We start from the raw sequence: 72,089 nt of genomic DNA, 5'->3' as shown, positions 1-72,089 counted from the left end.
GCATTTTTCACTGTGTGCACTATGATAGAGCTCATATTTTATTTGTAGCATATTGTATCTTGGATATATGGTGAAGGTCCTGAATATATGGACACCTTATATACCTTAATATTATATGTACCTATTTGAAGACTACTTTAGAGTTTAATTTATTTTTATTTTCTGATATTTGTACATATTTATTAATGAATAGATAATTTAAAAATACAAGTAGTTCAAGGTGAGTCCTGTTTCCCCATCTCCTAATCCTGTCTGAGGACATGGAGGGAATGCCATAATAATATAATCATGAATGTCAGGAGTCTTTCTAGATGCTAATAGTGGATGACACAGAAAGTCAGAGACAGTACTGAGATCCAGTTCAGTCCAAAGAATTGAGGTAAGGGGAGGTTAATGAATGGGGGAAAAACATGTTTCTTCGATAACCCTCTGTATCTACATACACACATACTTCTGCAGTTAAAGGGAACAGTTTCATATACTAACAGTGCAGTTTACTTTGATTAAAATTTCCCTGGTTGTTCAATATTTTAGAATAAGATTTGTTACCAAATATTTGTAACATTAAATTTTTCAATGAGATATTTTATTCTAATATGTTAATAAGGACAACTTTAGGAGTTTGGTTCTTATATACTTTAACTAACAAAGGAAATAGGAAAGGAAGCTAATATTCTTTAAACTTGGCACTAAATTAGGTGCTTTTCATATCATTTTGCATTTATGTGTATGTTTGGAAAACCACCGACATCAGTGTTTCAAAATGTAAAAAATATATAAGAAATATATATATATATATATATGAATGAAAATTGAGCTTTCAAATACAGCTTGGAAAAGTAATCAATACTTTAAAGATGGGAGAGTAATGAGTAACACAAGAATAACAAGTAACAAGCAACACAAGTAACACAAGATGATATCTATTCCAAATTTGACAGCATTTATTAAAATTCTTATTAGAAAATTTGGAACTGTGACAGAGAAGAGACTTTTTAAGGCAGTGAAACTATTCCATATAATACTACAGTGGTTGATATTTGTCATTATACATTTGTCCACAGCTTTAAAATGAACAACCTCAAGAGTGAACCTAAGGTGAATGATTTTTGAGTGATAATGAAGTGTCAGTGTAGGTTCATGGATTGTAGCAAAAGTATCGCTGGGATGTTCAGCATTGATAGTGGAGTTGTTATGCACATGTCAGGGCAGGGTAGATATGGGATTTCTCTATGCTTTCCTCTCAGTTTTGCCGTGAACCTAAAACTTCCTTAAAAATAAAGTTTACTATTAATAAAAGGAAAAATTCATAACATCTAATTAGATGGAGAGAATGTCAAAGCTTATTTAACCTGATTCAACCCATTAACCAGCTCCTGCTCCTGCTGATTTTCATGATGACAAATACTGAAACACAAAAGTACCTGTAGGAATGAAAGAAGATGTGAGAGATGGTATTAAAGGACCAGCCTATATTTCTGAATAATAGATACAGAAATAGAATTATGACACTGGAAAATATATGTGCTATAAGAATGGAAAATACATAAATTCTCCCTTAAATTACATTGGCTTTCTGATTAAGTAATACATATGAAAAAGAAGAAAATTTTTCTGTTTAAATTTAAAATAGTAACAATGAAGAACAAAAGATAAAGTAGAGAAGAGAAAAAGGGAAGAGACATAAAATGAAAAGAAGTTTGGTATTCTTTAATAACTAATTAAAGTGATATCCATATTCTTATGTTCTTTTGAAAACATTATATAGCCTCCAATTAACAAAAATAAATTAAAAAAAGAACATTATAGCTAGCTAATGGCTGTTATTTTTCCTTCATAGACATGCTGCAAATACTTTACAGTCATTTCACAAATTTTCCTCATAAAAAGTAATATTGCATCAAGGACCAGGTTAGTCATCATCAACCAGGAAAATACAGAATCTCAGTCCAGACTCCCAATCTATTGAATCAGAATCTGCACTTAAAGTCCTCGGGTGGTGTGTGTATATATTAAAGTTTGAGAAGACTGCCTTAAAGCTCAGAAAGATTTTACAAGATCACGCAGAGAGTAGTTTGGTTCAGTCGTTGAGTCGTGTCCAGCTCTTAGCGACTCCATGGACTGCAGCAAGCCAGGCTTCCCTGTCCATCACCAACACCCAGGGCTTACTCAAACTCAGGTCCATCGAGTCAATGATGCCATCCAGTCGTCTCATCCTCTGTCATCCCCTTCTCCTCCTGCCTTCAGTCTTTCCCAGCATCAAGGTATTTTCCAGTGAGTCAGTTCTTTGCATCAGGTGGCCAAAGTATTGGAGTTTCAGCTTCAGCATCAGTCCTTCCAATGAATATTCAGGACTGATTTCTTTAGGATAGACTGGTTGGATCTTTTAGCAGTCCAAGGGACTCTCAAGAGTCTTCTCCATCACCAGTTCAAAAGCATCAATTCCTCACAGAGTAGAGTAGAATATTAATTTGCTGTCTTTTTAACCAAGCACTATTGCGTATATCACATAGATGTTAAATACAACAATGGGCTCAAAAACTGTGTGGGAAAAAAATCAGGATTGAGTATATGTTGTTTCTGTACATGTTCTTCCAAGAAGAGTCTATATCAGAAGCATATCCATCTCAGTAGAAATTCTGCCATTACATTTTCTAAGGAATCTTCATGATTGAAGAGAAAATTGCTTCAAAAGGTGAGTGAAAATCCATGTAATCTTGATGACTTCTTTTGAACAGTCTCCTAATAATTAAAATTATCAATTTAAATATTAAAAAATGATGAGATAATATACCTGGAGAGCCCTCTCAGATACATGGGAAATGTGCTCAGAATGGTACAATGTAAGCACACTATGGTAGTTCCATTTTATTTATTTCTTATTCAGTACTGATGAAATGGATGTAAAAATGAGTTTCCTGTACTCACAGAAATGGAATGCCTTCTTTAGTTTTTGGATGGATCTATTGAATTTTTTTATTCTCTTATGTCCTTTACTAATGAGTGCCTGCAGATAGTTATTATTTTGAAGAAAAAAATAAAATAATTAACCTGTGTTCTATTTTGAATCATGGATGTGATAGTTGAACTATATATCTGTGATGTGTTGCATGAAGCAATTAGATTTTAAAAATGTAATTGTAGAATTAATTGAGACATAGGTGCTTTTATGTGTCTCTAGTTAGACTGTATTTAGATTTTCATAGTTAAAAGGGCTTTGTTATGTGAATATTATCAAAATTACAGTTAGTCTATATGCATATCACGTGCTCTAAAAGAGACCATCTGCCTTTTACAGTGTGTTATCATAACATTTACACATAGCTCTGAAAATAACCATTTAAGATTGAAATCTTAAAACACCCATAAAAATTAATTGATTTTTTTACTACCCTTCTGAGTTCATTGCATTATTGGTATGAATATATATTATACTGTATTATCTTTTTTCCATCTCATTACTCTTTTTTGGCACCATAAGAATAGAACACTTAAAAAATAAGAACATTGTAGAATTTAAAACTCTGTGATAGTTCACTTTTACTAAAAAAAAAATGACTATTTTAAAAATAAAGCTAATTTTTCTGACTCTCCCTTAGTATAGCTATAAATCATTGAAAGTTACCTAAATCATGCAAACAACTGACACTCTTTGAGACTTTTATAAACCAATAAAACTATTTATACACTTTCAAATTTAATTTACATATTAATACTTTAAAATGTAAATGCTTCTTTATTGTCAAATCTACCCTATTCAAATATACATTTTATTTCATTTTTATATTTCATATTTTGATATATTTAAAATACCTGAGAAGCTAAAGACTGACCAAAACTTTAATAAGACACAACAGGAAGTCATCTTATTTCAGGTGATCTGTGGTTCATTACTTAGGTTCCTCTCATTTTTCAGGTGCATCTATATAAATTCTCTTAGAACACACTGACCTTTGTATTATTAAGTGAATTAAATGTCTGTTTCACTGGCTCTGGAAAGCTTAATGCTATTCCAAGTCTTCTTGTCATTGCTGGAATTTTATCTCACAATCACCTCTGCCAATGGGTTTAGAGACTATTGTCCTAATGATGATTGCTTCAGTATCAAACTGGTTGCCATCTATTCATTACACCTACAATTAATTTTTCCTGAGTTTCCCATTGAGCCAAGAGAATGCTCATACATAAACCTTAAAACTGAGTATTGCACATGTTTCTAAAAATGTTAAGTGCCATTTGACACACTCTGCCAACTATATTTTTTATCTTGTCTTTTTTTTTTCTCTACAACAGGTTTTCTCAACTTAGTTTTGCTGAAATTTTAGGTTCAATGATTAATTTTTTTTGGTAGGCAGCTCTGTTGTACGTTGCAATGTGGTTAGCAGCATATCCTACCCTTCTACCTTCTAGGACCCAATGGCAACCAGCACCAACATATGACAACCGAAATCTGCTGATATTGTCAAATATCCCCTGAGGGGACCCTCTTTCCCCTGTTGAAAACAATGACACTAGGAAAACAAAATTTTTTAAATTCTTTAATTTTCAAACATATAGAATTAAGCTTGGCCAGCACCTCTTTTCTGAAAATTCAAAATGATAATTATTTTGTCAACATGGATCTACCAGAATTTCTATATGCAGGGTTAAGTTCATATTTTTATAAAAATTGAGATAAATGATGGATGTTTATTACATATGTATACATTTATAACAGCATATTAGTGTACATGTGTGTTTATTACATCCAGTAGAAAGCTTTTGTAGAATTTAGAGATGACATCCCCAATAAAAAACAATTTCAGTAGATGCAATAAATTTTGAATATTCACAGGTATATAAAATGTAGCTAGCATAATTTTTACTTTATCTTTGAAATTTTACCATTAAAATATTTCAATCATGCAAATTAAAGGCACCCAACTGTAGTATTACCTTATATGACATATTACATGGTTTTATAAACACACTTTAGGTCAATGATAAATACATAAACACATCATTAGAGTAAGAAAATCATTTTAAATGTAAAAACATAATCTTTAAGAACAATTTCTTTAAAATATATATAGAATTAGTATATATATAGCTGCTTTACTATCAGACCTGAACTAATATATGTTTATACTAAAAACTTGGCACTCTGTGATGACCTGGAGGGGTGGGATGGGGAAAGGGAGGGCGGCTCAACTGGGAGGTGATATATGTGTAATTACGGCTGATTTGTTGGAGCAGGAAATGGCAACCCACTCCAGTATTCTTGCCTAGGAAATCCTATGGACAATATCAGCCTGGTGGGCTACAGTCCATGGGGTCACAAAGAGTTGGACATGACTTAGCAACTGAGCACATGGCTGATTTGTGTTGTTGTATGAAAGAAACCAACACAAAATTGTAAAGCAATTTTCCTCCAATTAAAAGATAAATTAAAACAAATAAGTGTTGAGAAAACACCTCTCTGAATCCCTAATTCAAAAAAGAAATCATATAAATTTTTTCATCTTTTTCCATGAAAAGTACTCTCCAGATGAAATTATCATGCTGTATGCTTAAGTAATAGGTTACATACAGAAATATGTTATATTTATTGAAAAACAGAAGCCATTATTCATTGGTGGTTGGTCTGAGGAGGATTTTTAAGGAAAGTGGTTAGTCCTACCCTCTAATATATGATTTGACAATATTCTGCTATTACAGAAAGGATAAGTCATTTTCATAGAAAAAGGTAGGATGATGAAGTTGAGTCAACATTACTCAGTTGATGTCTGCATTAAAATGATTATTTAAGAGTTTTTGTCAGATCAATAACTGAGAAAATTTTTCTTTAAGGAACAATATGTTATTTGCAAGCAATAAAAAAGGAGAAAATCAAATTGTTATATTTTTAAACTCAAATAACAGCATAGGGCTTTAGATGCATATATCATTGACTTGTGCTGTGCTGTCTTAGTTCCTCAGTCATGTCTGACTCTGCAACCACATGGACAGTAGCCCGCCAGGCTCCCCTGTCCGTGGGGATTCTCCAGGCAAGAATACTGGAGTGGGTTGCCATGCCCTCCTCCAGGGGATCTTCCCAACCCAGGGATCAAACCCAGGTCACCTGCATTACAGGCGAATTCTTTACTGTCTGAGCTACCAGGGAAGCTATCATTGACTTAGATTAGCAGAATCAGAAAATTCATATAATATTAGATGCAAAAAGGTATATAAACTGAAGTTTTATATTGGATGATAGATCTTTTTACTGTCAATTTAGGAAATCAATTCACAACATTGACAAGAGACAGGCAACTGAGCAGGTGAATCCTTTTCCTTTCTTTGTTACATTTCTAGAAGTCCGAAGGACCAAGTGACTTTATTAAGTAGTAGTGACTGTAGTGACGTACCAAATACAATTGTTTTGTATCTCTCCTCCCTTACTTTTATTATTGTTATGACTATCATTATTTCAATTCTCACAGCCTGGAATGTGTATTTTCCAAACAATGCTAGCAACCTAATTTTTACCTGAGGCTCTGCTTCAAGTGAAAACAATTGGGATTTACAATTAAAACAGAAAGTTTTGAATATAATTTATGTAGGTACTTTCAAGCAGAACTTATATTGTACTTCTATTTGATATTCAGAAAATATGTTCAGAGGAAAAATGTGTTCAGAGGGAAAATATCTACAAGCAAATTATTTGGCAGGCATGTGTATAAGAGTTTTTCAATCATACCTTACATGCATGTAACTTGTGCTTAAAAAATAAGACAGTACATGCAGCAAAGATAAATACACATACTAAGATTAAATCAATAAAAAGTTAACAACACACAAGATTAGTATAAGTAAAATATATCAAGTCTAAGCACATTTGACTTTCTCTCGTAAATATGTTATTCAAGTTCAGTTTCAAAAATACCAGACTACCTGGTAATATTCTATTTAAGACAACAATTTCAGTGAGTATATATATATATATAGATGCATGAATATCTTTAATATCAGGCCTGAACTACTATACATTTATATTAAAAGCTTGGCACTCTGTGATGACCTGGAGGGGCGGGATGGGTAAAGGGAGGGTGGCTCAACTGGGAGGTGATATATGTGTAATTATGGCTGATTTGTTGGAGCAGGAAATGGCAACCCACTCCAGTATTCTTACCTAGGAAATCTCATGGACAAAATCAGTCTGGTGGGCTACAGTCCATGGGGTCAAAACATGGACACGACTTAGCAACTGAGCACATGGCTGATTTGTATTGTTGTATGAAAGAAACCAACACAAAATTGTAAAGCAATTTTCCTCCAATTAAAAGATAAATTAAAAAAAAGAAGTGTTGAGAGAACACCTCTCTGAATCCCCAATTCAAAAACAAAAGAAGCACCTCATATAAATTGGGGATGGGGATGGGGATAGGGAAAGGGAGGGAGGCTCAACTGGGAGGTGATATATGTGTAATTACGGCCGATTTGTTGGAGAAGGAAATGGCTTAACGCTTAATGCTGTGTACAATATTATCTCTCTGTCTATCATATCTATCTCTGTCCCTATGTAGTTTGGCAGTGGAAATCTTCAATGAGGTCTTATTTTTATGTCTCACAACCTGTGTTATACCCTCAGCTGTTGCGAAACAGTGAAATTGATAGAAGCACAGACTGTGCAAAGTTAGGACTGATTTTCATTTAATTTGTTCTGACTGTATACCATTTGGTGTGTGTGTGTGTGCTCAGTCATGCCCAACTCTTTGCGACCCCATCAACTGTAACCCACTAGACTACTCTGCCCATGGAATTCAATAGGCAAGAAAATACTACAGTGGGGAGTAGTACTATTTCTTCCTAAACAAATTACTTAACCTTTCTAAACTACAACCTAGTCACCAGAAAAATAGACATGATACAAATTTCCTCATTGTGCTGTTGGGTAAATTCTACAAACATTGTTTCAAAATTCCTTTGTTCCCGTGAAATCAAGCCATTGTGAAATATATTTCTACTGAAAATATTTTCTATTTTTCTAGATTAGCAAACATATTCATGGCAGAGAGTGCACCTTTGGATAGAATACATTAACTCTGTGTAATTACAAAGCAGCATTTAGGTCAATGCAAAAATATTTAAATCACCAAAATGCTAAGAAAAGACTGCTTATCATTACTATGCAAATATTTAATAATGTTTTATTCTTGGACAGATTAAATCAATGAACTGTTAAAACTAAAATAAGAACATTTTCTGACTTTGAGAACTTCTTTAATCACTTAAACAGAGAAAAACTACCTAACTCAGACTGAGGAAATATCAGCACATGTTATATTGTTTTGTTTGTGTCAGAACAATGACTGTAATGGTGAAGTGACCATCAGAACATTTGAAGGTAAGTTTTGTTCTGTGCAAAGTTTACGTTTAGGACTCTTTATTCATATCATTATTTACCTGGATATATATATGGACAAGTAAACAGATCAGAAGATACCCTGGAGGAGGAATCAGAAAGCCACCCCAGTATTTTTGTCTGGAGAATCCCAGGGACAAAGGAGCCTGGTGGGTTACAGTCCATGGGGTTGCAAAGAGTCAGACACCACTGAAGAACAAGCACATGTATGTAAATGTATATTTACTATAATTGGCAATATTCTGTTCTATCCTATCCTATTCTATTTTTCCTTATTGTTCTAATTAGTATGTTCTACTAAATGTTGACTAGACCAAGTGATTGATGGCCACTTTATCTTACTCCTGCTTTAGTGGTAATTCTTTTAATGTTTTACATAATCTTTGTTTATTATAATGTTTACTTACCATGATATTATTGTGATAATCTTCTAACATACTAGTCATCATACAAGGAAGTTATTTACAGTTTACTTCTTTTGCCAGAATTTTCCATGCTTTGTATACTTTTTGAGAATCTCCTTTTTAAGCCACATTTCCATGAATAACAGCTGATGAATATGACCCATAATATTTATTGGAATGGCTCAGTATCAGTATTCCTCATGCAAATAAGAGCAGTTTCTTTGTAACAGAAGGAGTTTCAGGAAGAATTTTCAAATAAAATCTGTACTGTAATCAGTAATTCTTAAACTTAGTTTGTTTATTCAATAAAATTTTACTGTTATTTTGGTAGTTCTTTACAGCATGTCATTTTTAAATAGAAAATCTCACATGGATTAATTTATAGGAAAAAAGCAGCATTAAAATTACAGTCAAAATGTACAACTTATAGTATTGGAGAAAATACTTACAACTCTTATACCTGATAAGGATTCAATAAGTAGAATATACAAAGAACAGCTCAGTGACAAAAGGACAAGTCAATTGAAAACTAGGCAAGGAATTTGAATAGTTATTTCTTCAAAGAATACATACAAGGACCAATAAATGCGTGAAAAGATGTGCAACAAAATTAGTCATTAGGGAAATTAAAGTCAGTGAGTTACCACTCATATTTACTGTAATGTTTTGAATATTAATAACTAAAACAGATGGTAAATAAGACATGTTGATGTAAATGTGAAAAATTAGAATGCTTATTCATTGCTGGTGGGAATATTAGATGTTATAGCTACTGTTGAAACAATTTCATGGTTCCACAAAACATGAAGCATAGGATTACCATATGATCCAGCAGTTTGACTCCAAATTATGTATCACTAAAACTGAAAATAGATATTTAAACAGATACTTATATTAAAATGTTTATTGCAGAACTGTTTACAGTAGCTGAGAGGTTAAAAGACATTAAGTCTTCATCAACTAATGAAAGGATAAATAAAATATACTATATGTGTATTTTTCAGACATAAAAGAAATAAAGTTCTAATGCATGCTACAATGTAGATAAACTTCAAAAATGTTATATTAAATAAACAATACATAAAAGAATAAATGTAATACAATTCCACTTATATAAAATATCTATAATAGGCAAATTTATACAGACAGGGTATAGATTAAAGTTTATGAGGGACTAGGAAGGGAGAAATGTTGAGTTGTTGCTAATTGGACATAGAGTTCCTGCTTAGTGCAGTGAAGATTTTTGACATAAATAGTAGTGATATTGCATAATACTGTGATTGTAATTTTGCCATTGAATTGATCATTTAAGATGGATAAAGTGTAAAATTTTATTCTATATGTATTTTACTATAAAAGAAACCTATATGAGAAACATGAATATCAAATGTGGTGATTTCTGTTCACATATTATAAATGCTTACACAGTGGAGTTATAAATGGAAGCCAGTTTGGACTCGCAGGAGTGCAGTTGTTGTTCAGTCCCTCAGTCCTATCCGACTCTGTGACCCCACATCACCAAGCTTCCCTGTCCTGCACTATCTCCCAGAGCTTGCTCAAACTCATGTCCATTTAGTCGGTGATGCCATCCAACCATCTCATCCTCTGTCCTCCCCTTCTCCTGCCTTCAGTCTTTCCCAGCATCAGGGTCTTTTCAAATGAGTTGACTCTTCCCATCAGCTGGCCAAAGTCTCGGAGCTTCAGCTTCAGCATCAGCCCTTCTAATGAATATTCAGGGTTGATTTCCTTTAGGGTTGACATATTTGATCTCCTTGCAGTCCAAGGGATTCTCAAGAGTATTCTCCAACACCACAGTTCAAAAGCATCAATTCTTTGGCACCGAGACTTCTTTATGGTCCAACTCTCACATCTATACATGACTACTGGAAAAACAATAGTTTAACTAGACAGAACTTTGTCGGCAAAGTAACATCTCTGCTTTTTGATTCATTGTCCAGGTTCGTCAAAGGTTTTCTTCCAAGGAGCAAGAGTCTTTTTATTTCATAACTACAGTCACCATCTGCAGTGATTTTGAAGCCCAAAAAATAAAGTTTGTCACTGTTTCCATTTTTTTCCCCCATCGATGTGCCATGAAGTGATGGGATGAGATGCCATGATCTTCATTTTTTTGAATGTTGAGTTAAGCCAACTTTTCCACCCCCTCTTTCACCTCCATTAAGAGGCTTTTTAGTTCATCTTCACTTTCTGTCATTAAGGTGGTATCATCTGCATATCTGAGGTTATTGATATTTCTTCCAAAAAACCTTGATTCCAGTTTGTGCTTCATCTAGCCCGGCATTTCACATGATGTACTCTGCATTGTCACCCTGCTTATTTAACTTATATGCAGAGTACATCATGAGAAACACTGGGCTGGAGGAAGCACAAGTTGGAATCAAGATTGCCGGGAGAAATATCAATAACCTCAGATATGCAGATGACACCACCCTTATGGCAGAAAGTGAAGAGGAATAAAGAGCCTCTTGATGAAAGTGAAAGAGGAGAATGTAAAAGTTGGCTTAAAGCTCAACATTCAGAAAACTAAGATCAGGGCATCTGTCCCATCCCTTCATGGCAAATAAATGGGGAAACAGTGGAAACAGTGGTTGACTTTATTTTTCTGGGCTCCAAAATCACTGCGGATAGTGATTGCAGCCATGAAATTAAAAGACGCTTGCTCCTTGTAAGGAAAGTTATGACCAACCTAGACAGCATATTAAAAAGCAGGGACATTACTTTTCCAACAAAGGTCCATCTAGTCAAGGCTATGGTTTTTCCAGTGGTCATGTATGGATGTGAGAGTTGGACTATAAAGAAAGCTGAGCACTGAAGAACTGATGCTTTTGAACTGTGGTGTTGAAGAAGACTCTTGAGAGTCCCTTGGACTGCAACGAGATCCACCCAGTCCATCCCAAAGGGGATCAGTCCTGGGTGTTCATTGGAGGGACTGGTGTTGAAGCTAAAGCACCAATTCTTTGGCCACCTGATGCAGAGAGCTGACTCATTTGAAAAGACCCTGGTGTTGGAAAGATTAAGGGCAGGAGGAGAAGGGGACGACAGAGGATGAGATGGTTGGATGGCATCACTGACACAATGGACATGAGCTTGGGTGGACTCCGGGAGTTGGTGATGGACAGGGAGGCCTGGTGTGCTGCAATTTATGTGAAGAATCAGACATGACTGAGCATCTGAACTGAACTGAACTGAACTCTACATATAAGTAATATAAGCAGGGTGACAATATACAGCCTTGTCTACTCCAGTACCAATTTGGACCAGTCCATTGTTCCATTTCCAATTCTAACTGTTGCTTCCTGACCTGCATACAGTTTCTCAGGAGGCAGGTAAGATGGTCTGATATTCAAATCTCTAAGAATTTTCCAATTTGTTTAATCCACATGGTCTTCCTTGGTGGCTCAACTGATAAAGAATCCACCTGCAATACAGGAAACCTGGATTCAATTCCTGGCTTGGAAAGATCCCCTGGAGAAGGGAATAGCTACCCACTCCAGCATTCTAGCCTGGAGAATTCCAGAACTGTATAGTCCATGGGGTGGCAAAGAATTGGACACAACTGGATGACTTTCACTTTCAGCTTTCTTTTCACACAGTCAGAGGTTTTAGCATAGTTAATGAAGCAGAAGATTTTTTTTTTTCTAAAATTCCCTTGCTTTATCTATGATCCAGTGGAGCTCAGTAACAAATGAGATAATCAATTTTGGAAAAACAAAGGTAAAAATACCAGTATTTGAAATGAGAAAGAATTTTCATATTTGCTACATTTTTACTACATTATTACTAGATTATTAACTAATTCTAAATTTTTTTAATGTAACTCAGAAATAATAAATAATCATTGTTAGTAGTGTTCAATCATGTCTGACTCTATGTGACCCCATGGACTGTAGCCCACCAAGCTCTCTGTCCACAGAATTTTCCAGGCAGCCCTTTCCTTCTCCAGGGGATCTTCCTGATGCAGGGATTGAACCCACATCTTCTGAGTCTCCTGCATTGGCAGGTGGGTTCGTTACCACTGAGCCACCTGGGAAAGCCAATAATATTAGCTGAATATTAGTTGAATAGTGGAAGAGTTGAATGACTGAAACTCAGGATCTCTTTGGCACTAGTGTTAACACGGTATTAGTTCTGTGCTCAGTCCTCAGTTGTGTCTGACTCTTTGGGACCCCATGGACTGTAGCCTGCTAGGCTCCTCTGTTCATGGGGTTTCTCCAGGCAAGAATACTGGGGTGGGCTGCTACGCCCTCCTCCAGGAAATCTTCTCAACCCAGGGATCAAAACCAGGCCTCCTACATCGCAGGAGAATTCTTTACCAACTGAGCCATCAGGGACGCCCAAGTGTACTGGAATGGGTAGCCTATCCCTTCTCCAGGGGAGCTTTCTGACTCAGTAGTCAAACTGGGACCTCCAATATTGCAGGCACATTCTGTACCAGCTGAGCTACCAGGGAAGCCCTATGATTGTTAGATGTCATCAGATTAAGAACAGGCATCACATATGATTATTGTTGGTGGTGACCCCTGACCACCAACAACAGGGATGGTGACCCACGGCATTAGTTCTCAGACCTTTTAAGTTACTAAACCACTTGCAGCCATGTTTTCTCATATCTGCAAAATGAGGGCATTCTGAAAGATAATCTTTGAGGATTCACAAACTCAAATGTACTGTGAAGGTATAAAATTTTTCTGTGCATCTTAACAAGTTGATATGCTGTTGCTGCTGCTGCTAAGTCACTTCAGTCGTGTCTGACTCTGTGCGACCCCATAGATGGCAGCCTACCAGGCTCCATCGTCCCTGGGATTCTCTAGGCAAGAACACTGGAGTGGGTTGCCATTTCCTTCTCCAATGCATGAAAGTGAAAAGTGAAAGTGAAGTTGCCAGTCTTGCCTGACTCTTAGCGACCCCATGGACTGCAGCCTACTAGGCTCCTGCCTCCATGGGATTTTCCAGGCAAGAGTACTGGAGTGGGGTGCCATTGCCTTCTCCGACAAGTTGATATAAAGGTCATTAAAAACATGAACTGCCATCAAGATAAAACAGTTACTATAAAACCACTTCTGTGATTATATTGATTCCACCAGTTTCATGGGTTATTAGACTTGAGTAAAAATATGGAGACTTTACCAGTTAATACAAAGGAAAACTAGCATTATTGGTATATCAACTTGGAAGTGTGCTGTTTTAGTCATACTGTGAATAAAGAATTTCTTGTCATGTGAAATAAATGTGGGAAGCTCGATTTCCTTTCTGTGAATAAATGAAACCAGAACTTTCTGATTTCTTGGATGACTGGATTGCTGATCACTTATAAATTGGTTCAGTGGCCTTCACAGAAAGGTTGACTTCCTTTCTGAGTCTCAGACACTCAGAAAAATTCTAATTATTAAAGTAAGCTTTATTCTCCTTTATAAGAATAATCAAATAAAATATATTTATTATTGAATATATTTTAAAAATGAATAAATTATATGTGTTTAAGGGATTCATATTAATCCCCACAAATGGAAAATATATAAACAGCACTTTTTTCAGAGACTAAGAAAGGAATTAATACCTTGAACTTGAATTTCAGACTTATAATCATAGAAAGTTATTTTCCTGTACTAGTTAAGAAAATATGAAGTTTCTGTTTATTAGCATGTGAAGGTGTATAGATCAGGCTGAACTATTTTCTTACTAATACAATCTCATTAGCAATCAATTTCCATTAAATCATCATATTTAGTTTCAGAAGCTTATGTTCAGAATATCTAAAATTGCTTTTGTATGACATTATTTTGTAGATGAATTATTTTACATATTCAGAAATCAACTAAATTTGAAAAGTTAAGCCAAAAAGTACAACTTGATTTCAGTTATTATTTAAATAAGCTCAAGTATTTGGCATTTAAGTTTCAGGCTTCCTGATCAAGATTTTTGTCCTGCTTTCATTTACTGTATCTATTTATAATCCTTTCCCTCTCTCATAGATGTTGGTCACAGCCTGCTGTGAGAAGCTTTCTTTGCTCATAGGTTTGCTTTATGGAGGTAAGGGTTAATGGCAGCAGGCAAGACTCCCTGCAGTAATCTGGGTCACTTATGTTATACAGATCAGTGATTTCTTTACCCAGAAGAATCTTCAATTACAACCATGAATACACACACAAGCACATATACATGCATGCACATATATACTACCCTTTCGCTTTGTTCAAGAGTTAATATGAACGAAATGCAAATTGAAAAAATGGAAATAAATTGAAAAGTAATAGTATGGAGAGAAGGTATATAGCATTATAATTACTATTTCTATGCTTACATTTTCTATGGCTTTTCCTACTTTCAGTAGTCTCATTTAGGAAAAGATATATTCTTTAAGGGAAGATGAAACCCATGGATATTTCTCATGTTTAAAATATGTTTTAATGTCAGTACATAGGCTATGCTATCATAACCATCATGGCCAAAGTAACTACTTCAAGCATCCATATTAGTCTAGTAATAATACTGAGATATATTACAACTCTACCCACACCCACCACCTCAAAACTATAATTAATGACACATGAATCTGTAATTTCATTTAAGCTGCCTTTTAATAATAACTAAGAATTAAAATTCTATTCTTACGACTAACACTTTCACTTTGTTGGTTATCTGGGCTTCCCTGGTGGCTCAGAAGATAAAGAGTCTGCCTGCAATGTGGGAGACCCAGCTTCAATCCCTGGGTGAGAAGATTCCTCTGGAGAAGGAGATGGCAACCCCTTGCAGTATTTTTGCCTGGGAAATCCCATGAACAGTCAGACACAACTAAGCAACTAACACTTTCACTTTCAAGAATGAAAATAATCAATTTATTATTTTAGGTTATTCTTTGATTGTAAGCAAATATTCATTCTAAATAAGTAAACCTTCCATATGAATAACAAACTATCAAAGGCAATTCAAATATAAGATACTCTGATGTGTAATGAAGATGAATCATTACTACTCTAATAAAACTATTGCATTTAATTTTTATTTATTATATTTTTATTTTTATTAATTATATGCACAAGCAAAGGGATGATTTTCCTCTCTTTAATTTATGCGTTTCTACACACATTGTATAAAAAAATGTATGTTATTTTGTAAGCTAGAAGTTCACATTAAAAATACAATAAGCATCTTTATATTATTAAACAATTTCAAAATTGGATTGGAAGAATCAATATTGTCAAAATGGCTATATTACCCAAAGCAATCTATAGATTCAATGCAATCCCTATCAAAAGTCTATAATTTTTTAATGATTGAATGATTTTATGACTGACCATCATATAGATTTAATTTAATATTTTTAACCTGTCATTTGTTTTTTGGAAATGTTCATTTTTTTTCATTTTATTAACTAGTATGATGGCAAATAGACATCAAGTTAAGTATATACACAATTAGCTACAATTTTATGGAAGAAATTTCTGTGTGTGGAAACACAAAACTTTACAGTTTCTGCCATATGTTATGAAATTGTCTACTAGAATACTATTCTGAAATACATTCCTACAAGCAATACAATTTTCTGTTTTCCTGTGATTCTTGGTATCATTTTATACTGCCATTGTATTAGCATTAATAATTTAGAAGTTGACACTGCAGCTTTATTTCCTTTATTTCTATGCACACTTTTTTTCCCCTAGAGATTTATTTTCATTTGATAAGTTTAATTCCTTTCTTTGCAAATATCCTTATTATTATTGATGTCTTTTAAAAATAATCTGATGTTTGAAAAAATAGCTTTCCAATGTTGATGTTAATCATATTATATTTATACATCAAGTATGTGTTTCATTTATAAAATCATGGTAACAGTTTAAGGTTATTTCTTACAATTATTAAGTCAGTAATGTAACTAGCCTTTTTGTACAGATTAGAATTTGATGGATTTGATTATTAATACTGTCTCCTAGAGGGAAATAAAAACAACTATGAAATTTTATCAGATAACTTCTTTGATTTATCATTATAAAATCTAATTAGTATATAAGTCTTCACAAATTAATATATTTAGTAGCAGTACAAGTTTTAGTATGAAAGAGTATACCATTAATTGAATATGAATTGAACCATATATTCCAATTAGTATCTTTCATACTATATGGGAAATATTGGTGCATTATGAAGTGTAACATTAAAACTTCACTAAATCAAACTTAAAATCTATTAAAAATAAATATACATGCATTTTTCTCAATCTCTTCAACAAGCACACAATTTTTATATTATTTTCTTGATTGGATTGCTAAAGTAGGACATTTTAATAAACTTAGATATTTCTTAGAGCTAGTTCTTAATTTTAAGTTTTATTCAAAATTGAAGTATATTTGCAGTTTTAATAAGAATAATGGTTATTTGCAAAATAATTTTATGTAATTTCAAAGTGCGTTAAAAGGGCAAAATCACTCATCATCTTAACACCTAAACATTATGAAATAATTGCACTGGTGTGCATACTAAAATTTTTATTTAGATATGTGTGAAGGGTTATGTATGGATGTCTACAATTATTTACAAAATACGATGACTGTTATTAATATTGCATGGTGACCACAGTACTCTATCAAAGGATATGGGCATTTTGGAAAACTAGTCCTGCATATTGAAAAGGTACATTCTGAAATGTACATGTTATCACAAAATTTAAAGAGTGAACTGAATCTCACCTTTAGATAATGTCACTACTAGTATCCTTTGTCATCATACAAAACAAAATTTCTAAATTGAAACGTTACCTTGGATTGTGTTTCTGTGAATACCAGTAAAATGAAGCAACTTTTGTTTATTTTTTGAAAATTTTTGCAAATTTTTCTGAGTATACACTGACCTTTTCCTGCTTTGAGTTATTCATTTATGTACTAATTAATAAAAGATTTTTTCTCTCTCACTGATATTAATATCATTTATGATACAAATATTTTTCATATTTTGAAATGTTTGAGGTAATTTCTGTGTTTGTTTTTATTTCAAATTCCTTAAGTTCTAATGTTTATCTGCATTTTCCTTTAAACAGGGAAATAAAGGTTTTCTGTTTCCCTGTTTCCCTATTTTATGTTTGGTGCATAAGTACCCAAATGTACTAGAGCTAGTTAAATATATAGCTTTTCTTGTACTTTATAATTTTACTTTAAATATATACTTTTAATTCATTTATGTTTTATATTAGATATAAAACACATAAAGTGTTATGTAATATTTTATGATAATCATCCCATCTTAAATTTTTATATAATAGACACAATATTGCATGTTATTTGTCCATTATATAGAGCCATATTATGTTTTATATGTCTACTATGTAATATCATTTATTAACAGTTCATTTAATAGAATTAATTTTATTTTGTTTGTGCTCTCCTTAGCAGTATATATGATCCTGTTGCCAAATATTTTTCAGCATTGATGAAAATACATTGCAAATGAGGAAGAGATAAAGTAAATTAATAGTTTTGAATCTTAATAATACCTTCATATTGTTAAGTCTCTTTTATTTATTAGACCATGGATAGAATACTTGTATGTACAATCTCATTTGATCATCATCTACCTTTATGAAGAATACTATTTTCTTAGCCCCAGTTTACAGCTGAGTAAATATTTATTCAGAGCATTACAATAACCTGATTAATGTCACAGAGACAGAACAACCATAAAATCTATTCCACCGTGAAGAACCTTAAAGACTATTATGTTGCTTATGTAGTAGGGATTACGAGTTTGTCCTCAACAATAAGACTCAGGCTGCATCTTAGATGTACAATCTAACATGTTGGCCAAGACAGTGCTGCTGCATGCGTGCATGCTTAGTCGCTCAGTTGTGTCCAACTCTTTGAAAAACATGGACTGTAGACCCCCAGGCTCCTCTGTCTCTAGGATTATCCCAGAAAGAATACTAGAGTGAATTGTCATTTCTTCTTCCAGGGAATCTTCCCAACCCAAGGATTGAACTCACGTCTCCTGCATTGGCAGGTGGATTCTTTACAACTGGGCCACCTGGGAAGCCCAGACAGTGCTGCTATTTTAGATAAATTGGGAAATTATGAAATCATGAAAAAGAGAGAAAGTTTGTGTAGTGATATAAATTAAATCAGTCACAAATTAAAATCAATTAGGCACTATGTAGTAAGTTAATAGCACATTTATTAATGCAGCGTTTATATTTTAAATATAAGCTAAGCTATTTAAAAATTTTCTAAGTTATGATTTCTTTTAAGGATACTTTATTTCACCAAATCTTGCAGTGTACGTCTACTCAGCTTCCATAACATGTGTCAATAAAAGTAATAACAGAAAATATTATACTTGAAGATTCCAATAATGACAGAAGCTAGCTAATACATATTTTGGAAAAATAAAATTTGTCACAGGTATTCACAGTACATTTTGTCCCTCCAGCTAAAGTTTATTAATATTTGGAGATACTTCTTTTATTGAAATAGAAAATGAAAAAAGTATTTTAGAAGTTATTGAAGTGACAAAAATGTTATTTTAAAATTGAATGCCTTTATTATTTGCAAGAGATATTATATTTTCAAATGGAGTTGTGAACACATTAACAGCAGTTTAATCACATTGTTTTGAAATCTGTGGGTAAAATATGTTGTGTTTTCCAGGCAGTGATATTATATACTCACCCATGTACACATATTCACATGTGTGCCTACCTGTATATGCACATACCTATATATGCTACTGTTTCTTCATTCTATACTATTGCCTTCTATTTATGTACTAATTCAAAAACATTTCTCAACCTTTGATTGATTTCCTACTATAGAAACTTAAACATAAAAAGGAGAAAACAATTGTAAATATTCTAAGGCGTCATTTATATGTAGGTTTCAGTGGAATAAAAAGAGATTTTAAGGTAAGTTTAAAAACAAGTGACATTTTCCTTCCACTTTGCTGGAGGTGGGTAAGGAGGTTAATCAGGAGAGAAATGTGAGGAGACAGAAGAAAAGAGCAGCCAGGAAACAGCACTTTAAGAAATACATTTAGAGAATCCTACTAGTTATATCAATCTGTTTTTAATACTGGTCTTGATAACTGTGTAAACATTTTCTGCATAAGTATGAAACTAATTTGTGGTTATATTGTCTGTAAACACAATGTAATATTTAACACAGAAGAGGCTAAGGATTTTTCTGGTGATTCTTCTTTCATAGGAAACTGATCTAATTCAAGAGAGCTTTACACCTACAATCAAGCACTTACCAAAGCCCTCACCAGCCATACCATCATCTTTGGTAGTTAGGACTTAAGCATATGAATTTTTGGTGTTGGAGACAAAGTCTCCAATCATTTATATATATATGTGTGTGTGTGTGTGTGTGTGTGTATCAAATCATTTATATATATTATATATAATATATATATATTATATGTATAAAGACTGAAAAAAGTCTTTTTATTCAACTATTTATAATGTTAAATAGAATGAGTCAAGGCAATGTTAATGTTTTGTGACCTCAGAAAATTAAGCAGGGCAAATGAGGTCAATAGCAGATATTAATCAATAAAATCGGTGCAAATAGTAAATAAAATAATAAGTAAAAATTCTCAGTGACAGGAGATCATTCATGACCGTGCTGATTTACTAACTTTTGACTGCACTGGCTATCTCCCGGCCGCGCAGGCTTTTCTGCAGTTACAGCCTGCCAGGGCTACCCTAGCTGCGGTGCACGGGCATCGCGTTGTGGCGGCGCCTCCTGCGGGGCCCAGGTTCGAGGCCTCCCGGCTTCCAGACTTCAGGTGCTTGGGCTCAGCAGTTGGGGTAAGGGGTTCTGGAGCGCAGGCTCAGTAGATGCGGTGCCAGGCCTTAGTTGTCCTGCGGCGTGTGGGACCTTCACGTATCAGGGATCAAACCCATGTCTCCTGCACTGGCCTGCATATTCTTTACCACTGAGCCGTCAGGGAAACCCGATAGGACAGTTTTTAGATGAGGTAGTTCTATTTTATATTGTTGTACATATCAGCAAGTTTCATGGGTCTACCTTAAGAGAAATAAAATACGAGAAAAGTTCACATTTGGATAGAAAAGTTGGTCATTTCACTTAAAAACCTTCAAAAGAGAATAAGTTAGCATTTGATCTCTCAAGTCATGAAAAGGAAAAGCTATTTTTAGTAAAACACATAATTACAGTGATCTATAAATTATGATATATAGCTAATACTGGGCAAAGCATAAGTTAATTCCATGTCATTCAAAGAGTGAGTGAAGTATAACCAAGAGTTCTTCTTTCTGTCTCATTTCTGTGGCAACATATTTAAAAATCATAAAATATAAAAATAGGAATGAACAGCAGAAAATTGCTAAATTTTACCATTAGACCCACAGTCCCTTTAAGGTACAAACAGCCACATTGTCATTAACTGAATGAGTGATTTCCCTCCAAGCATAAATTCCAGCTGTGAGAGTAACTGAAGTCTTCCACGCTGCTGTTTTTTAAGCTAGTTTCAACTTGGAATCAAGTTTTCCAAAAGCTAATTCTCCCTATTTTACTCTTTAGCCTAGTTGTTGCATTCCCTTATAATAGTCAGTGTGAGGTTTCTGGTTTCTTTTAGAGGTGGCAAAGCTTGCAGGAGGCTTTCAATGAGGCAAATTAGGCCAATCTCTGCTTCTTTCAGAGGAATGAAAAAAGCAAGTTGTGATGCTTTTAGTGCACCTCAAATTATCAAGCTTCCATCATTTTGAATTGGTTTCTGACCACTGGTCTTTTTTTTCTTTTTTTCCAGTTTTTAACGTGTAGTGGTTCCTCAAGTTTGAGTCTCTGGACTATTATTCTTCCCCATCGCCGTCTTCCCCTCCTCCTCCCTTTCTTCCCTCCTCTCCTCCTTTTTCTCCTTCTTCTTCTTCTTTTTCCTCAACTCCCAGTTATTTATAAGGCTTCAGTTGTTTTGTAATTTTTTAACCCACCAAAAGACAAAAAAATACATGTCTTGATAAATGTTTTTTAAGTATTTCATTTAATACAAGGAAATGTAGCAAAGAAGCATCCATCAGTGGTATGTAATGAGGCAAGGTGGGGTTAGATATTAATAGGATGAAACACTTGGTCAATCAGAGGCAAAATGAAGAAAAAAGGATGTAAAACTCCTCTTCTCACAGTTGCACAGAATGGCCAGTCCTTCACCAAGTGCACCAGAGAGTGGCTTAATTACCTGAATGAAGTTGTTTCTAGAATAGGAACACTTAGATTATCCCTTGGAGGATCTCCTCTCAGTATTTAATCTCCTTTTAGTAGCATAACCACATAAATGTGTTTGTAACTAACATACATTTTTGCAGCACAAAGGGAATTTATTTCTTAATTTAAAAAAAAATCGGCAATTCATCTTTGCCAATTCTTTTTTTTTACAATAATTTCCCATTTGAAACTTAAATAGGTAACATTCTAATCCTGAATATTATTAATTCCCAGTATTACTCAATGGCCTTGTATTTTTCTCAGCTTATTCTAATATTTCTGTTTTATATATGATACACTCTGCATAGCGATTAATCAGAATGTAACTGGCATTGACTATGTGGATTTCTTTTAACTGACTTTCTACCAAAGAACTGATAACAAGAAAATTATTTTAACATACATTTCAGACAATCAGCAGTCTAAAAACTTATACCTACAACCTTATTTCTCCTTTCCCTCTAGGTGTGTTCTCTGTTCCAATATTATTTAGAATAGTTGAAATATTTGTTGTCTAACTAAGTTGATGGTTGAAAACTAATATAAATAATTCTATCAAAGTAAAATGTTTGTCCTTTATTACAAAAGAGTTACCTATTTAATAAAGTACAGTAATTAAAAGCCAATTAGGAACTTATGTAAAAATGATAAGACATAACTGAAATGCACTATATTAACTTCTGAGTCTTTTAATAATCATTCCTATGTCTTTTATGTGAGGAATTTCCCATTGAATAAGTGGAAATCAGAAAGAATAGGAACATCCTTATTCTTTTCCCTTTCTTCCTGTTCTAATATGCTTTGTGGGGATCAATGTCTAATTCCCCAGTACTTGGATGAGATCCAAGACGGGTCTCAAGACTTATCTTTTCAGACAATAACAACACTCTAGTCACTATAAGTTATAAAATAATTATATTTATCATTAAATATCCAGTCCCATTAAATAGTCAAAAATTTATTTTAAATTTATTCAAATAAATAAATGCACTTTAAATAATGCACTTTATTTAAAAATAATGTATCTCTCTTTCTGTAATTTAGAACTACCTCTGGAAGCCTTAATTGGAAATGAGTACCATTGACTTCTCCATTTTTGTACCTATATTTCTTTCCCTCTCTCTCATTAATCTCTCTTTTTTAACCCTGCAGACCAAGGCAGAAAGATTAAAAGTCAAAATATGTCTTCCATTACTGCTTATGTGATCAGTTTGAGTTTGATAGGAGTTGAAAACTGATTATCTTCTGAGATGCCTTTCAGAGGCATCTGAAAGAACCCCCATCATTTGGCCTCCCTGGACAGCTCTTTCCTCTCTTAGGATATGAATTAGCATGATTTGTTTCTGCTGAATTCTACTCATTTCTTTAGGCTACTATCATCTAAAAGAATGCCAGGCCAACTCTCTCATCTGATATGATACAACTACAGTGTTTTGTCTGACTGCAAATGGGTTTGTAGTTTTTTTCCAGCCTGCAATGCACAGACCACTTTAGTCATTTGACTTTGAGATTTCTTAGACATAATTTGTATATAGTAGTAGTCTCAGTATATTCCTCAGGCTCTACAAAATATATTAAATTTTCTAAGGAATATCCTTGAGGTAGAAGAAAAAACATCCCAATCTTCTAGGCAGTAGTAAAGATAGATTCACAACTTATTTGTAAATAGTTCCAAAAAGTATTCCTAATCCAGTGATTTTTTTCCTCAAATATTTCAGCATCTTTTTAATAGACTGGAGATTGTTGGCTACCTAATTGTCTCTGATTTGACTCTTAGATACCTCTTTTGCAAGTCTTGAAGGGTAATTTAGAACCTCTATTTAGAACATGAGAGTAGTTGACACTTTATTGGATCACAGTAAAAACTGATACAAAATCCCAATTTAACATCATGTAACATGTATTTACTCATTCTTTTAGTTACAAATTGATTTTAATTTTATTCTTTTGCATTCTATAGGATCATAAAAATTGACCAGATAATATGACTTTAGAGACAATCAGATAAGAAGTTGTTATAAATTTTTACAAAAGGAAAAAATGAACTATAGTGAAAATTACTGAAAGTATGAGACTATATAAAGCCTGCTGAGAAAAAAAGTTGATTCGTGTGGAATCATTTTGATCTCTAAAATGATATTTAATTAATCTGTAATACTTTAAAGAATGTTTACAGAAGTACAGTTGATTTGCAATGCTGTGTTAATTTCTATTGCACAGCAAGGTGATTCAGTTATATGTATACACACATACTTTTTAATATTCTTCTTCATTTTGGTTTATCACAAGATATTGAATATAGTTCCCTATGCTATACAGTAGGACCTTATTATTTATCCATTCTATGCATAATAATTTGCATCTGATAACCCCAAATTTCCAATTCACCCTTCTCCCACCCTCTTTGGAAACCATAAATCTGTTCTCTACGTCTGTGAATCTGTTTCTGTTTTGTAGATATATTCATTTGTGTCACATTTTAGATTGCACATATAACTGATACCATATGGCCTTTGTGTTTCTCTTTCTGACTTTCTTCACTTAGTATTATAATCTCTTAAATTCATCTGTGTTGCTGCAAATGGCATTATTTCTTCTTTTTCATGGCTGAGTTGGGTTTCATTGTATATATACACTACATCTTTTTCATCCATTCATTCACCAAGGGACATTTAGGTTGCCTCCATGTCTTGGCTATTGTGAGTAGTATTGCTATGAATGCAGGGGTATATGTGTCTTTTTGAGTTACAGTTTTGTCCAGATGTATGTCCAGGAGTGGGATTGCTGGATCACACGGCAACTCCATTTTCAGTTTTTTTAAGGAACAACCATAGTGGCTGCATCAACTTACATTCCCATCAATAATGTAGGAATGTCTCTTCTTTTCCACACCCTCTCCAAACTTCTTAACGATAACCATCCTAACCAGTGTGAGGTGATACCTCACTGTAGTTTTGATTTTCATGTCTCTGATACTTTGTGATATTGAGCATCTTTTCGTGTGCCTGTTGGTCATCTATATGTCTTCTTTGGAGAAATGTCTATTTAGGTCTTCTGCCCATTTTTCTATTGGATTTTTTTGTTGTTGAGTTGTATGAGCTGTTTATATATTTAATGAAAATGTTTAATGGAAATTAAGCCCTTATTAATCACATGGAAACTGTAGAAACTCTAAAATGAATAATAAATAGACACATGTCCATTATAGTAGAAAACTTGATATAACTAAATGTCCATATATGTATATATATATCTGAATCCTATGTCTAGACTAATAAAGTCTTACTATATTCAGGTACACCAAAATGGAACCTAAAACTACATTTTAAAAAATGCTGAGTCTATTCTTCTTTATGAATAAGTTTATATTTCCCATGATTAATTACAGTTTTCATGAAGTATTTCTGGTAGTTCTTTTTCTTTTTCCCTACTCCATCTCTGAAAACAACCCATTAGCTTTAGACATATCTGGAACAATCTCCAGATATGTTATATTGTCTTTATTATCTTAATCATGGCAAATGCACTTATAAGGAAAATTCATTTCTTTTATTCAGAGTATTCATTATTTTAATATGAATAACAATGATAGATTTCAGTCAAGGATAATATATATGTGGACTGAGTAAAAATACAAAAAATAAATGGAGTATTAATTTTAATATGACAGTAAAATCAAAGAACCTGAATTTACTATGATTATTTGAGTATAATTTTTATGTTTTGTTGGACTGAACACCAGAAGTCAGTATTATTGTACAGAAAAGAACAACACAATATTTAAGGTAATAGATTAATGTTATATGATAGAAATGGAATTTCATTCCTTTAATAGAAAAGCAAATATCATCTGGATTTATAGAAATTTGAAAGCATCTTTACTACAAAACTATCATATTTGAACACAATGTGAAAGTTACTTTTGCAATTAAGAAAAATGGCACAGATGATTACCCAAGAATTGTTATTTAATCATGTTGTCCTTTCAGACTGTGAATAATACCTTTATATAATCACCTCATGGATGTTTCACTTGTTAAATAGACATTTGCATCAACTGAAGGTAGCATATACACTAGGTTATATTTTTTAAAAAAACTTAAAAAAATCATTCCCTTTTTCAGATTGTGCTTTGAATTTGGCAAAACATATGCAATCTGGAGAAGGAAATGGCAACCCACTCCAATATTCTTGCCTGGAAAATCCCATGGACAGAGGAGCCTGGCAGGCTACAGTCCATGGGGTTGCAAAGAATTGGATACAACTGAATGACTGAGCACACACATATATCTTCATTTATATCTACTAATGATTATGTAAGGTGTAATTTTTCTTTTATTCCTTTTAATATCCCTGTTGTGGGCAATATTTGGCATAGGCATAGTTTTAAAATTTGCAATGAGAATTTTTTTTTTCCCCAAGAAAAACAAATTAGTGGACTCCACTTAGTCACTGCCACATTGCAGGGAGTTTTTGGTAGAAATTATAGCTTATAATCATGAAGAAAAATTCTGACTAGAATTTTGGTCAAATTTGCCACCCATTTTTGTATCTCATTTCTCCTATCATTCTATAGAGTGAATGACAATCAAGGGCTCCCGTGCTAAGGTCAACATAGAATGCTGACCAGACAGGGACATAGAAAATAGATTAGTGATATGCTTACACTAGACATATACTGTCTATAGGAATGTGTAGCTTCCATTAAACTATACCAGTATTCTTGCTTGGAAAACCCCATGGACAAAGGAGCCTGGCAGGCAACAGTCCATAAGATTGCATAGAGTCAGACACAACTGAAGTGACTCAGCACACACGCACTCATGCCATTATATGGAAAACAAGTCAGAACTCAAAAATAAAATAAAGTTCCTGCTCTGAGTTCAAAGTCATTCGTTTGAGGAGAGAGTTTGGTGTTGCTGGTGAGATAAAAGGAAGTACATTCAACAGTCCAGTAGGAGATGACATATTTTATATAAGAGATTATGTCGTTTAGTTGATAAGTCATGTCTGACTCTTTATCTATGGGATTTCCCAGGCAAGATACAGTAGTGGGTTGTCAATATCCTTCTCCAGGGATTTTTCCCAAACCAGGGGTTGGATCAGAGTCTCCTGCATTGACAGATGGATTTTTTTTTTTTTCACCACTGAGTCACCAGGACACCCAACTAGTTTACATAATTAAAATTAAAAATAGAGGAAAATGAGAAATTCAGGTATATATTTTTATAAAGGCCAAGGCCACCACAAGGCAAGCAACCTTTTCATACTTAGAGTTGGACACAGAGAAAGGACTGAATACATATATTTTTAAAATTAAACCCCGTACAATTTAGCACATACTTGTGTGGCAATCAGTTCAGTAGCTCAGGCATATCCGACTCTTTGCAACCCCATGGACTGCAGCATGCCAGGCTTACCTGTCCATCACCAACTCCGGGAGCTTGCTCAAACTCATGTCCATCCAGTCAGTGATAACATCCAAGCATCTCATCCTCTGTCATCCCCTTTTCCTCCTGCCTTCAATCTTTCCCAGCATCACAGTCCTCTCCAATGAGTCAGTTCTTCACATCAGGTGACCAAAACATTAGCATTAGGTCAATGAAACACATCTCCAAAATTCTCCAAGCCAGGCTTCAACAGAACATGAACCATGAATTTCCAGATGTTCAAACTGGATTTAGAAAAGGAAGAGGAACCAGAGATCAAATTGCCAACATCTGCTAGATTATCAAAAAAACAAGAGAGTTCCATAAAAACATCTACTTCTGCTTTATTGACTATGCCAAAGCCTTTGACTATGTGGATCACAAAAAACTCTGGAAAATTCTTAAAGAGATGGGAATACCAGACCACCTGACCTGCCTCTTGAGAAATCTATATGCAGGTTAAGAAGCAGAAGTTAGAAATGGACATGGAACAACAGACTAGTATCAAATCAGGAAAGGAGTGTGTCAAGGCTGTTTATTGTCACCCTGCTTATTAACTTATATGTAGAGTACATCGTGAGAAACACTGGGCTGGAGGAAGCACAAGCTGGAATCAAGATTGCCGGGAGAAATATCAATAACCTCAGGTATGCAGATGACACCACCTTTATGGCAGAAAGTGAAGAAGAACTAAAGAACCTCTTGATGAAAGTGAAAGAGGAGAGTGAAGAAGTTGGCTTAAAATTCAGCATTCAGAAAACTAAGATCATGGCATCAAATGGTGACATATTTTATTTTTGCGGGCTCCAAAATCACTGCAGGTTGTGACTTCAGCCACGAAATTAAAAGAAGCTTGCTCCTTGGGAGAAAAGTTATGACCAACCTAGATAGCATAATAAAAAGGAGAGACATTACTTTACCAACAAAGGTCCATCTCATCAAAGCTATGGTTTTTCCAGTAGTCATGCATGGAAGAGAGAGTTTAACTATAAAGAAAGCTGAGCACTGAAGAAGTGATGCTTTTGAACTGTGGTGTTGGAGAAGACTCTTAAGAGTCCCTTAGACTGCAAGGAGATCCAACCAGTCAATCGTAAGGGAAATCCATCCTGAATATTCATTGGAAGGACTGATGTTGAAGCTGCAACTCCAATACTTTGGCCACCTGATGTGAAGAACCAACTCACTGAAAAAGATCGTGATGTTGGGAAAGATTGAAGGCAGGAGTAGAAGGGGACAACAGAGGATGAGATGGTTGGGTGGCATCAATGACTCTTCGATGGACATGAGTTTGAGTAAGCTCTGGGAGTTGATGATAGACAGGGAGGCCTGGTGTGCTGCAGTCCATGTAGCTGCAAAGAGTTGGAGATGACTGAGAGCCTGAACTGAATTGAGCTTGTCCTTATATGTGTGTTCTGCCTGCCTTCCCAACACTAGAAGCTGCCTTAGGGCAGAATAATATGTTGATTAAGACATGGGGACTATATATGTGATCAGTTGACACTGATCTTCTGTGAAGATAAAAGTTTATCCATAAACTTTTAAGTTTCTAATGGGTGAATGTAGAGATTTACTTGTTTTGCAGCCACACAAGATAAGACGCCTATGCTAAGTTCCCTTGCCTATTAGATTTGCCATCTACCATTCTGAAATGATGTGTCTATTTCTTTTATCTCTTCTTGCCCTCTGTGTATGCCAGTTTCAGATTTCACCAGAGAATTTTCCATGATTGGAAAATTAACATATACATAATGATTATATATAATTATTAAGATATCTGAGAGCAAAACTTTGGAAGATAAATGGAGGCCAAATATTGAAGTTAAAAATGTTAATGATAAGTACAAAATAAATCCTAAAAAAGTGCAGCCTGAAAATAAAAATATGCATGGATCAGAAAATGTCATATTAGCAATACACTAGTTATAGTTTATTATGAGCTGTACATAGGGTGAAAAAATTCACAAGGCATATTCATTTGAAACTACATACATAGGCATTCAAAATGTATATTTTTTAAAGGTAAGCCAATGTTTATGTGATTTATGTCTTGGAAATGTTGTTCATTTTTTGCTGTAGGTATGTTGATGAAGGTTGAAAAAGATCCATAGGGAACTGAGAACACAATAAAATGGTGATTTCCAGATATCAGAAAACTTCATACTTCTCCTAATATATTAAAGGCTACTAAGTTAACTAAGAAGAAAGTCTAATATGTAGGATTCTGGACGTTTATAATTGAGTTTTCTTCCTGATTTCTATCCTATAAATTACGATAATTTTTAAGGTATATAAACTCTGAAATGGGGTTATATAAGTAATTTTCCCTTCTATAAAGATCAAAATTATGTATTTTCTCAGGGGAAATACAGAGAAGCTTAGTCTCAAATCTATAAGTTTACTATACAAGTTATAAAACATAATAAGTAAGGAAGAGTTCTCAGAAATCTAGGAATGTAGGGCTTCACTGGGATGCATAGTCTTAAACAAGTGTGGGGATTCTATCACATAATTAAAAAAAAACAGTTTCTAACAGGAAGAGAATAAATGTGTAGTGATGATTTAATAATGTATAAAAATACTAAATCATGCTGTAAATCTGAAGCTAATGTATGTTAATTATATCAATAATAAGTTTAAAAAGTAAATTTATTTTGAGTGGGAAAATAACACTCTACTTCTTAAGTGTCAGCAGATCTTAACTCGATAAATATAATTAAGATCCAGGCTTGGAAAGGTGAAGGAAAGGAATACAAGGGATGAATGGATTGTGAGAGGGAAAAAAGAGAGATACACAGAATTTTGCAACTGGGAAGTAGCAGTAATTTTTTCCACCCCATAGATGGGGAAGAAGCATTAATAGAAATTATCATTAAGCCATTTAGGGTGTTGTATTTTTCTTTCAATAAAACAGTGTCTGTTTTCGGGACACTTGTGGCTTAATGAAAAGCAATGGGATAATCAGATAACTAGTAGCTTCACCCAAGCATACAAGGAAGCACTTATCAGTGACTAGGGTAGAAATGAGTGGAATGTGAATGACATAGAAATCTAGAGAGCCCATACTTCATACTGTAAATAAATTTACCTGGCCAATGGATTTTTAAATAGATGATATCTTTTTTAAAAGTAAGAATCCTAATTTGTTAACAGTTTCTTAATATTATCTTTGAGAAAGATTTCTTCCATTAAGTTAGGCACACCAGAGTGCTTGGAATGGAGACAATAGCAAGTAAAATAAATTACTGATGAGCAGAAATATATCTTTAAAATGTGTATATGCAGAAGTCAATTTTTTTTTAAATAATGTAAAATCAAATTGCAAGAAGCTTTAAATAAAATAATTCAGATAGAAGCTAAATAAAAATAAAACAATTAATATGAAATCTTAATTAACTTATAATATCAAGAATAATTTAGGTTATGAGGTTAATTAGATTGGAGAGCAATGTGTTATGGGAATACGGAGACATATTTTAATTATAAAGTGTTTATAATTCAGTTTAACAATACACTAACTTACAAATGAGAATTAAAATAGATACATAATTTTGACTTTGAGTCATGGAATTTGTATTTATACTACTGGTATGATTTCACAATATGTAAACCAATTCACATCCTGGAATGGAAAGTCAAGTGGGCCTTAGGAAGCATCACTATCAACATAGTTAGCAGAGGTGATGGAATTCCAGATGAGCTATAAAAGATGATGCTGTGAAAGTGCTACACTCAAAATTCCAGCAAATTTTGAAAAGTCAGCAATGACCACAGGACTTGAAAACTTCAGTTTTCATTCCAATCCCAAAGAAAGGCAATGTCAAAGAATGTTCAAACTACTGCACAATTGCACTTATCTCACACATTAGCAAAGTAATGCTGAAAATTTACCAAGCCAGGCTTCAACAGTACATGAACTGTGAACCTTCAGATGTTCAAGCTGGATTTAAAAAAGGCAGAGGAACCAGAGATCAAATTGTCAACATCTTCTAGATCATTGATAAAGCAAGAGAGTTCCAGAAAAACATCTACTTCTACTTTATTGATCACATCAAAATCTTTGACTATGTGGATCACAACAAACTGTGGAAAATTCTTTAAGAGATGGGAATACCAGACCACCTCACCTGTCTCCTGAGAAATATGCATGCAGGTTAAGACACAACAGTTAGAACTGGACATGGAACAAGAGACTGGTTCCAAATCAGGAATAGCTGTATGTCGTCACCCTGTTTATTTAACATATATGCAGAGTACATCATGAGAAATGCCAGGATGGATGAAGCACAAGCTGGAATCAGATTGCTGGGAGAAATATCAATAACCTAAGATATGCAGATGACACCACCTTTATGGCAGAAAGCGAAGAAGAACTAAAGAGCCTCCTGATGAAAGTGAAAGAGGAGAGTGAAGATGTTGACTTAAAACTCAATGTTCATCAAGACAGTATGGTACTGGCACAAAGACAGAAATATAGATCAATGGAACAAAATAGAAAGCCCATAGATAAATCCACATACCTTATCTTCAACAAAGGAGGCAAGAATATACAATGGAGAGCTAAGATGGCAGAGGAATAGAATGGGAGACCACTTTCTCCACTACAAATTCATCGAAAGGACATTTGAACGCTGAGCAAACTTCACAAAACAACTTCTGATTGCTAGCAGAGGACATCAGGTGCCCAGAAAAGCAGCCCATCATCTTCAAAAGGAGGTAGGACAAAATAGAAAAGATGAAAACAGAGATAAAAGAGCTAGGGATGGAGACGCATCCCAGGAGGGGAGTCGTAATAGAGGAAGTTTCCAAACACCAGGAAACCCTCTCACTGGCAGGTCCGGGGGAAGTTTTCAAATCTCGGAGGGCAACCTAACTGGGAGGAAAAATAAATAAAACCCACAGATTACATGCCTAAAAGCAACTCCCAGCAGAAAAGCACCCCAGACGCCTGCATCCACCACCACCAAGTGGGGACGGAACGGAGAGGAGCGGGTGGCATTGCTTAGGATAAGAACCGGGCCCAAATGCCCTGAGGGCAATCGGAGGGAGCTAACGTGAGATTGCAACTTAAAGGAGGGAGCTAACGTGAGATTGCATCTTAAACTGTGGGATAGCAAGAGAGAGAGAGAGAGAATTAACTGGCCCGCATACACTGCGGGCCGGTTCGCAGAACAAAGGAAGAACTGAGCGATCCCAGAGAAGAGCTAGCCAGCGGACTGGCCCATCCCCCACGGGAGGCAGGAGGCAGGGGGGACGGGAAAGGGGCAAACTTGGCCCCAGAGATGGCACCCCCTACCGAACGGCAAACAGGTTCCCAGTTTCTGACCAAAGACTTCCTGAGATACTGGATGGTTGCTATCTGCTGGGAGGGTCGCGGCTAGAGACCAGCTCCCCAGAACAGACACAAGGCGCACGCACCCGGTTGGCGCGTGGAAACTGAGGCTGGGCCTGCGGAGGGGAGAAGGCGCACCGCACCCGGGGAGAGTGCGCCCGTCAAGCTCCTGGCTGCGTGAGTTGCTCCTACCCGGGAAGGCACAAAACGCAGGCCCAACAGAGTCCGTGCTTTTGTGTAGTACCCAAAAACTGGAACAGCACGCAACGCAGGGCCCGCTCCATATAGGGCAGCCTGAAGCCTGAGCAGTGTAGACAGGGAGAGCACACACATGTGAGCGGGGGCAAACCCAGTGTGGCCGGAACACTGCGGGTGCTCCCCACACACGCCAGTGACATTTGTCTGCAGCGCCCCTCCCTCCCCACAGCACAACTGAACAAGAAACCACCCCCGCCTGCCTGTGTCAGGGCAGAAATTAGACACTGAAGAGACGGGCAAACAGAAGCCAAATGAACAAAGGGAACCACTTCAGAAGTGACAGATGCAAAGATTAAAATGCCTATAGGTAACACCAACTACACCAGAAGGGGCCTATAGTTATTGAGAAGTGTAAGCTGGAATGAGGAGCTATCTGAAACTGAACCGAACCCACACTGCCTGCAACAGCTCCAGAGAAATTCCTAGATATATTTTTACTTTTTTTTATTAAAAAATATTTTTTTCTTTTCTTTTTCTGTTTTTTATTTTTTCTCTTTTATTTTCTTTTAAAATTCCCTATTACTCCTTAACTTTCATTTTCATTTTCATATATTTTTACTACTTTTTTAATTAAATTTTTTTTTCTTTTTTATCTTTTTCTCTTATTTTCTTTTAAAGTCCTCTATTACTCCTTAATTTTTATTTTCATTTCACTATAACCTTGCAAAAAAAAAAGGCCCCATATTTAAACTGAACTTCATATATATTTCTAAAATTTTTTGTTTTTGTTTTTAATATTGTATTTTTAAGAGTCTAACCTCTACTCTAGATCTTTAATCTTTGTTTTTCAGTATTTGATATTGATTTTGGACATTTAAGAATCCAATATTCAGTACCCATTTTTACTCAGAAGTGTGTTGATTACTCTCTCCCACTTTTGACTCTCTGTTTCCTCCCTCAGATCACCTCTATTTCCTCTCTCTCCCTTCTCTTCCTAATTCAATTCTGTGAATCTCTGTGGGTGTCTGGGCTATGGAGAACACTTAGGGAACACAGAACTGTGTAGATCTGTCTCCCTCCTCTTGAGTCCCCCTTTTCCTCCTCCTGCTCATCTCTATCTCCCTCCTCCCTCTCCTCTTCTTCATGTAACTCTGTGAACCTCTCTGGGTGTCCCTCAAGATGGAGAATCTTTTAACCATTAACCTAGAAGTTTTATTATCAGTGCTGTATAGTTGGAGAAGTCTTGAGACTACTGGAAGAATAAGACTAAAATCCAGAGGCAGGAGAATTAAGCCCAAAATCTGAGAACACCAGAAAACTCCTGACTACATGGAACATTAAGTAATAAGAGATCATCCAAAAGCCTCCATACTTACACTGAAACCAACCACCACCCAAGAGCCAATAAGTTCCAGAGCAAGACATACCACACAAATTCTCCAGCAACGCAGGAACATAGCCCTGAGCGCCAACATACAGGCTGCCCAAAGTCACACCAAACACATAGACCCATCTCAAAACTCACTACTGGACACTCAATTGCACTCCAGAGAGAAGAAATCCAGTTCCACACACCAGAACACAGACGCAAGCTTCCCTAACCAGGAAACCTTGACAAGCCAATCTTCCAACCCCACCCACTGGGTGAAACCTCCACAATAAAAAGGAACCACAGACCACCAAAATATAGAAAGCCCACTCCAGACACAGCAATCTAAATGAGATGAAAAGACAGAGAAATACCCAGCAGGTAAAGGAACATGAAAAATGCCCACCAAGTCAAACAAAAGAGGAGGAGATAGGGAATATACCTGAAAAAGAATTTAGAATAATGATAATAAAAATGTTCCAAAATCTTGAAAACAAAATGGAGTTACAGATAAATAGCCTGGAGACAAGGATTGGGAAGAAGCAAGAAATGTTTAATAAGGACCTAGAAGAAATAAAAAAGAGTCAATTAAAAATGAGTAATGCAATAAATGAGATCAAAAACACTATGGAGGGAACCAACAGTAGAATAACAGAGACAGAAGATAGGATAAGTGAGGTAGAAGATAAAATGGTGGAAATAAATGAAGCAGAAAGGAAGAAAATAAAAAAGAATCAAAGAAATGAGGACAACCTCAGGGACCTCTGGGACAATGTGAAACGCCCCAACATTCGAATCATAGGAGTCCCAGAAGAAGAAGACAAAACGAAAGGCCATGAGAAGATACTCGAGGAGATAATAGCTGAAAACTTCCCTAAAATGGGGAAGGAAATAGCCACCCAAGTCCAAGAAACCCAGAGAGTCCCAAACAGGATAAACCCAAGGCAAAACACCCCAAGACACATATTAATCAAATTAACAAAGATCAAACACAAAGAACAAATATTAAAAGCAGCAAGGGAGAAAGAACAAATAACACACAAAGGGATTCCCATAAAGATAACAGCTGATCTATCAATAGAAACTCTTCGGGCCAGAAGGGAATGGCAGGACATACTTAAAGTGATGAAAGAAAAAAACCCTCAGCCTAGATTACTGTACCCAGCAAGGACCTCATTCAGATATGAAGGAGAATTCAAAAGCTTTACAGACAAACAAAAGCTGAGAGAACTCAGCACCACCAAACCAGCTCTTCAACAACTGCTAAAGGACTTTCTCTAGACAGGAAACACAGAAAGGTTGTATAAACACAAACCCCAAACAACAAAGTAAATGGCAACGGGACCATACCTATCAATAATTACCTTAAATGTAAGTGGGTTGAATGTCCCAACCAAAAGACAAAGACTGGCTGAATGGATACGAAAGCAAGACCCCTATAGATGCTGTCTACAAGAGACCCAACTCAAACAAGGGACAAGTATAGACTGAAAGTGAAGGGTTGAAAAAAAATATTTCACGCAAATGAAGACCAAAAGAAAGCAGGAGTCGCAATACTCATATCAGATAAAATAGACTTTCAAATAAAGGCTGTGAAAAGAGACAAAGAAGGACACTATATAATGATCAAAGGATCAATCCAAGAAGATATAACAATTATAAATATATATGCACCCAATATAGGAGCACCGCAATATGTAAGGCAAATGCTAATGAGTATGAAAGGGGAAATTAACAGTAACACAATAATAGTGGGAGACTTTAATACCCCACTCACAACTATGGATAGATCAACTAAACAGAAAATTAACAAGGAAACACAAACTTTAAATGACACAATGAACCAGCTAGACCTAATTGATATCTATAGGACATTTCACCCCAAAATAATAAATTTCACCTTTTTCTCAAGTGCACACGGAACCTTCTCCAGAATAGATCACATCCTGGGCCATACATCTAGCCTTGGGAAATTCAAAAAAATTGAAATCATTCCAGTCATCTTTTCTGACCACAGTGCAGTAAGATTAGATCTCAATTATAGGAAAAAATTATTAAAAATTCAAACATATGGAAGCTAAATGACATGCTTCTGAATAACCAACAAATCATAAAAGAAATCAAAAAAGAAATCAAAATATGCATAGAAATGAATGAAAATGAAAACACAACAACCCAAAATCTATGGGACACTGTAAAAGCAGTGCTAAGGGGAAGGTTCATAGCATTACAGGCCTACCTCAAGAAACAAGAAAAAAGTCAAATAAATAACCTAACTCTACACCTAAAGCAACTAGGGAAGGAAGAAATGAAGAACCCCAGGGTTAGCAGAAGGAAAGAAATCTTAAAAAATTAGGGCAGAAATAAATGCAAAAGAAACTAAAGAGACCATAGCAAAAATCAACAAAGGTAAAAGCTGTTTTTTTGAAAAAAATAAACAAAATTGACAAACCGTTAGCAAGACTCATTAAGAAACAAAGAGAGAAGAACCAAATTAACAAAATTAGAAATGAAAATGGAGAGATCACGACAGACAACACTGAAATACAAAGGATCATAAGAAACTACTACCAGCAGCTCTATGCCAATAAAATGGACAACTTGGAAGAAATGGACAAGTTCTTAGAGAAGTATAACTTTCCAAAACTGAACCAGGAAGAAATAGAAGATTTTAACAAACCCATCACAAGCGAGGAAATCAAAACTGTAATCAGAAATCTTCCAGGAAACAAAAGCCCAGGGCCAGATGGCTTCACAGCTGAATTCTACCAAAAATTTAGAGAAGAGCTAACACCTATCTTACTCAAACTATTCCAGAAAATTGCAGAAGAAGGTAAACTTCCAAACTCATTCTATGAGGCCACCATCACCCTAATTCCAAAACCAGACAAAGATGCCACAAAAAAAGAAAACTACAGGCCAATATCACTGATGAATATAGATGCAAAAATCCTTAACAAAATTCTAGCAAACAGAATCCAACAACATATTAAAAAAATCATACATCATGACCAAGTGGGCTTTATCCCAGGAATGCAGGGATTCTTTAATATCCTCAAATCAATCAATGTAATACACCACATTAACAAATTGAAAGATAAAAACCATATGATTATCTCAATAGATGCAGAAAAAGCCTTTGACAAAATTCAACATCCATTTATGATTGAAACTCTCCAGAAAGCAGGAATAGAAGGAACATACCTCAACATAATAAAAGCTATATATGACAAACCCACAGCAAGCATTACCCTCAATAGTGAAAAATTGGAAGCATTTCCCCTAAAATCAGGAACAAGACAAGGGTGCTCACTCTCACCACTACTATTCAACATAGTTTTGGAAGTATTGGCCACAGCAATCAGAGCAGAAAAAGAAGTAAAAGGAATCCAGATAGGAAAAGAAGAATTGAAACTCTCACTGTTTGCAGATGACATGATCCTCTACATAGAAAACCCTAAAGACTCTACCAGAAAATTACTAGAGCTAATCAATGAATATAGTAAAGTTGCAGGATATAAAATTAACACACAGAAATCTCTTGCATTCCAACACATTAACAATGAGAAAACAGAAGGAGAAATTAAGGAAACAATACAACTCACCATTGCAACAAAAAGAATAAAATACTTAGGTGTATATATACCTAAAGAAACAAAAGACCTATACATAGAGAACTATAAAACACTGATGAAAGAAATCAAAGAGGACACAAACAGATGGAGAAATATACCGTGTTCATGGATTGGAAGAATCAATATTGTCAAAATGACTATTCTACCCAAAGCAATCCATAGATTCAATGCAATCCCTATGAAGCTATCAATGGTATTTTCCATAGAACTAGAACAAATAACTTCACAATTTGTATGGAAATACAAAAAATCTTGAAGAGCCAAAGTAATCTTGAGAAAGAAGAATGGAACTGGAGGAATCAACCTGCCTGACTTCAGACTATACTACAAAGCCACAGTCATCAAGACAGTATGGTACTGGCACAAAGACAGAAATATAGATCAATGGAACAGAATAGAAAGCCCAGAGATAAATCCACGAACCTATGGACACCTTATCTTCGACAATGGAGGCAAGGATATACAATGGAAAAATGACAACCTCTTTAACAAGTGGTGCTGGGAAAACTGGTCAACCACTTGTAAGAATGAAACTAGAACACTTTCTAACACCATACACAAAAATAAGCTCAAAGTGGATTAAAGATCTAAATGTAAGACCAGAAACTATAAAACTCCTAGAGGAAAACATAGGCAAAACACTCTCTGACATAAATCACAGCAGAATCCTCTATGACCCACCTCCCAGAATATTGGAAATAAAAGCAAAAATAAATAAATGGGACCTAATGAAATTTAAAAGCTTTTGCACAACAAAGGAAACTATAAGCAAGGTGAAAAGACAGCCTTCAGAATGGGAGAAAATAATAGCAAACGAAGCAACAGACAAAGGATTAATCTCAAAAATATACAAGAAACACCTGCAGCTCAATTCCAGAAAAATAAAGGACCCAGTCAAAAAATAGGCCAAAGAACTAAACAGACATTTCTCCAAAAAAGACATACAGATGGCTAACAAACACATGAAAAGATGCTCAACATCACTTGTAATCAGAGAAATGCAAATCAAAACCACAGTGAAGTACCATTACACACCAGTCAGGATGGCTGCTATCCAAAAGTCTACAAACAATAAATGCTGGAGAGGGTGTAGAGAAAAGGGAACCTTCTTACACTGTTGGTGGGAATGCAAACTAGTACAGTTGCTATGGAGAACAGTGTGGAGATTTCTTAAAATACTGGAAATAGAACTGCCATATGACCCAGCAATCCCACTCCTGGGCATACACACCTAGGAAACCAGAGCTAAAAGAGACATGTGTACCCCAGTGTTCATTGTATCACTGTTTACAATAGCTAGAACGTGGAAGCAACCTAGATGCCCATCAGCAGATGAATGGATGAGGAAGCAGTGGTACATATATGTAATGGACTGTTACTCAGCCATTAAACAGAATTCATTTGAACCAGTTCTAACGAGATGGATGAAACTGGAGCCCATTATACAGAGTGAAGTAAGCCAGAAAGAAAAACACTAATACAGCATACTAACACATATATATGGAATTTAGAAAGATGGTAATGATAACCCTATATGCAAGATAGAAAAAGAGACACAGATGTATAGAACAGACTTTTGGACTCTATGGGAGAAGGTGAGGGTGGGATGATCTGAGAGAATAACATTGAAACATGTATTTTATCAATTGTGAAACAGATCGCTAGTCCAGGTTTGATGCATGAGACAAGTTCTCAGGCCTGGTGCACTAGGATGACCCAGAAGGATGGGATGAGGAGGGAGGTGGGAGAGAAGTTCAGGATGGGGAACACATGTAAATCCATGGCTGATTCATGTCAATATATGGCAAAACCCACAACAATATTGCAAAGTAATTAGCCTCCAACTAATATAAATGAAAGAAGAAAAAAAAAAAATTAAGATCATGGCTTCCAATTCCATCGCTTCATGGCAAATAGATAACGAAACAATGGAAACAGTGGGAGACTTTATTTTGGGGGGCTCCAAAATCACTTCAGGTGGTGACTGCTGTATGGAATTAAGATGCTTGCTCCTTGGAACAAAAGCTATGACCAACCTAGACAGCATATTAAAAACAGAAACAGTGCTTTGCCATCGAAGGTCCAGAAATCTGAAATCAGCATACAAGCATAGTCAAGATATGGTGAGAGCCCTCCTCTAGGTTCATATATGGCTATTTCTTGTTCTATCCCCACAAAGTGAGAGCAGAAAGAGAGAAGCAAGATCTCTTATAACGTATAAGGGCACGAGTTCCATTCATAAGGGCTTCACCCTCATGATTTCACCACTCCTAATTACTTACCAAAGGCTCCACCTCCTAATATTCTTAACACAGGAGAGTAGGGTTTAAAAATATGAATGTGGGGGACATAAGAACTCAGTTAAAGGAAATCAGTCCTGAATATTCATTGGAAGGACTGGTGCTGAAGCTCAAGCTCCACTACTTTGGCTGCTTGTTGGGAAGAGCAAACCAATTGGAAAATATCCTGATGCTGGGAAAGATTGAGAGCAAGAGGAAAAGGGGATGACAGAAGATGAGATGGCTGGATGGCATCACTGACTCAATGGAATGAGTTTGAGCATACTACAGGCTATAGTGAAAGACTGGGGTACTGGCAGTACATGGGGTCGGAAAGAATCAGACACGACTTTGCAACTGAACAACAATAAGCATTCAGTTCATAAGAATTTTCCTCTCTGCCCTCATAAATGATTCAGAAAAAAATATGAAAATTTCAAGTGGATTGATTGGAAAATAAAGAATAATAGTTAGCTGTATTAGTTTCAGGCATCACCTTAAATGATATGTGTTGGGAAGTGCACTTTCCTGAATAGTTATTAATATCATCAGTCTTGTCTTGACACTTAGTCACATCTGACTCTTTGTGACCCTGTGAACTGTAGCTGCCAGACTCCTCTGTCCATGAGATTCTCCAGGCAAGAATGCTGGAATGGATGGCCATGCCCTCCTCCAGGGAATCTTCTTGATCCAGGAATCAAACCCATGTTTGATGGGTTTGATCAAACCCATCTCCTGCATTGGCAGGTGGATCCTTTATCACTAGCACCACCTGGGAAGCCATTATCAGCCTTGCATACATTCTAAGTAGAATGCTTATGTACTGGGAACATATATGATATAGTTTATAATTTATGAAATTGAGTGACTGAATGCTAGGACAATATCCATTGTCAAGTTACCTAGTATACAGGGGAAATTACATTTTAATTACCAACGTTGGTATCTCCAAGAATAGCATATCTAAATCTGCAAAATTTCCTACACCCAAAAACAGTGAGGCAGTCATTAGTTCTCCCAACAAATATGTATTTACAGCATTGTTCATGTAGACATATTGTGCAGTCTTGTGGCTATAAAGATACAAAGATGATATTGAATCTGTCTTCAAAGAATTCAGAGCCCATGAATGGGGAGAGGAGAAAGGTACTATAATAGATTAAAAATATAGCATGTTAAGTTAATTGAATTAACAATTCTAATCCTAACAGCTTTCCCTTTTCCATGTCTACATCTTTTGGTATTGTTTCAATTTTTAAATAATTGAGTTTGTCAAAGCTTAATAAAATCCCTAGATCCAAGGGGCTACATATGCTCTGTCCCCCTCATAAATCACAATCGTAGCACTATCTTCTTTGAAAAAATATAAGCATTGTTATAGTTGAAACTACTGTTCATATTTTTTTCTCTCACTTGATTCCATAGTCAGAACATGTAATGAAGGATGATGAAGGAAGATCTTGTCTCTATTTTGTGCCCTGTTCAAGATCTTGTCTATTTTATTCAGCATTTTTTCATTGTCTGATGCATAATAGTTTCTCAGTAAATAATTCTTGAATGAACTGCCAATATATTATTCAAGTCATTTGAAATCCCCCTTTAATGGTGTTTTTAATCCCTATTTTCCCTTCCAGAGAAAGGCATATATACACTTTGCCTATCAACATCATGAGCTTTTTTAGAAGACAAAGTCTTCCAGATATTGTAAGTTTAGGAAGGTAAATTTTCTTTTATGATGATTATATAATTTTCCACCATCTTAAAAAGCATAGAGTTTCAAAAAATAGAGTGAATTATCCCACTTCTAAAATATTAAAATTTCTCTATGCCTTCTGAATAAAGTTAAAATTACATGTTTTATATTTTTACGTAAAATTAATTAGTAATCATAGTATCTCTACTAAACCTTGTATTCACTGAAACATGCCACTCATCTGAACACTACCAGTTCAGGCATTTAAATTAATACTATTAATATTTCCATAATCTCTTAAAGATGAATATTTTCAACTCAATAATCTAACATTTTTTGTATATATAATAAAGTATTTAATTTAATAGATATTGTACCACACTGCATTTGGCATGGAAAATTCTTGATTTTCTATGTTGAAGGAGATACATATATTTTTATCATGAATTAGTATGTGGTGCTTACTCACCTAAGTTACTCAAATCCCAAAAGCCAGAGGGATCTACTCTTTCTTATATATGTATGTAATTTTCTTTATATAATTCTAGAAGTTATGTGCATTTAAAATAAGTTAAACTCTAAAAGTCTGATTTCATACAGAATGTAGTATGATGTATTTTTCCAGGAAAAGAGAACTTAATCAAAATGCCTAATTTTAAGTTATCAAAAACAACTTAACATCCTTTGGAGATAATAAAAAAAATATTATAATTTTTGCATGTCACTACTGAGAGATTTTTAAATATATTTTATTTTTACATAAATATACATTGAAAGTTATGTGAATCAGGTGTTTCTTTTCATTCATCCAAGTAAATGAAGAAAAGGCAGAGGACACCCCAATCAACCTTTATATTATTATCATAAAGAAAGTGAACTCTACTGATGATATGCATCATTACCTCTTTCATAATAATTTCACTATTATCTTTGAAGCATGGACCTTGTGTGCCTAACAGACAAATCAAGAACATTCACACTCAAACAAGTAATATATATTTATAGTGAAAAAATAATTATTTTCATTAAATTATTTAGATTTCTAGTAATGAGTTAATTATAAACTTGGCTTGAAAATTAAAATCTTACTTCAAACTGAAGATAAAATATCCACTATGCTTTTTTTTCCCTCAATGCAGTGCACAGAACTTTATTCTAGGATTTTTATAGCAATGAAATATATACATTTCTCAAAAATAACAAAATGCTAATATTCTAATGTAACAGATTTTCTTTTGCACTTTGTCTTGAATGTGTACATTGATTTTATGGGATTTGAATGTGATTTGTTTTACAAATTTTTCATCGCCATTAAAATCGTCAATCATATATAAGAGTTTCATATCCATCCTCTTATTTAGATAGTATGTCAAATGTAGTTTTATATAATATACATTAAGAGTCAAAGTGACTTGTAATTACATTATTAGAAGGCAAATATGGGCAAAAACATGATGGAAAAATCTTCCCGTGTATAATTCTAAATGCATGTGAATATATTCTGTTATAATTGATATTGATGCTCAGATGTTTTTGGGCTCTGTTTTGCTTAGTTTCAACTCAGTTGTTAAGAATACTTAGGAATTAGACTTTCTTTTCTTTATTAGATTTCACTTAGATTGTAGAGTTTGAGTTTAGTGTTCAGGGAGTGCTAAATACACGGCAGTCGTCTTCTGAGAGCTGGAGCTACAGCAGTGAACAGAAGAAACAGTTTCTGTCCTGGAGGAGCTAATGTGGTAATGAGATTGTTTGTGACAATAAAATGTGAAGTTATGGGAATATCTGCAGTAGAGGGTTTTCCGGTGAAGAAAAGAACAAATTTAACAGTTCTGACATGAGAACATGCTTTTCTCTACTCTGATTAAATAAGAGGACCAGTGTGATAGAAACCACCATTGGAAGTTCCTTTGGACAGTTGTGCAGGGACCAATACACACTGGTTTTTGTATCCGTAGGTAAGATGCTTGAATTTTACCATAAATTTACTGAGAATCCACTAATAAGTCTTCGATGTGTTTTGAATGAATAAGCAACAAGTTGCTACCCCATCGTATCATCTTGCCTACCTCAAGGAAACTCCCCTAAATTGGTGATAATCATCTCCTTGCTTTTTTTAATATATAATAGTGATGTCTAATAAAAATATGGTAAGAGCCAAATATAAAAATTTTCTGATAGCCAGAAACAGATGAAAGTATTTTAAAATATATTTTATTTAACCCAATATATCCAAAATATTATCATTACAACATTTTCTGATCTAATGAAATATTCTGTATTCAGTCTATAAATCAGTGATCTGTTATTTAATCTGTCCTTAGCAAAAAATGTGAAAATATAAGCACAAAATTCTATATATTAATTCAACAAATAAAATATTAGTCTTATTTTGCATTTTACTGTTCTGATATTTGTAATGAAATAGTTCCACCATTTAAAATATATTCTTAAAGTATAAATTTAGACTTCAAATATGCCTTCAGTAGTAACTAAGTATATTCTCTGTTAAATTATTTATGACAATGCTATTTTTTAGAATGTATATATACATAGTTATAGTTGTGTGAATTTAAAATTGGCTTTCTGATGTACAATGTACTTACTTGTAAAACTATTCTGTAATTCTCTGATAATGTAGTTGCCAAAATATTTAATATGTTAATAGTAAATAAGTGTTAATAGTAAATAAAAATCTTTAAGGATTTCAAAATACTCTGTGCTTGCCATTAGAACTGTTTACATTCTATATACCTTTCATTAGTCATTTCATATCAGATACTAGCCTTTGAAGTTGGGAGTTTATTTTATACTTAAAGCATATCACAGGTCAAACGACACCTGCCTAAGTGCTCAAGAGCTGTATGTGGTTAGTAGCTACAGTATTAAATAGCTCCTCTTTATATTTTATAAAATACATGCATGTGTCTAAAAATACACATATTTATTTTGCATGTATACTTTTGAGCTTTATAAAAGTGGTGATACGAATTATGGATTTAAAAATTTCTGTTCAGTTCAGTCGCTCAGTCATGTCCTACTCTTTGCGACCCCATGGACTGAGGCATACCAGGCTTTCCTGTCCATCACCAACTCCTGGAACTTACTCAAGCTCATGTCCATTGAGTCAGTGGTGCCATCCAACCATCTCATCCTCTGTCGTCACCTTCTCCTCCTGCCTTCAATCTTTCCCAGCATCAGGGTCTTTTCCAATGATTCGGTTCTTCACATCAGGTGGCCCAAGTATTGGAATTTCAGCATCAGTTCTTCCAATGAATATTCAGGACTGATTTCCCTTAGGATTGACTGGTTGGATCTCCTTGCAGTCCAAGGAACTCTCAGGAGTATTCTAGAACACCACAGTTCAAAAGTGTCAATTCTTCAGTGCTCAGCTTTCGTTATAGTCCAACTCTCACATCCATACATGACTTCTGGAAAATCCATAGCCTTGACTAGATGGACCTTTGTTGGTGAAGTAATGTCTGCTTTTAATATGCTGTCTAGGTTGGTCATAACTTTTCTTCCAAGGACCAAGAGTCTTTTAATTTCATGGCCACAGTCAACATCTGCAGTGATTTTGGAGCCCCAAATATAAAGTCTCTCACCATTTCCATTGTCTCCCCATCTATTTGCCATGAAGTGATGAGACCAGATGCCATGATCTTAGTTTTTTGAATGTTGAGTTTTAAGTCAGCATTTTCACTTTCCTCTTTCACTTTCATCAAAAGGCTCTTTAGTTCTTGTTTGCTTTCTGTCATAAGGGTGGTGACATCTGTGTATGGGAGGTTATTGATATTTCTCCTGACAATCTTGGTTCCAGCTTGTATTTCATCCAGCCTGGCATATCACATATAGAAGTTAAATAAGCAGGGTGACAATATATAGCCTTGATGTACTCCTTTCCCAGTTTGGAACCAGCCTGTTTTTCCACATCCAGTTATAACTATTGCTTCGTGACCTGCATGCAGATTTCTCAGGAGGCAGGTCAGGTGGTCTGGTATTCCCATCTCTTTAAGAATTTTCTACGGTTTGTTGTGATTCACACAGTCAAAGCATTTGGTGTAGTCAATAAAGCAAAAGTAGATGTTTTTCTAGAACTCTCTTGCTTTTTTGATGATCCAGCAGATGTTCACATTTCACATACTGTTGAAGCCTGGGGATTGTAATTTATTTGTAGTATTGCCACACTGCTTAGTTGACAATATTCTATATTATTCAAATAATAAAAATCAACAAATTTGTACAATTCAGTTGCATTGGTATTTTATTGTAATTAGGCATAAATTGTGTGAATGTTCATTGGGTTCTATGTCCCTTACCTCTCCTATCCATATCACAGTCTTTCCTGTATGTAACAGATATTTTATAATAAAAATGTAAAAATAAATAAAAGAAAAAGGAACAACAGAAAAAAACTTCTTAGTAGCATCTCCATCCTTATCTCAAGAACAGCAGTGTCTTAAGCAACTTCCTTTTACTCTGCAGGTGGTGTTGGTGACACTGTGTGGTATCTCATGCCCTGCAGCAGTAACGTCAGTATCTCCAGAGGACAACTTCTGAGGTGAGGCTGTGCCCCTGGTCAGCAAACCTGGCTACACAGCTGTCCCAGTGGTTCTTATAATGATTAAATTCCTCCCAATGGATTTTATTCCTTCTAATTTATTTATTTTTTATTTTTATTTTTTTCACTTATTTTTATTAGTTGGAGTCTAATTACTTTACAATATTGTAGTGGTTTTTGTCATACATTGACATGAATCAGCCATGGATTCCAATTTATTTAAAAATGTTTATGTTTATTAATGAAACATGCAAATAATAACAATGGGACTCATCGTAAAAAATATGTTGACCACGATAAAACATTATATGCAAAATTTATGGAATAGAGATGAAAAAAATCCAAAATAAGATAAATACAAAACTTCAATAGCTCAATAAGCACTTAATACATTAACATCATAAATAACATTTACCAATAAAGAGATATCCTTTCTAATCTGGCAATAAGGTGAGTTTTGGATAAAAATCCAAATGGATTTAACCCTTATATTATGGAGATTTTTCAAGAAAGAAGGTGAAAAGGGGAAAGTACTCATTTCTATGGGCTTCCCTTGTGGCTCAGCTGGTAAAGAATGCAGGTCTCCACCTGCAATGTAGGAGACCTGAGTTTGATCCCTGGGTTGGGAAGATCCCCTACAGAAGCAACCCATTCCAATATTCTGGCCTGGAGAATTCCACTGACTCTATAGTCCATGGGGTCACAAAGAGTTGTATATGACTGAGTCACTTTCACTCAGTCACTCAATTATATGAGGTTAGTAGAATTTTGCTATTAACACTTAATAGTGAAGTATGAAGGAGGTTATTGTTACATCTTATTTATATCTGAATATAAATGCAAAATTCCTAAGCTAATTACCTAACTACCTTCAACAGTGTATTTTAAAAAATTATGTCAGAATCATGTAGTATATATCCCAGTGGGCAATCATGGTTCAAAATCATTAATATAATTAATTCAATGAGCCATAGGTGTTCAAGTATTATTCTAGGTATGTCTATGAGGGTTTCTGGATGAGATTAACATTTGAATCAGGAGACGCAGATTACCCTCCCTAATTTAAGTGGACCTCATCCAATCAGGTGAAGGCCTGAATAGGGAAAAAAGGCTAATCTCAGGAGAAAGAGGGATTTCTTCCTGCTTGACTGCCTTTGAGCTGGGCCATAGATTCTTTCTTGCCTTTGGATTAAAACTGGAAGATCTTTGTGAGTCTCAATTTCACTAGCCTTCAGAATGGAGTTCCACCATCAGATCACCTGGGTCTCTAGCTTACTGACTATGGATCTGGGATTTTTCAGCCTTCTTAATTGTATAAAGCTATTCTTTATAAAAAATGTTTTTCTCCATCTCTGTAAATATTTTCATTCTCTTGGTTCTGTTTCTCTGGACGACCCTGACTGATGGAGCTGGTTTTAGTCATATCGCTGTTGTTGTTCAGTCCTAAATTGTGACTGACTCTATGCAACCCCATGGACTGCAGCACACTAGGCTCCTCTGTCCTCCACTATCTCCCAGAGTTTGCTCACATTCATGTCCTTTGAGCCAGTGATGCCATCTAACCATCTCTCCTTCTGCCACCCCCTTCTCCTTCTACCTTATTATAGTAATATTATACTACATGTATGTTGTTTATTATTTTTATGTGTAGATAAAAAATTATTGTTTTCTTTTCCTCGTTCCTTAATCTCTCTCCTCACTTCCTAATATTTGTCCCTGTGATCACCTCTCAATTAAACAATCTATATCTAGCACTTTATTGCAAGTACTATTTCTAAGGAAATTCAATCTTAAGAATATCATTATCAGGAATGATTGCCAAGAAGTAGATGCATATTTAGAGTCTGGAAGAGGAGCTATCAATAGCTTTATGACAAGAAGGGGCATGAAATCAAGTGAATTGGGGATGCTGCTAAGTCACTTCAGTCGTGTTCGACTCTGTGCGACCCCATAGATGTCAGTCCACCAGGCTCCCCTGTCCCTGGGATTCTTCTGGCAAGAACACTGGAGTGGGTTGCCATTTCCTTCTCCAGTGCATGAAAGTGAAAAGTGAAAGTGAGTCGCTCAGTCGTGTAAGAATCCTAGCGACCTCATGGACTGCAGCCTACCAGGCTTCTCCATCCATGGGATTTTCCAGGCAAGAGTACTGGAGTGGGGTGCCATTGCCTTCTCCAGAATTGGGGATAACCCCTATTAATTGTAGCATCATAGAAACTAAGGATTTCACCTATCATGAATTAGAACTAAATACAAGGGAAAGCCCCAGGCTATGTAGCAGTTTTATCACTGTGTATCTTGAAGTGTGGACCAAGCCTAAACTGACAGCATCAGCCTTACCAGGAAATTTGTTCAAACTGATATTTCTTAGGTCCAGTTCAGACCTACTAAATAAGAAACTTCAAGATTTAGGGCCCAGGATTTGTATGTTAATAAGCCCTCAAGGCGGAGAAGACAATGGCAACCCGCTCCAGAGCTCTTGCCTGGAAAATCCCATGGACGGAGGAGCTTGGTAGGCTGCAGTCCATGGGGTCACAAAGAGTCGGACACCACTCAGCGACGTCACTTTCACTTTTCACTTTCATGCATTGGAGAAGGAAATGGCAGCCCACTCCGGTGTTCTTGCCTGGAGAACCCCAGGGGCGGTGGAGCCTGGTGGGCTGCTGTCTATGGGGTCGCACAGAGTCGGACACGACTGAAGCGACTTAGCAGCAGCAGCAACAGCAAGCCCTCAAGGGGCACTGATGTTCAACAAGTGTTTAAGAATCAATGATCTAGGATTTAGGAGCAATAATGATCATAAGGATCAGAGAGTCAGTAACATTTTTTAATACTTTTTGAGTTTTGAAAATAATGGCAGCCTGTTATTTACAAAACAAGAAAAGACAGACATAGAAAACAAACTTACGGTTAACAAAGGGGGAAGTGGGGGGAAGGATAAATTAGGGCTTTGGCATTAACAGATGTGAACTAGCATTTATAAAACAGATAAACAAGGAGCTACTGTATAGCACAGGGAACTATATTCATTATATTGTAATAACCTATAAAGGAAGAGAATCAGCAAGTATATATACTTTTTCTGGTCCCATCACTTCTTGGCAAATAAATGGGGAAACAATGGAAACAGTGACACACTTTTTTTCTTGGACTCAAAAATCACTGCAGATGGTGACTGCAGCCATGAAATTAAAAGACCGTTGCACCTTGGCAGAAAAGCTATGACAAACCTAGACAGCATATAAAAAGCAAAGGCATTCCTTTGCCACCAAAGTCCATCTAATCAAAGCTGTGGTTTTTCCAGTAGTCATGTATGGATGTGAGAGCTGGACATAAAGAAAGCAATGAAGAATTGATGCTTTTGAACTGTGGTGTTGGAGAAGACTCTTGAGAATCCCTTGGACCATAAGAGATCAAACCAGTCTATCCTAAAGGATATCAGTTCTGAATATTCATTGGCAGGACTGATGTTGAAGCTGAAACTCCAATACTTTGGTCACCCAATGTGTAGAATGGACTCATTGGAAAAGACCCTGGTGCTGGGAAAGATTGAAGGCAGGAGGAGAAGGGGATGACAGAAGATGAGACGGCTGGATGGCATCACTGACTCGAGGGACAAGAGTTTGAGTAAGCTCCGGGAGTTGGTGATGGATAGGGAAGTCTGGCATGCTGCAGTGCATGGGGTCGCAAAGAGTTGGACCCAACTGAACAACTGAACTGAACCGATACTTCAGTTAAAAAACCGATAGCCTCAGTTAGCTAGATTTCAACTCTGGGTGCATCATGAAAGCAAAAGTGATCTGTGGTTGGCTTTGTGTGTCAAAGTCGGTGCCTTGATTGGTAATGAGTGAGTCTCTGAGACCCGGGATGAGGACATTTGAATGGATGCATATGAGAACTTTAAAAACCAGATTGTCCCAAATCACATGGGCCAGGATATACAGCCTATTTACATAGGAGAGAAGTCTTTCTCTATCTGGATACCATGAGAAAGAAAGAAAAAGGGGAGGAAGAAAGAAGGAAAAAAGTGGATAGAAAGAGAGATGGTGGGAATGAAGGAGTAGGAATGAAGTAGGAATGAAGGAGAAAGTAGGGAAGGAAGGAAAGAAAGAAAGAAGTAAGGGGGGAGACAGGAAGGAAGGAACCAGAAGGAACCAAACAAAAATCTCATCTCAAGTGGATACTTTACAATGCACTGATGGGTTGATGACTAACCTCCCCAGTACCCACATTCTCTTCTGATTATTTCCATATCTCTAACAAAAGTGAGGTCATATGTGGAAGTGGATCTGAAGGTATTGGTTCAGGAAGTACAATACAGGACTGGATAAAGAAAAGATTACTGAAATGGCAGCATGACATGAGATTTAAGACCCTGACAAAAATAACATTAAGTGGTCACTCTAGTTCTTTTGGGAAGAGTCTTTGAAGTTTTGCATGTCAGTAGCCTGAGGTAAAAAAATAGAGATTCATGAACTGTCCTGTAGGGTGTGAGAAAGACTTCAGGATATACAGGAATGTGGTGTGGTCAAAATAAATGTATTACATAACCCAGGGACTATACAAATGATTGATGTTCTCCCAAAGAGCTAAGGAGACTTTCACTTTATTAATGCAGAGAAGAATGCACTTGTGTGGGTGCACCAACATCTTTTGAGTAGCTAAGTGTTTGATTTCCTCAGAATGCCTGCGCTGACCTTGACAGCCACGAAATTGGCCTCTTTTGTTAATGAGAATGAGGGGATTCTTGAATAGCAAAGGTCAGAGAGTGACAATAAAAAATCAAATACAAGGCAGAAATAATTATTGAATGAACAATGAGGGCTAAGTCACAGCCAAAATCTCTTTATCTAAAGGGGTCTGTAGTGATAGCTAATGAGCTTCTCAGCTGGCACTAGTGGTAAAGAACCTGCATGCCATGCAAGAGACCTAAGAGATGCAGGTTTGATCCCTGGGCTGGAAAGATCCCCTGGAGGAGGAAGTGGCACCCCACTCCAGTATTCTTGCCCGGAGAATCCCATGGAGAGAGGAGTTTGGCAGGACACAGTCCATGGGGTCACAAAGAGTCAGATACAACTGAGGGCCCGAGCACAAAGAAGGCCAAGAGACCATAGTGTGCCAAGGCTGAGAAAAGTAACTGGGGATTTGACTGTGGTTGACTTTTAGAGCAGAAAAATCAGGTAAAAATTATGTCAAGTTTCAAAATGGAAAATCATAATTCCTCATCCAGTTTCTAGATCTGAGCAGTTCTTAAGCCCAGAGCTTGTGAATTGGAACAGAGGTAAGGTTTCTTTGAGAATGACCCTGAAATGTCATTGTGAATAAGGACAATAAATATTTCCCCAACTCTTCCAAAAGGATGCACAGTTACTTATCACAGTGATTTACATGGTTGGAGCAAGGAGGAGAAACACTAAGACCTATTGAGAGTTGTAGAGCAGAAGTTCTGAGATGACACTGATCCGTGGGGATAAGTAATGGCATTTGTTGGCAAGTACTGCAGGGAAAGTAGATCACAAATGCAGTCAGAGAGCACTTTTGCATTTCAGTAAATAGACCACAAGCACTCACTTTTTTCAATGCCCTGATTTTCAAGTAGCTGCTTAGGAGAGATACATTTAATATTTGACAGAGCTCTCATTTGGGTCCACTTTGGTTGTTCAGTTGCTCCGTCGTGTCTGACTCTTTGTGACCCCATGGACTGCAGGACACCAGACTTCCCTGTCCTTCACCATCTCCCAGAGCTCACCCAAACTCATGTCCATTGAGTCAGTGATGCCATCCAACAAGCTCATCGTCTGTCATCCCCTTCTCCTCCTGCCTTTAATGTTTCCCAGAATCAGGGTATTTTCTAATAAGTCAGCTCTTTACATCAAATGGCCAAAGTGTTGGAGCTTTAGCTTCAGCATCATTCCTTCCAATGAATATTCAGGGTTGATTTCCTTTAGGATTGTCTGATTTTATCTCCTTGCAGTGCAAGGACTCTCAGTAATCTTCTGCAACACCACAGCTCAAAAGTATCAATTCTTTGGCTTTCAGCCTTCTTTATGTTCCAACTCTCATATCCATACGTGACTGCTAGAAAAACCATAGCTTTGACTAGACAGACCTTTGTTGGCAAAATAATGTCTTTGCTTTTTAATACACTGCCTAACACTTTCATTCAATAGCCGTTAATGAAAGAAAGGGTTTCCCTGGAGGCTCAGACAGTAAGAAATCTGCCTGTAATAGAGACCTCATTGGGTTTGATCCCTGAATCAGGAAGATCCCTGGAGAAGGGAATGGCAATGCACTCAGTATTCTTGTCTGGTGAATTTCATGGATAGAGGAGCCTGGTGGGCTATAGTCCATGGGGTCACAAAGAGTCAGACATAACTAACTAATACACACACACACACACACACACACACACACACACACAATGATAGAAAAGGTGTAATTGGAGTTCTCCGAATTGAAAACCCTCCATCTTTTCCACCTTTAAAGAATTAAGGGTATAGGAGTAGTGATGCCCATCATATCCACGTTTGTATCAGATTTCCATTATTTGCCATCCAAAGTGGCAAACGATTACAGAAAACTTAACCAAATATAGTAGTCACAATTATAATTCAAACAGTCATCCCCCATCATAGCTTTATGGTATCTAGTCTGGGGGAAAATAAATCTTTTGAAAATTTTTATAGGTTATTGATTGGATAGTGCATTCATTTCAATTCCTATCAGTAAGGAAGATAAAAACCAATTCTTGTGCACTTAAGAATAGCAATGTACATATATTTTGCACCAGAATTGGTTAACTGTCCTGTTCTGTCTCAATATAGTTCAAAGGGTCCTTGATCATCTTGAGACTTCATATAATTCATGGGTGACATCATGCTAATTTCATCTAAAGAACAGGAAGTAAAATGTGGACTAGATGCTCTAATGAGAAACATGCAGATGAAGAAAGTGGGACAACTCAGATTTAAGACAAGCATTCTGTCTCCAGAATTGTACCTATAATCACTGTGTTGTGTTACTTATGTTTATTATTATTCTATTATTATTATTATTATTATCACACTTTGGTGTGTAAGTAATATATATTTCACATATAGGCATAAGTGAAAGTGTTAGTCATTCAGTTGTGTTCGACTCCTTTGGGACCCCGTGGTCTATAGCCCACCAGGCTTCTCGTCCATGGAATTCTCTGTCCATGGGATTCTCCAGGCAAGAATACTAGAGTGGGCTGCCATTTCCTTCTCCAGGGGATCTTCCCAACATAAGAATCAAACCCGCATCTCCTGCAGGAGATCCTGCATTGACAGGCAGGTTCTTTATCACTGAGCCACTTGGGAAGCACATACGCATATGTGCATGGGGACAATTTTAAAAGAACATACACTAAACTGTTGGCAAAGATTTTCTCTGACAAATAAGATCCAAATTGTTGTGATATTGTTAAATAGTCATTTCAGGGACTACATTTCATTATATCAGATAGAATATTCTTTATATGTATTTCATTATAGTAAAATTACACAAAAAAACAAAAGTTACATTAACAAGTAAAACAAAAAGTTTTAAATGGACAAATGTAAAAAACAGTGGAATCAATAATTTTAAAAAAAACAATTACATAAGAAATGTTATATAACAGACAGAATATTAAGTGAATCAATTGATTAATTGTAAACAATAATTAGCTCCTTATAATACTGTATGTGGTGATTAGTAATGTTTGAAATGGGTGGATCTAGAGTTGAGAGGAATCTAGGAGTGAGTAGATATATGTGCAAACCTGTATATTTTCTTGTCTCTATGTGGGATAGAGATTTGCAAGAGGATTAAATGTTTATGTTTCATAATTATAATAAAGAGAAAAAAAACCCTAACATGAAAATATAAAAAAGTAGAAAAATAATCTTAGTAAACCCTAAAAAATTCTCTATAGGTTCAAAGTCTAAAATTTTCTTGAGAACAACAATCTGCATTATTGAGAATATAGTATAGTAATAGCAGTAGTGTTTTTTGCCTGTAAAATACATATCAGTCACAGACTTAGAATTGTATGCAGCTCACCAGAATATCATAGTGAGACTCTGTTCCTGTGGGGGCATATGAGATGAGTAGATATATGAGCATATCACCAGTGTGGGCTGGACTAGCAGAGGGTCTTTTGGGTCTGCAAATCCATCACATGACTATTTCTGCAGTCCCCAAATATATACTGATTGAAATGGACATACTAGGTATTAATAATTGGAAGAATCTTCTATATATGCCTTGCCTTGCAGGTAAGAGCTATCAGACTGAAAACCAAGTGAAAGGTTCTAAAACTACCACCTCCTATAGGGAAGGGATTTTCCTATTTTTGCATTGTCAGGACTTTTTGAGCAAAGAAAAGCAATGTGCTATAAAGACAGAGAATGTGCCATTTTCTCCAGAACTATTTGCTCTTCACATTCTAGGGTGTTATATCTATAGTTGTATTATTACACTGTAAAAGTAATAAAACCCTGAAGCATTTGTTTATATTCCAAAAAGCTATAAAAAACAAGCTTTAGTTTTTTCTAAGAGAGAATTTGCTTACATTTTAAAAAAGGTTTCTCTCCCTTTCGCAGGGGCGGGGGTTTGAGGAGTGGAGCAGGGGTGGTGTAAAGGAGTTCCTGTATAACCTCCCAGCCACAATTTCAAGGCTCTTTTCCTGTAAATGTGCAGGTGACACCTGTCCTCATTGTCTAGCCCAAGAGGGATTAGGGCCCAGGCAATCAGTGCTGTTACTGCTATACTAAATCTAATCTCTAATCCAGAAACCTCATGTTTACTTTCAGAACAAAATAATTAAATGTAGATATTAAAAACACACCAGCCCCCAGCCAATGAAACAAAATGCAAAAAATATCGAGTCTCATGGGAAATGGCAGAAATTAGTACAACTCTTAAAGATCTAAAGGATCCAGAGACTCATCATATCTGCAGTTCAACCATCTGGCTCAATAAAAAAAACAGATGGAACCTAGAGACAGAGAGTGGATAACCACAAACCCAACCAGTTAATAAATTGTGGCTCCTCTGCCAGATGTGATGGTCTTTGCTAAAGAAAATTATCATGGCCTCTGGTCCATGGTAGACAGCCACTGATCTGGCAAATTGGTTCTCTTCCATTTCTATCAGAACAGAGGATCTGAAACAATTTGTATTTACTTGGAACAGACCTCAGTGTTCATTTACTAACTTGCCCAGGGCTCTGTTGTTTCTTTTACCTTCTGTCTTCATATCATCCAAAAAGACTAAGGCCAGCTGGACCTGCTACCACTGTAATATTCTTCCACTGATGAACGAAAGTCTAAGCCTCAACACCAGTGACACCACTGACACCACTGATACGAGCAGAATTGCTACTTGAGAGTCAGGACCCTAGGATAGGTGACACGGAGGGAGAGCAAACGAGATGATGCATACCAGTTACAGTCCAGAGCCCAGCTGCAAGTGTGGAAATGCAATTTGTCCCACTAACCTTCCTATTTCCTATTGTCCTCCAGAGAGTAAGTACATCAGAATCCTGGAACTCACGTAAGGTCAATTTCCAGTATAGCAAAAAGTGTAAGCTATAGTGATGAATTCCCCAGACTCTCTTTCAGAAATAAAATACTTGGTTCATCACACTCCTAACAGATGTTTTTAGCTGTCAGATCTTGTCTGCATTTGCCTCACCTAAAGAAAAATCCCTTTATATAAGGTTCCATTGCCTTTCTGAGGCAGCCCACAACAGTGACGACCTAGAGGAAGGTGCTAAGGGCTGACCTCCTCAGAGGTCAGGGCTGCTGTGAATGGGCCATTCCAGTTTCAGCAGCTGGTCCCCTTGCCACCGCCTGAGGATGTCGTTAAGACATGATCACAACCTAACTTCCACCACTGCCCAATCCTGCTTCTCCTCCTTCTCCTTCAGAGCTTTCTGCCTCAAGAATACCCCCTCATATATTTCTTTTTATAATTGTATGTGTTTAGTTAGTTTAGGCTATGCTGGGTCCTTGCTGCTACACAGGCTTTTTTCCCCTGGTCGTGGTGAGCAGGAGCTACTCTCTGGTTGCGTGCTGGCTTCTCATTGCGGTGGCTTTTGTTGTTGTGGAGCACGGGCTCCAGGGCACTCGGCTCCACGTGGGCTCGGGAATTGTGGTTCCCGGACTCCAGAGCACAGGTTCAATAGCTGTGGCACAAGGCTTAGCTGCTTTGCAAATGTGGGATTTCCCCGGATCCATAATAGAACCCACATCTCCTGCATTGGCAGGCGGATTCTTTACCCCTGAGCCATCAAAAAACCCCCTCATATATTTCTGTATGCCCTTCTCCATCTCTGAGTGTGCTACCTGGGAAGCCCAATTTGCAGCAATAAGTAAAGGAATTTTTTAGTATCTTGAAGTCCTTAGCAGAGTGAGATTATTTTGTGTCTTTTCATAATTAATAGCATTATCACACATTGGAAATGGCAATACAGTTCTTAATAGATTCCTTTCCGTACAACATTTAGTTTAGCATGAATTTTCAACATTCTCTTGCTTGAAACACTCTGGTGATATGTACTACCAGCGAAGTGAGCATGTACAGTAATTCCATGTAACCTGTCATCATAACCAACAATGTGTCAAGCCCAAGATATTTAACAAGACAGTTCAGTAAAATTATTCATTGTTTTGTTAGCATCACAGTTCTTTTGTTTTACTTCACTCTTTTGAGTTTTATGGCCTTTAAAAACAAAATAGCAGTAAACATTCTATTAAAATTGTCTACTTGATAGGGCTTGATATAAAACTGATGTGTTTTTTAAAAAATTTAATAGCTACTGTCATAAAATTTTTTGTCAGTTGAAGACTGAAAGCTTGGCATTTTCTCCTGTGGCATTTTCTCAGTTCTAAAAAAACTGAAGAAAAATATCCCCAATGGATATTTAACACAATATACAGTGTCAAGTGTATATCAATAAATTACAAATAATTTATGTAAATTTAACCTGATAACTCCTAGAAATATATTTTATATTTTAGAAAAAATATTTTTCTATTAATGCTATGAACTAGGTCATAATTACTTTAAGTAAAAATAGACTTTCTCACCTTGAATAATTATGAATTACTTACAAAACATTCTTAGGTAAAACAAAATTAGAATGATCATTTTAAGACTTTCTTAAGTATTTAGTTGGACTTTCTTTTGAATTTACATTTACCTTTATAAAATGGCACTGTTTCCAAACAAATAAGTTCACTGAGGTAAGATCTAAATTATTTTCTGTGTTTTCTGATTATGAAAAACAATTATGTTCAGATTGTAGGTGTGAGCAAATTGAATAAATTATTTGAATTTTTATGCAACAGAATATTAGTCTTAGATAATTGATTGCATTTGAATATAATGTGGTTTTATACCCTTGAAAATGTATGGTTAAAAGCTTGAATGTTTTACTCTGGGGACCTTTTTCAAAATAGATAATAAGATATATTTCTTTGGTATCTAATTAAGCAGCAGTTATCTCTCTTTACTGCAAAACACCCAGTTATATAAAATTAAAGGAATCAAAAAGGCATTAACCCAGAAAGGTGAGGAACAGAGTGAAAATAACATAAAACAGCTAAGGTAACAACAATAATAATGACAACAAAACCCAATGACAACAAAACCTTAGAACATTAAAAGCAAGTTGCAACAGACCCTCCTGGTGACCCATGTATGGCCTTCCATCCCATATCTAATTTCAACTTCAGCTATGGCAGTCAGTGTTTTGAGGGATAGGGTTCACTTTCTGGTACTAAGTTTGCATCATGAATTGTCCTTTTGAATTTAGAGTGAACTGTAGTGCCGCATGAGTCCAGCCCACTGACTAGAACAAGACTAATGTATACCCAGGATTAAACCTAGGTATTAGCAATTTCAGCCTGCTACAGTTGGAGCAGAGTTTGGGTTCCCAACCAGAGACTGGGCCAGGTCACAGTGGCAAGGGCACCTGATCCTAGATCAGTGGTCAGTGACAAGGATCCTGGCCCTTCTACTTCTATCCCCCCAAAAATGGAAACAGTGAAGCAAGTGTTTATTAGAAGAAAAAAAGAGTACAGTCCTTGTGGATAGACACACAGGTGTGCTCAGAGAGATAATTGAGCTCTCATGGTGGTTTGGATCTCGTTTATGGGGCTTTTCTTCTGAGTTTCCTTTGACCAATCATCTTGCTTTGCCTGGTGCTGCGTCTGTAGTTGGTATCTCTCAGGATCCTTCCATGCATGAGTGCACATTTCTTAGCCAAGATAGTTTCTAGTGTAGAGGCCGATGGGTAGTTGACATCACTTACTATGAGGTGACACATCTCCTTTTTGACCTTCAAGGAGCGTTTCTGCACATATGCAGTTGGGAAGGTCTCCTTAACTTCAAGAATGAGGAATATGTGGTCTTTTATCTCTTATCTGGCCAGGGCCCAGCCTCCTCCATCACTTTACTTTTATGGAGTTTTCTGCTATTATGGAGTTTCTGTCCACGGGGGAGAAACCATCTAGCTTGAGACCCATCTATCTCCTACCTCATGTGAGAGAAGGCTCTATTAGATGCTGCGAGCATTGTGTCATAGACCTTTATCTCAGCTTCCCTTCCATTGAATATATTTGTGGTTATACTCAATAATACGCTGAGTATTATAAATAGTAGCATTTAATTTTCAATACCATAATTCTCATTTTAAATGTTTTCAGACTCAAGAATGATACCACCTAAATGCTCAATATTTCTTAAAATAGTGCAAAATTTGTCTTTCATCTTTTCTCTAAGAAAGCATCATATGTGCATGCTAAGTCACTTTAGTCATGTCCGACTCTTCGTGACCCCACAGGCTGTAGTCCCCCAGACTGCTCTCTCCATGGAATTCTCCAGGCAACAATACTGGAGTGGGTTGCCATCCCCTCCTCCAGGGGATCATCCTGACCTAGAGATCGAACCTGTGTCTCTTCTGCATCCTGCATTGGCAGGAGGGTTCTTTAACACTAGCACCACCTGGGAAGCCCATAAAGCACCCAAAATATGGAAGTAAATAGATGAGTAATGGAGGGTAGCCAGGGCCAGCTTTATGGGGGCACAACCTGTGCAGTTACCCAGGGCCCTGCTCTCAGAAGGCATCCATGCTTGGTTTCATGCTCTGCTCTCTTGAAATTTTAATAATAATTTTTGTCTTAATAATTTTTGAACAAGAAACCCTGCAGGTTCATTTTGCTTTGAGCCTGGAAATTATGTAGCTGATCTTATGGATATCAAAATCCTTTAACTCAGAGTACTGATTAGAATTTTTACCGTTAACAGGGTAATGCGGAAAAATGGGCAGCTTCATGCCAACAACCATTTTCAAAAAACGCTTTGTTTCTTCTCAATAAAAATGTGATTATAATTGAATGTGACATACCTAGTTTTTACTTAAGAAAATATGATGACATATTTCACTGTTTGTTAGTATTCTTATAGTAAATAATTTTAGATAGGTACTTGCTGCTTTATTATATAGATGTATTCATATCTATTTAAATCAATATTCTATCATGGGATATACACTTTCCAATGTTTTGCATTAGAAACAATTCTGAAGGAGGAACTGTTTTTCCTGTCAATAGAACTGCTAGGTTAAATAGTAAAGAAAATTCATACAGTATCAACATAACCTCTTTTTCTTTAAAATTGTTAAATTTCTTTTAGTGATGCATGTTTAAAATATATTTGAGTTATGTTTGTTGAAAAGGCGTTTAACTGGTAATTATTTCTTAAAAATAAGTATTTAGCTCATAAAAAAAGTAAAGTCTACAAAAATAGTCTGTGATTTCATGCATTCTGTTTCAGAAAATGAAATAAATTTAATTAGCTTAATTAACCTTGGATTTAGCAACTTAAATTCACTGCTCCTAAAAGTATCTATTTTCTGTCATGCTTGTTTTTTTTTTTCTATGTTTCATCTATACATAAACATTCACATTACTCATTTGTAAGTGCAGCTAGAAACATGATGCTACTCCTTTATTCTTGAAAATTTAATTTTATCTTCAGTTTTTCTCTTACTGTTTCACTTTATAAAGATGGGTAAATGAATAATATCTTGAATTCTCCCTAGGAATATATTTTTGAGAGTGAAAAGAGTTCGCAGTATTAAAAGATCTGAATTTTTGTGGTTCTCCAGATTTATTGCTGTACAAAATTTTAAGTAAATTGAAATATTTGATTAACATATTGTCTAAGTGTATGAACATCAATACAAGATATTTTCACTTAATTCTTTCCTAAATAAACATATGCAAAGCAGCTTCTTAAAGGCATTTTAACTGGCATATCAGTTAAATTGAACTCCTTGCTGAAATATTGTGATGTATTCCTTCGCTTTAGGAAATGTTTGTCATTTTTTATTTACCCATGTGTTTTGATAATTTTTATAGTGACTTTCTGTAGTGAGAAACAGATCCTAATCTAAAACATTAAAAAATAACTTGGAGCGGAGCAATGTCTGTGAAAGAGAACATTGGGGGGTTAAATCAATGCAGTTTATTGACAGATTTAACGTGAGGTTGAGAAGAAAAGGTCTTGGATGTGTTTATATGACTGAATGAATGACCTCACAAATCACCAAAACAGAGACTGTGTTTAAAAGAGCAATGACAATAAATATTTGTTTTGAGCGTGTTAAATCCGAGAAGCCTGGGGGATATTCATGTTACAAATACTCTAGAATAGAAAGGACTACTGCTTGATGAAAATGTCAAGAAAAAAGTCATATTTTTGTGAGCCACCAGAATAACCATGGAATATGTTTGTACGGAGGGAAGAGCGTATAGCATGAAAATATAAAAAAAGATGAAATAAACTATCCTACAGTGCACATAGGCCTAACAGGAGTTTTTTTTAACTTTCAATTTCACCATGGTTAGAAATTCCCTTTTTTTCAAAACTCTTTTTAAAAGATTAGAGAATAGTAAACATATGTTTAAAAATGCACCAGTATGATCTTCCTAAAACCATATTTTTCTATAACTTGGATTTTTTAAAAAAATGTTGAAAACTGTAACATTGGATGTTTCAAATTGAAATGGCTCTTCTTTGAAAAAGGTCCTATTGGCAATTATTACCTTCAATTTTTTTGCTTTGTGTTGTGCTGTATGAATCTACCAAAGTTTAAAAACCAGGTATATGATGTGTTCTTAGAGCCATGCCAGGATGAATAGGTACACAGTGCAGAATTTGTCAGATGTTTTGTTATGAGGCTCATTTGGCTGATTTGGTTGGTTGAGCTACTCCTCCTTTTCTCATTGGTGCCTGTTTCTCCCTAATTATCTATGTGTTGAAAAATAGACTTATTATTCTCAGGGTCATCCTTTCAAGTAGCTATTTCCATTCCAAGGAGTTTGTCTTTTAGCATTTACAGCTTATAAAATAAATATTCTATGTAACAGTGCTAATTCTAACACTATCATAAAGACAGTTAAATGATTTGTGTAAACTAGGTTGTAAACCTGAGTAGACTTGGGATGAACTGTCTTGTCAGTGACCAAGAAAAAATTTACTGCCTCCAAATTCAGGTTTTCCTTCTTTCACTTCTCTTGTTTTGTGGTATTTTGGAAGCAGTATTTTATTTTAAAATATTTTAATGACAAGAAAATTATGAGATATCTAGAGCCATTATATTTATAAGAGACGTCATGATTCCTAAACCATTTACTTGTTCCATTTTAATACAGTAGAATGACAAGTTCATGATAAAAGTAAATATTTTTTGACAGGAGAAGAAATATAACCTGAGGGTGTCCGTAGTGGAATAAATATCGTAAAGGACTTCCATCATGGCTGTTAAATGTGAAATGCCATTTTCAGCTACAGTGCTCAATAAAGGCTTTGTAAACTATGTAGTTTAAAAGCGAACCAACAATCAACTAGTCCCATTTTTTTTCATTAATTTGAAGCTGATGTTTTATTAATAAAAGAGAAATTTGATAATCTTTTTTAGGTTATAATTCCAAATGATAGGGAAAAATTTATTAAAACTATATTATGATTGCATACTTTCTCAGTAGAAATTATAGTCCTGTGCCAAGCTCAATTTTATGGTATTATGATCAAGGTCCTAGTGAGTGAAAATTATATCATTATATCTCATTTTGTGTTTAATTTCAATACTTTTGATTAAATTCTAAACATACTTATATTTCTTATATATTAATTAATTTGAAAAAATTTTGAGAAATTATTATGTATAGATTTTACTTTATAGCTGCCAATTATTTGTGACTTAGACATAACTGTATCAGCACAGTATTTGTATTGTAGTGTAGGTGCTTATAGTGAATATATTTTCTTGTTTTGGGAGAAAGTGATGGTTTTCTATAATTGCCTTGAAATTGACTTAATAAAAAGACAGTATTATTCTTTTTAACTTATTTCTTACCAAAATATTGGTTTTGCAAACTGCAATTTAAAAACAAATAATATGTATATAATTTAAAGCTTCATGCATATCTAAAGTTCTAAGAAAAATATATGGGTTTATGAATTTAAAACACCTCTATCTGTGTTCCCTTTTTGATTTTTCCATACTTTAAAGCTGATTTTTCTGTAAAGAATTATTCTCTCTTTTCTTTGCTACTTCACACATTTTCTCTTGAATTAGTTCTTCAGCTTCAGAGCTTCAAATCTATCTGTGTTTTCTATCCTTATCCTCAAAGTGATCATTTTGCAGAGGCACAGTAGTTCCCCAAATATCCCAGTAGATGCCTGAAACTTTGGCTACTGCCACATCCTCCATATACTATGCATTTCCATGTATATTTCTATTGCATGCCTATGCAATGCCCAAAACTGTGATAAAGTTTTGGGGCTGCCCTGGTGACTCAGCTGGTAAAGAATCCACCTGTAATGCCAGAGACCCCGGTTGGATTCCTGGGTCGGGAAGATCCCCTGGGGAAGGGATAGGCTACACATCCCAGTATGCTTGCCTGGAGAATTCCATGGACAGAGGAAGCTGGCAGGCTACAGCCCATGGGGTCGCAAAGAGTCAGACAGGACTGAGTGACTTTTGCTTCACTTCATGATAAAGTTTAATTTGTAAATTAGGCAGGATAAAGGAAGATCCAAATTGCCTGCATCACTGCTCTTGTGTTTTCAGTCCATTATTAAGAAAAATAAGGATTACTTGAACACCTGAACTGTGATAGAGGAACAGCTGATCTGATAACCCACATGGCAACTAGGTGACTAATGGACAGAATACACTGGACAAAGGGATGAGTCACCTCTGGGGGGAAGGGGAGACAGAGTGGGGAGGTATGAGATTTCCTCTTGCTACTTGAATGGCATGCAATTTAAAACTTATAAGTTGTTTATTCCTGGAATTTTCCATTTACTGTTTTCAGATTACATTTACCATAGGTAGATGAAACTGTGGAAATTGAAACTGTAGATAAGAGGGGACTACTGTAGGGGACGTTCCTGGTGGTCCAGTGGCTAAGACTCCAAGCTTCCAATGCAGAGGGCTTGGGTTCAATTCCTAGTCAGAAAACTAGATCTCACTTGCCACAACTCAGATCCAGTGCAGCCAAATAAAGATAAATTAATTAAGATAAATATTAAGAAAAAAAGAGGGGACTACTGTACAGTCTCTACTTGGAAGTTTCAAACTCACATACAAAACTGAACTCATTTTCTTCTTTTCCTAAACTGTTCTTTCTACTCATGTTTATTTTTTGATGGTGTTAATATCCTCCCAGTCATCCAAGATTGAATTTTTTAAAGTAATTCCATTCCTTTTGTTCCCCATGTCTATCTGTAGGCTGCCTCTCCAGTATTATTCAGCCTACTGCTTCTTCTTGATTCTATTTCTATTAAAATATAACAACCATGCTCAGGCTGTTGTAAGATCACTTCACTATTTTTCTAACTTTCAAACTTTCTCAGTGATTCTAACATCCAGATGCAAAATAATCTCTATACAACACAGTGTAAATTCTGTTTTCCTTTCAATAAGCCTTTGATGAGTTTTATTTTACATAATGTGAAAATGCTATCTAGAAGTTGCATACTCTCAACCAAATTTTTAACTTTATTCTTAATTTCATACAATCAAAATAAAATTGTGCCCCTCCCACAGGACTCAGAATTATCTGCGGGCTCTCACATTAGCCTTCAAAGCCTTCCCAGATCCTCTGCACATTTCAAAGCATGGTTCAAATACTGACTCACCAAGGAAGCCTACCCTAAGTATATGAAAATAATGTTATTTTCGCCTGAGTCCTCATAACTCTTCTTCCATCAACCCCCTTATGACACATTACTTTTTCAACTCTGGTTGCTCCATGGATTTCCCTTTTTAAAATAGTCTACTTGCTTTCATATGCTTCACCCACCACAACACCACACATTAAATATGTTTACAATAAATCTTTTTTGAATGAATTATACATATTTACCTTAAAACTTAACTGATAAGTTCATAAGAATATGTCTTATTTAACAAATAAAAATAAAGAAGTCAAATAGCACAGTTATTAAAGGCTATATTTTGGTAGTGCATTGACAAGTTGTAAGTTCCATTTTTACAGATTAGAATAAGTCAAGGATGGGGAATATTTCCCAGAAGAGAACAGTGCATCTATCCTCAAAAGAAGAGGGAAAAAGGAAATAGTCACTCAATTTTCATTCATGCTGAAGAAAAAAATAAGCTTACCTAAAAAATTTTAATTTTTGAAACAAATCTGTATATTGGTAGACTCTTGAATTTTTTTCTACAGCACTTTCTTTTCTTTCCTTTTTTATTAATCTGCACAGAAAATGTTAGATCTTTCTTCATAGGATCACTGTTTAATTCTATACTCACGTGAAAACATCTCAAGAGACCTGGATGTGATTAAAGCATGCTGCCTCTAGTACTCCTTGGAGCATTGCCCAACAATCAGTGTTCAGAAGTTCTTTGAGTAATTCGGAAATCACCTGTGGAAACTCTATCATTTTGCATTTTTTAAGTAGAGAGGAAATCCGACAACAGCTCTCAATCACACATGGAACCACTTCCAAAGAGTCAGGTTTCTCAGGAATTTGCTAATCTGATCTGTGAAAGTCACAAAAAATACAGTTATAGATCATGCAAGATATTTGTGTGTTAATTAGATTTGGCCAATATCAATTGCTTTAATCAACACTGGCATGTAATCAATGAGAATTTTATTTTTTAGATACTCTAGTTCAGGAGGGAAGGGACATATGTATATCTATGGCTGATTCATGTTGATGTATGGCAGAAACTAGGACAATATTGTAAAACAATTATCCTCCAATCAAAGATAAATAATTTTTTTAAAAAGGATAAATGCTAGGGAGTGAATATTAGAGGATCATTTTATTACTGAATGCTGGTTCACAGAACAGAAACAACTATATCACATGATCGCATACTAACGTTCAGCAACCATACTGATTGATCACAACCAATTGATTGTGATTATAAAATGCAAGGGGATCCTTAACCCTGTCCAGGAATCATATTGTACTTTTCTAGTCAAATCATTCTCTGTTTTTTTGTGTGTATAACATCTCGACAGCTCCTGGCCTTCTTACCTCTTAGCTGAGTCCTTTTTTCTCCAGAAAATAGAATCAATCAGAGAGAACTTCTACAAACTCTTACAACCACATTCACCCATCTTTTAGCATCCAAATCCGTTTACTCTGCTTTCCTGCTTCTTATAGGACAGACAGAAAAACCTGTCTATATTTCCTCTAAGCCCAACTTATGCACAAATTTAATATATCTCCTTCTATTGCCTATGCAAGATAATACTACAGTCAGTTTCTTTTCTCTTTTCCATATCATATTTCTAGTGGACATTTCCCAACAGTGCAAAGATGTCTTTGTCTTCAGTTATTCTGATCAGAATAATCCTGCCACCCTGCTCCCAGATCCAGTGTAATTTTCTCTTACAGTTTAGAATTGGGTCCAGGAGTATCTAATTTTCCTTTTTTTTTTTTTTTTAAAAAGCTACTTAATTACTGGGATGTGAGTGCATGCTCAGTTGCTCAGTCATGTCCTACTCTTTGCGACCCCATGGCTACAGTCCTACAAGGTTCCTCTGTCCTTGGGATTCTCCAGGCAAGAAAACTGTAGTGGGTTGCTATTTTCTCCTCCAGGAGATCTTCCCAACCCAGGAATCATACCCATGTCTCCTGCATCTCCTGCTTTGGCAGTCAGATTCTTTACCACTGAGCACTGGGAAGCCCAGTTATTGGAATATTGACAACGAATTTTGAAAGAGGTATCACATGTCAAAATTATCCTTATTGCTACATGTACTGCAATCTAGGCAGGGAAATTGCCTGCCTAGATTTTGAGCAAAAAAAAAAAAAAATGATACTCATTTAAGAAAGCTATTATCTACAATGTCAAAAATACACTAACATTCACTTGCATCAAGTATTTGTGGAGATGGATGTCCATAGTGACTAACTCAAAGCACAGTCAGAAGTGGTGAGAAAGAGAAATGATTAGTGGGCCAGAGAAGGATGGCTCTCTGTATGAAGGGATATTGTATCTTGCCATAATTGTCATGCATTTTGCTTTCCCAGTGTTATCCCCTATAACCAGTCTGGATCTTATTTGTACTCTCATAGACTAACTGAATTTATTGTGTACTGTTTAAGTATTTTAAAGCATAGTTCTACCACATCCAGGAAAACCTAATTCATAAATCAATAGTTGTTGTCAGGAAATGTAATGACAGTGCAAATGTGTCCCTAAGTTACAAAATCCCTATATTTCTAAGAACAAATGCACTTTTAAAATAAATGCTGCTTTAGTATATTCAATACTAAGAACACTAATTGCAAGGGAATATTATCTAGCAAAGACAGCATGTTTGAAGTTCTTGACAGATGCTTTAACAAAGAAATCAGATACAAAAGTATGTTGTGAGGAAGATCATTTTGCAAAAAGAATGGTCAAGGATCAGTTTTACACATTTAAATGCCTCGCTCATATCAAGTGTCTGAAACAATGGAGAGTACATACATTGAGATGAGAAATATTAAGTAGATTTCTCTGAAGAAAGGTGCTACTGTGCTGTGACTCCATGTAAATATTTGAAAGGATTATGTGTCAAAATTCTATTAAAAAATGAATAACAAGCTCACAGTAGAAAAGCAGAACAAGAAACAACAAACTGATTGCATTTCCCTCCACGTAGTTCAGAAATTTGTCTGGGCATTGTGGTAGCAGGGGAGAAGAAAGCGAAAGCCTTAGTCTTTCAGTGGTGTCCAACTCTTTGCGACCCCGTGGACTATAGCCCAGCAGGCTCCTCTGTCCATGGGGTTCTCCAGGCAAGAATACTGGAGTGGGTTGCCTTTTCCTTCCCTAGGGGATCTTCCCAACCCAGGGATCGAAACTGGGTCTCCTGCATTGCAGCAGTCTTTAATGTATGAGCCACCAAGGAAGCCCAATTTAGCTTCAAAAGAAATTGGAAGTTTGAATATTACAAAACCTAGGTCTAGATTAGTAATCATGTTTGCAATCTAAGAGATAGTAAGATTATGGATTATTAGTTAACAGAGGATCATTACATTGCTAGAGTTTTTATTCATGCAGCAGCAGGACAGTGAGAGACAAAACAGGTTAGTTTTATTATTTATGATCCCTGATTTTCAGCTGTGAGATTACAAAATTTGTAGAAAGTTATCTGTCTTCTGACAATAACCAAATTTTTATCCAATTAATTAGGCAAAAGAGAAACAAAAAGTTGATATTTTTTCTAATAAGACTTGTTTTGTTTTATATTTAGATTAGGACAGTATTTAGCTGCAAGCCTAAAATTTAATTTATCCCTCTTTCCATTTTAATGATAATTATAATTTCATTTTTCAGGGTATCAGATTATACTGTTAGAAACTAAGTTATTTTTAATATCTAAAGAACTTAACTTTAAAAAAATTTTTAAGTTCATATTTCACTACAGTAATAATGATCTTTATTTTTAAAGGAAACAAAATCCTAAATTCTCATTGTATAATTTTTTTTTACTGTATTGCATTTTAATCAAACAAGTATGGCATAAGGCTTACAATATCTGGCCTGGAATAAATTCCATGATAACACAGATTTTTCTGTTTTACAAGATTTTAAAGTTGCTAACAATGCTCAGGGAAAAATAACAAGCCAAAGGAAATTTTGATATTTTCCGTAAAATCACAAATTCAAGTGTTGTATTCTTTTATATAGCAGGCATTTTAATGCAATTTTTAATCTCATCTGAAGTCCTCTATGGGTTTCCCAGGCAGAGCAGTTGGTAAAGAAACCCCTCGCCAGTGCAGGTGGCCTAAGAGATGTGGGTTTGATCCCTGGGTCAGGAAAATCTCCTGGTGTCGGAAATGGCAACCTACTCCAATATTCTTGCCTGGAAAATTCCATGGACAGAGGACCTGGCAGGCTTCAGCCCATGGAGTTGCAACGAGTCACAGCTGGGCACATAAACTCACACTTTTGGAGGTGGGTAGGGGAACAGTAATGTATGCCATCAGCTGTAGACTATAATCCATCATTTACCTGCTGTGTGACCTTGAAAATATTATTTAATCTCTCTGTGCCTCAATTTCTCATTATTAACAGAAGAATAAGAAGACATTCTACCCCTTAACATTTTTTGTGATGAATAAATTAATTTTGGTGAACTGTGAACATTCAGAAATTAGTTGTTGTTGCTGTTTTATGTGTATTTCCTCTTTTAATTTGTATACCAACTGTATCAAGTTGGAATAATTTTATCTCCATTTACTGATAAGAAAATGGAACTGCAAAAAATCTGAATCTCTCAACTAAAATCTTATTTAGTTTCCAGAAGTCAAAACAATCTGACTCCCATGCCCTCATACACTATAAAACAAAGAGTTCTGTAGACCGACCAACATAGGAATTAAAAGAAAAAAAGTTGAAGAATTAAATCCCTATTTTTTTCCTTGAATTAAGCACACTTTTAAAAATAGCATTACTAATTGGCCATCTTCAGTTGTACCTAGTGTGTATGCTTAGTATACTTTTATTTCTACAGATTTCATTCTAATTTTCTACTTTAATTCTCTTCAAATATTGATGTTGAATGCTGCTTCCATATATAAAGCACTGTCGTCCTCAGAGCAAGGACTGGTTTATAGCAAAATTCCATTGAAGGCAAATCATTTTGTCCTTAAATGAGAACTATGCTGCCACATTTTTTAATTGTTGCATCTTTTTGCTCTAACTAGATTATGTTTAGATAATTCTCCCCAATTTGATATGACAGTTTTCTAAATTGTTTTCCACTCAAACCTTAATCTCTGCCAAGAAATTTGAAGTGCCAAGAATAACTGACAGCACATAGAGCCAAATACTACTGGTTTCCATAAAATAGCATTTGCAAATGCATTGTACACAATTATCAGATAATGTTTGTACTGCATTCTGTGATCCTTAAACATAATTTCCCTTAAAGAGGACATACATTCAATTTATACAAAACTATTTCCTCCTTGTGGAAATGTGTTCCAAATAACATTCTGTCACAGGTGCCAAGAATGAATCCATACTGGGCTCTATGTGCTGACAGTAAATCATCTGCTAATGAGCTATCACATTTTTTACTACCTAAATATTTTGGCAAATAGTGCTTAACTAGAAAAAAAACATGAAAGCGCTAGATTACTGCAAGATCAAAGGTCAGACATATGTATCATCAAAGAAATTAAGGGAGAATTTACTGTTTTCACTTTTGGAATCCATTTTATTGTATTTTTGTGTTTTTTCTAGCCAAGAATAAAGAGACTTTTTTCCTTCCATATATTGTTTTAAATGTCTGTCTAAAATCACATGACCTTATTTCTTTGAAGATGTTTATTTGGAAGGTACCAAACTGAGCAATCAAATACATGTACAAATACATATACTTATGCATGTGAGTGGCTGGGTGTGTATACTGGAGTGGGTATCCTTTGCTTTCTCCAGGGGATCGTCCCAACCCAGGGATTGAACCCAGGTCTCCCTCATTGTAGGCAGGTTCTTTACCAGCTGAGCCACAAGTGTAGTCCATATATATATATGCATAGACATAAACTATGTGTGTAAAGTGGGATGGATAATAGATATATATGTCTACACGTATATATTTGTATATGATATTTGGCTAAATCTATATATAAAAATAGAAAGACATTTACATATATACATACAAGTATATCTTGGCAAATAGTGCTTAACTAGAAAAAAAAGAATTAAATCCCTATTTTTAGGGTGAGTGTATGTGTATATTATGTGTTTTGCCTTAGTATTTTGATATTTTGAAATGTTTAGATAATCTCCAGATAATAAGTTAGATATATCCACCTTTCATTAAGAGAATAAGAGAAAGGAACTTATTGCTATTTCAAATTTTAATGCACAGGGAAGAAATGGTTATTTCTATTACTCCAAATACAAGAAATTATCTTGCATGTCACTGGATTCAACTAATGAGCTGCAAAATTTTGGAGGTTTCACTCTGTAAGTATCTTGGTTTTTCTTTCTCTATTAATAGTGCGTGCATGAGCGCTCAGCTGCTCAGTCGTGTCTGACCTGTGACCCCATGCACTGTAGCCCTGTCTGTCCATGCGATTTCCCAGGCAAGAATACTGGAGTGGGTTGACATTTCCTTCTCCACAGGATCTTCTCAGCCCAGGAATAAAACCAGTATCTCTTGTATCTCCTCCATTGGCAGGTGGATTCTTTACTGCTGTGCCATCTGGGAATCCCCCATTAATAGTATAAAGATTAAACTAAATGCAAGCTAAAACATAATATAATTAAAGGACAAGATTTAGCATCTTTTCATTCGTGCTATTCACCTTTAGTCTTTACAATTTAACTAAAGGATAATTACTTTTAGAGAGGATCTGAACTGTGAAAAATGATGTAGTTCTAAAAATTTGTGGAACAATTTTCGTAAAGTTTTTAAGAATTGAAACAGTTGTTTTGTTACTATATGAAATGAATTGTTAATGTTTTCTGTCTCTTCGTAAGACAGAGTGAATTTTAATATAATAATTTTAAGGGAAATGCAGCACAATTAAGAAAATCATGAAAATGTTTCTATGAATGACATATGAAATTTAGTGGCTCATCAGAACACTAGTTGATAGGCCTGTTTTCCTTTTCTTAGAAACATATAAAAATTATTAATTCAAATACTTTGAGCCTAAGAGAGTTCAAGTTCAAAACAGTTTGTGATGTATTCTGATATAACTTAGAGCTTTATATCTCCTTTATAAAGTATTACACAGTTTTTGTTTCTGCTTTATTTAAGTATGTTAATTTTAATTATGAAAGATAAAAGCACAAATAAGATTTCAGATATTTTACCAGTTGTCAAAACTTCTTGAGGTTATAAAACTTGTTTAATTTGTAAGGTGTTAATAAAACTATGCATGGAGAGTAATTATTATTCAGTTGTTAGTAACTCAATCACTTGTGTGGAAAAAAATCAAAGTTGTAAATATCACCTATTAAATATTACCTACCATTCCTAAATATTTAGCTATTCCACATGGAATTATTAAGCATTTTAATT

The sequence above is a fragment of the Odocoileus virginianus genome, chromosome 12 (genome assembly GCF_023699985.2).
Source record: "Odocoileus virginianus isolate 20LAN1187 ecotype Illinois chromosome 12, Ovbor_1.2, whole genome shotgun sequence".
Classification (NCBI taxonomy): Eukaryota; Metazoa; Chordata; class Mammalia; order Artiodactyla; family Cervidae; genus Odocoileus; species Odocoileus virginianus.
Note: the sequence above shows the minus strand (reverse complement) of the source record.